Source organism: Dufourea novaeangliae, unplaced genomic scaffold (genome assembly GCF_001272555.1).
Source record: "Dufourea novaeangliae isolate 0120121106 unplaced genomic scaffold, ASM127255v1 scaffold89, whole genome shotgun sequence".
NCBI classification, from domain to species: domain Eukaryota; kingdom Metazoa; phylum Arthropoda; class Insecta; order Hymenoptera; family Halictidae; genus Dufourea; species Dufourea novaeangliae.
This window is the reverse complement of record NW_015373988.1, coordinates 929,468-1,001,035: the sequence shown is the minus strand read 5'-3', so window position 1 is coordinate 1,001,035 and position 71,568 is coordinate 929,468. Positions and strand designations below refer to the sequence as shown.

Here is a 71,568-nt window from a genome sequence, read left to right as displayed (position 1 = left end):
GTAAACTTTCAATATATCAAGGTAAAAATCGGCCGAAAACCGTCAACGTGCAACGAGCCAGAAATTCCTCGGTGTACGTTACACGCGTCTATACCGAATTCCATGCAGAACCCTCCCACGGAAATTACACCGGGGGTTCTTAAGCCGGGCGATCCGCGTGGCGCAGATAGAATTTCACTTACCAAAACCTTCGCAAATATTCGCGAAGCATCCGAGTGCCGCCGCGATGCAACTGACAGCCAACGGGGTGGATAAGATGAATCCCGGGGCCCCGTGGATTCACGAATCCAGACCACGTAGCTTGTGCTCGTGGCACCTCGTGATTTCGCAATCTCCCGGACTTTTCTTCTTTCATTTTATTTTCTTCTTTTTTTTTTCCACGTCCAACCAGTCGTTGTCCCCCGGAACAAACCCATCTTCGGCCGAAAAATCTCGTCGGATGAAAAAGTGTAAAAAAAGAAGAGGGTCGTTCCTCTCGAGACCCATTTTCGCCGGACGGTGAAAACGAAGGGGATCGAAACGGACCTGGTCGCATGAAAGGAAAAGAGACCACTGTGATAGAGGGTAGGATGACGACGACGACTGGGTCTGAGAGCTGGCGAGCGAGACTGACGCCCTTCGGATCTCTCGAACGACTGTTTCCAGACGATTACATAATTAATCGCGTTATAATTGAGGCGTCCAGAATCCAGCGGCTATTAATTAAATGTCCCGCCCCCTCCCCTTTCCATCAGAATGATTGCGGCCAGACTCGTGTCTTGGAATTACATCCTGGTACCCACCCCCTTGTCCCGTCGCAAACGGAGCTTCGTGGTCGATTATGGGACAAGTAGAGGTACAAGAGACAGCTCTACCGTCTGCGAGTTTCAGCATCCACCAAGGTGAGTTATGCTTCTGTCGCGAACTCTATTCTACGCGGAATTCCCATTCAATTTAACGAATCCGCGCGACGATTAACAACCTCTCGTTGCGCCTTTCGGTTGGTGATCCTTGGATGCCGACTGGCGATTCCGGCTGATAATGGTCACCCGAACGGAGATATCCAATCAGACGACGGGTACTTCCATTTGCTCGCATTAAAATAAACAGCGAACGATATTACGTATCCGGGACCGAACAAAGGAATCAGCGAAATGGACGAAAGAGACCAGGAAAAATGTAGCGACGGGGTGGGGAATGGATGGAAAAACGGCCGCGGAATCAAAAGTAAATGTTTACATTGTTAATTACTTCGGCAGCAGTTCAAACGGGAAGAACAATTATTCGACTACCGATTGAAATTCTGTGGTCTTAGCCGAAAGGTAATTAACTTTTAATTGAGAAAGTTCAGCTGGGTTGCAGCCCCCCCCCCTTCCCAACCCCCATCCACTGGATCGCTTCTTGTTCGTTCCGCAACACTCGTTCCCCCTCTCTCTCCCACGTCTATATCTCTATCCCTCTAGTCGTTGCCCCTTTTTCTTCTACGGATCTTGCCACGACAGGCTGCTTCTCCCTGCCACTCAACTTGTCTAAACGTCCGATCGTGACGCTCGAGAATCTACACTTATCGAGGGGGTATTTAACCGTGGTCCGTGGCCTCTTCTTTCGCCGTTTGACCCGTTGCTCCCCTCCGGTTCCCTTATTGTCTTTCGCTCCATTCTTGTATTATTCAGAGGACGCTCGCCAGGCCCCTGGAACAAACAACCGTCCACCCCATCTCGAGGCTGAGCTTAGAAACGGCGGCTTAATTTATTTAAAACTCGAGATTCTTCCAGGGGAAAGGCGGAACTTTCCGACGTAGGGAGGTTTATTTCCCACAGGACGCATACCCGTGTATCGCGTGGCTTATAACGCTATAGAATTTGATAAACTGCGGGACTCGGCTGTAAGACCGTATTAACGCGGGAATACACAAACCGGAGGAGAGGGATGATTTAGAATCACTTACGTCGAGTTCAAGTTTATGGGAACCGAGGTGGGGCGAATTCTGCGCAGGAGGACTTGACTGTCGGCTGGGGAAGAGGTTTCTTTCATGAATCTTCCGTAAATCCAGTCTTTTGAATTAATTGACAATTGTTTGGTAAATCGAGGACCATGTGAATCGATGAACTTTAGTTTAAATCGCGTTAGTTTAATGACTGGATCGTTTTATGATTGTTTTTCTGTATTTTCTTTAAATCTACCGTAGGATTGAATCGAAAGAGAAAGAACAGTTAGCTAGTGCCATTCTAGCAACTACGAATCAGGAATTTATTGCTTCTCTTTTAAATTGGCACTGACGTTTATCTTCCTGCGTTATTGGGAATCCAGGAGATTTTAGTTTCCGCTTTAAATTGACGGTAATTTGTACCTTAACTGTCCACCGACCTGAATGCAGTTCTTTTTTTCCGGCGGAGAAACTGTTTCTAAAAGTTAATAGCTTCCGAGGAACTTGAGGAAGCAATTATTTCACTGATTATTCTTGAAGAACGTCCGCTGCTACCTGTAATGGGTCGTTATAAACTTCATAAATTCATCAGTAGTTTTTGAGGAACGAATTATAAACAATAGGTTGTAAGAAAAGTAATTACAAAAGTAGCATCTGCTTTCAAGGTGTTGTAAAATGTCTTGATGTATAATAATATGTATTCTGCTATTATAGTATTGCTATAATAGTAGTGTTGACCATGAATGCTGCCAATGAAACTGTCTGGATCGTAACGTACGTATTCTCCTTTTCTGATTATTTATGCCTTCATTCTACTTTTCTCGTTTCACTTGTCTGACCGTATACTCACCCATTCCACTTGTCTGACTTAATGCTATCAAGTTTAATGATCACTTATCTTGCTCTTCAGTACTCCATGAACTGAATAATAAATCTCCTTTATTCTATCATATACTCTGTTCAAGAAATACTTTGATTTTTCGTACTGCATTTAAATTGATATAATACTTTTGAAGATAATATTCCATAAAATGGCCTAACGAAAGTTCGGATGAGCTCGATCCATTCGTGGATCAGAACAAGGAACGCGCAACACGAATCCATTTGCAATACAGAGCCGACAATCCCCTTAAACCGGCTGAAAATTGTGAATCAGTCGCGTGATACTATAAAGGAAACGATCCATTTGCGCGGTGCGAGCTCGCTGAATATGCCGTCAAATTGAAATGAACGTCCAGTTAGAAACTCATACGGATCTCACTCCGCGTGGGTAGCCACGTTTATCTTGTACGATGGAAATTTACTGGGCACATTACCATCTTCTTCGGCCAATCCGCATCGTATACCTTGCGACGGTGCAATTTACAATTTCCATAGGTAAACACCGGTATGCCTGTTATGAGCCGGATAACCGTGCAGTCGTCCCTTTGAGGCATCCACTAGTTCTCGATCGCTTTGTCGGACATTGCCCTGGAGAATTAAAGCTTCTTTTTAGGGATAACCCTTTTCCAATCATAAAAAGCTACCCTAGTACGTATATTCTATTAACAAATTGTATCTAGAAGGAATATTATTAGTTTGTTGAAATTCATTAAAAAGCTTGCAAATGATATTCCTGTTAATATACTCTTCGGTCTTGATTATGTCTTTCCATTACCTAGACTCCATTGGTTGGTACAATTTTGTATTGTTCCCGTTATGGAAGCAGAAGGGAGTGTTTTAACGAATCTTATCGTTCAATTAGTAGGGAACTTTGTAAGTTAGCCATCAGAGAGCGAAGATAATAATAGGAAACAATTTTCTGTGGCTTGAATATTGGTCCCCTTGTTACAATTACATCCTCTAATGTCCCGTATGTTCTCCGATAAAGAAGGTAGCGTTGAATCCACGAACTTCTAAAGGAATATGGCATGTCTGACCATGAAACTCCAATACTACTTAAGCTTATCTGAACACGATAAGGCTGGAAGCTACTAAAACGTCACATCTTCTCAGTCATTGAAGTGGACACTTTCAGTCTCCAGACCCAGAAATTTTAGGTGATTTGGATAGGAAAATCTTTTCCAGCTGTGACCTCTAAACAGTTTCATTGCATTAATTCCCATTAACTCGTCAAAGCTGTAGTCCATTAGACCACTGCTATTATTCATTAAAGTATCATCTCCAAAATCGATTTTGTATTGTTAATACTCGATACACAAATTAATTCAACAAATTTCCTATCGTACACGAGGACTGTTTCGTCATTCGTCCAATATTCTTTCGAGAAGCAACCGGCATAAATTACAAGTTCGTTTCTCTGATCGATATCTCGCGGACCGGAAAGAATCGGATGGGCATGAATTGAAATAATCAAGACCAGATTTACATACAACACGAACGCATGGATCGAAGGCTCCTCAATCAGTCCATGTGAAAGGATTCTTGATTGCGCGTTCGGTGACTATTCAGTGAAGGACTCGCGGCGAACTTTCCAATCAGTCGGCGAGTTCTTACGTATAATCGGTACACCGTCATGCCCAACGCGGGAGAAAGAGTAGCGAGCGGGGTGGAAACGGTCGGATATTTCAGTTTCCGAATATTTCTGCTTCAGGCCTTGTTGATCGGTGCAATTAAGCGTTTACCTTTCTAGGTTGTTTCGACAGTTATAAAATCACCACGTCAATGTTCAATATGATTGTAAATAAGGAAACCAAAATGTTTGTAAAAAATTCCTTGTTTATGTATCGAACAGAAATAAATTTGTTCGCAGTGACCATCTATTTTATTAAAAAAATGAATTACTCAACTGTTGGTTCAGGCACCGTCCAGCTGAACGATGTTAAGATATCGGACTGGAGTCCATGTTCCCTTCATTTTCCTAGATTTTCAAAACTCTTTCACTGGTATTAAAGCTCCATGAAATACTAGTTCAATTCTCCGTGAGAGCCTAAAAGTCTCTTCTACTGTCCACATAATAAACACATTTTTCACTCGACTCATGGTTTCATATGAACAAACTGGATAACGATCTGAGAATTTCACTTTATAATAAAATCTTTCAGTCACTTTCAGATCGATGTACCGCATTGTAATAAGTTACAAGGAACCGGTCATCGAGAGGCTGGACCGAAATGTTCACCTAAAATTGAACGTGTGTTACGCGATGCAACGTGGTAGAGTCATAAATCTCTGCCCCCTGCGACTATAAAATATCCTTTACAGAGCGTCGGGGGGTAGATCGTGAGATTCTTAACCCGGTCCACGTATCTCGGTGTGCGGCCCTTATCCTCCCGGAGAGATTTATTTTAATTCGTTTCCACGGGACAGATGCTTCTTAGAGCAGGTGCAAGCCGCAGCGCGGAGCTACGAGGCAACTGCGACGCCCCGGTAAGCAGGATTATCCATCAGAACGTGTAAGTACACACGGCGTTATGTGTCTTCAATTCCGGAGAGTACATTGGAGCAAAAAGGCGGGACAAAATGAAAGAGGTAACGCCAAAGAGAGCGGAAAGGAATCTAACGGGAGGGATGGCTGCCGGTGTTTTTACGATTTTTCTTCTTTTTAAACATCTCACGCGGGCTGTTGTACAGTGACGTCGAAAAGTTTTGGTAACCTGTGTCCCTAACCTAGTGATTCCACCTAGAGAAATGGACCGATAAGGCGAAATGACTTTTATTCGCGAGGAGAAAGTCGTATCGAATTTCATTCCAATGAATTTTCTCGTCATAAACAAATTTCAAATTTTGGTCGAGCACCTGTGGGGTTTCAGAATATGACAGGGTGGTTAGTCTGACAATTGACTACTTCTACTTGTGCGTTGATTTTGGCACGGTAATGCTTATTGTCCGTTGATGTTTGTGTCTTGTAATTATCAGCTTCTGGCAACTTGTGGAAAACAAATGAAACTCTATCACTATAATGAATATGCAGATAATGTTACAAATCATTACAATATTGTTTTTCTTTATAATGTGTTAAATGTGATTCTGTTAACAAGCGTTAATTTTCTTACGTGAATCGACATACAAACAGCGGCGTAAAATCAACGAACAAGGTACGCGTTAAGCCTCGAAGTGGCCTAACCAAGCTCGCAGATTCTTCAATTTCATGGATAAAGGGGCGGCAAGGAAGTTCGAAGTGGTTGAGCGGAGGGCTAATGACGAATTTACTTACCGCTTCACGGGCCCCGCCGGTTTCCACGATTTTTTCCACTCGAGCCGTCTCCCAGCCCGCCTAATACTCGGCCCGACTGGGCTGACGGATATAATTACAGTTGATACCGGATTTACCTTTGCCGCGCTAATGTAACAGCAAATATTTACGAGTCGTCGGGTAGGTTTAGGGGGAGTCTTCAGCGGACGAAGTACCCGGCCTGCATCCGTTCTCTGCCGTCTGGGAATATTTGCCAGTCCCTATTTATATACCATTTCGTTATGCGAGGGTTATTCAAGAAAATACACTCGACGGTTTTTCGTAACAAATCCCTCGCCATTTTCGTCTAGCCTCGGCTCTTTTCTTCGCCACGTTCTTTATCTACGCTTACGGGAGCTCAGACAGGTTCACGTGTATCGAATAGTCAATCCTCGATAAGTGTTCGAAGGCTTCTCGACCCTAAAAATTAAATAAAACAAATTGCATTGACTTCAGAATTCCAAGCTCTATCATTATGCTAAACCTCATTAAAAAGTCAGCGTTACACCTGCGGATCTCTCCTTGTAAATGCTATGGAACCTTCGAACATTCATCGAAGATTTACCATATTTAATCTTAAATTCGATGGAATACAATTGTGAAAGTAGCTGAGTTAGAGGTAATATATAATAAGATGGATTTATAAATTTCCTTGCGCAAAGTGTAAAAGGCGTTAATAAGACGGAGTTATTGCATTCACGAGATAAAGGAATTTAAATATTACGAAGGAAACAATGTAAACGGGTGTGTACCTTTATTGAAAAATATCTTTCGTAGTACTCTTTCACGCCCCTTGACTCCGTAAATGAATTCCTGCGTCAAGAATACCAATTACGTAGCAGGACGTAACGTTCATGGACCGTTCCTGCTGGAAACATTCCAATTCTACGAGAGCTCTGCCAAGTGCGTTAAAATCTATCGATCTGCAAATTGCAGCTAGAGCCCATATAATCTCCGCTGTGCTGTTAGAACCGTATAAAACAGCGCCGAGACGGTATTGTCTTTTACATAAGGGACGTTTGCACGATATAATGGAGCCAAGAGTTCCTGTTCACTGTTGGCCATTCGCGGGAAATTTAGGGAACTGATGGGCGACGTTCCGATGGGCCTATTAGCCAAACTGTTTGTACTGAGAATTTATGTTTATTATGGCGTTTTTCGGGTTAACAGTACATTGTTAGAATGTCTTCAAATACGTAATGGATATTCCAAGAAGTATACTGAAACATTTAAATACCATAGGTAAGAAGTATGAAAGTTATGAATATATAAATTGTTCATTTCAATTGATTAATTTCAATTACAATACTATTGGCATCTTCATTATCAGTGCACTCGATCAATAACAGGGAACAAGAGTACTGGTAGAGTACTAGTTACCTGTACTAAGGGTAGTAAATTCTAGTAGATCAGAATGATCATAATTGAACATAAATATCCGCGAATGATTTTATCTGTGTGTCGAAAAACGACTTGTAAAGTAAAATAGAAACGTGCTTCTTTTCAGGATAAATTGAAGTAGGGTAAACCAATCAGTCATTGTCTCCATAATTTATCGACGAACGACACAAGAACACCGTCACGTCTGACGTGCCGGAATTTGACAAACCCCCGGTGATTATTATACCGTGCTCAGCGTGAACGGAACGTCAGCGTATGCGCGGCCCGGCGGATATTCAGCAACCCTTGCACGGTGAATTATATTACCCCACGGTGTGCGGCGACGGCGTCAGTGGTGTGCACGGTCGGGGACAAATATAATAAACGTCGAGGCTTGTTGACAATAATGGGGGCGGCCAGGAGGTGAATATCACGGGCGAATCGAAACAAACGATAACTCCCCGTCAGGCCCGAGTTAGGTTAGCGAGAGCTCGCGCTGGGTCGCGTCGAGGATCGCGGGTCCTATGGCGGGCTTCAGCCATTTAGAATACTCGATGCTCAGCGAGTTTTAAATGGCGTTCTCAGGGTCGTCTGGACTGAAGTGTACGAGTGTTTATGGGGGTTCGACCGACCTGGCACGAGTCGCCACCGAGTCTAGACCCGTTTTATAGGGGGCGTTAGTTCTTAACCTACCGCTGATAGCGTCTGGACAAATGGTATCACTGTGTTCTTTCCGGGCGTTGTACTTGAGCCGGTTGTAATAGTCATTTTATCTCGAAGATTTGTGAATTAGAGATGCTGTTAACGATAAATTTATCGAGGAATATTTAACAGTATTAGAATGTTATCAATAATGCGATATATCGATAAGATCGTTAAGATATCGGTAAGATGAATTTAAAATAAAGTTTTCTTAGAGAAGATACAAAACGTAGCGTTATATCGATAGTACACGTTCAATGAAGATTATGAAAGATTTCTTGTAATATCTATCACATATTTGAAAGTAATGAAATCAACTTTTCTACCCATTTGGCATTCAGAAAATTGCCTAGAAAAGTAAGAACTGTACATATTCGCTGCATACACTATTTAAAAGTCAATCCAGCAAGATACGAAAATCGGTATTTCAAGTGGAACATCACTATGAAGGGCGATTATATCACAGCTCCGTACAATAATTACCATAATCCAATGAATAACACCTTCAAGAACGAATCCTGATCTCCAATTCCTCTCCCACCTCCCAATAGAACCGCAATCCAAGAAGACCTGTTCCATTCAAACAGAAAACCCTCGAAAGCATGCATCTCTGGGTGGAAGCCTTAAAGCAAATTGCATGGTCCGCGTGTTATAAATGAAATTTCAGACGGTTGAATAGGAATAAACGAGACCCGGCCTAGTCGCGGTGGACGGTCGTCGGTTGCGAAAAAAAAAGGTCGTCTATAAAATTCACGATATCACGAGATACACGGCGGTCTGTCGCCTAGCCGCGTTTCGCAGCTTTACCCGCGCTGACCGAACGAACTTTCCAATTCAATTTTCAGATGGGCCCGCACAAAGGCTTGTTTATGAACCGTTTCACCGGCAGGATGACTGTGCTTCCACCGCGGAGAGCTTCGCGAGAGGGTGCTATCATCGATAGGAGATATCGAAGTAATTGGAAAAGTTTAAATAGTCTTGGTATATATGGGGGTGGACTTCGGTCGCGGCTATGCCGAATACCTTTTGTTCCTTTTGTTCGGACTGTTTCGAACGAGACGCGACTCACTTACCAGCCTTTAAAATATAAATTAGAGAAACACGTCAATCTTAACTGCAAGATGAAGAATTATTCAATATTGAGCAGCTTTCTCTAGTCATATTGATAGTACAAGGTTTGATATACTTATTTCACAGTTATCATAGGACTTTACATAAAATTAGCGAGTTTCTTAGAGAAAATTAGCGTATATTTAGAAATATTAGCGTTATATTACCTGAGGCTACTTGTATGTTAACACATTCGGGACGGGCCGTAATCGTTTTTCCGACCCCATGACCTGAAGAAATTAATTTCTCTTTATTTATGTTTTTAGTATCAGTAACTTATGATAACAATAGATTTCTAATAACTGTAAAATGTTTTTTATCACATTTTTTAATGGGAATTGTAGCTTCCATCTAACCGCGGGATTTGTCGTTTAAGTAAATCCTTAAATATTTGGAACTTTAGATGTCACTGATGTAGGTAGGTAAATTCATTTGTGGGCGTATAATGCGTAATTTTCTGATTCACCTTTATATACCTAGCTCAATTAAAAACTGTCTCCGCTGAACGGTGGCCGTGGTATTCAGAGGTAAAACGTAACTTACGGCGAGAAGAACTTTTTACTCGTCAGCTTCGATTCACGTTGATCGACGGGGCGGCCACGCTGGAGATCCGTTGAATAACCCAGGGGGTGGAAAAAGTGTCTCGGCATAAATATTAATTGCGCGTAAAATTGCGCAGATAAGGCGGCTCAGATTTTCCCCGGGCGCTGAGAAATAAATCGTCCGCGCCGGACGATTTAACGTAGCGTGTAAGTGACGATGAAGTTTAAAATGGGATCTTTATGTAAGCGACGTTTACGCGGAGCGAACGTAATAGGCGGTCGGAAGTAGGAAAGTTATTGAATTGTTCATCGTCGCTCGGTAACTTATCGATTACTGCCGGCTGCCTGGACCAGATAAAATTTAAACAATTCTCGAGACCGCGATACTGGGATACCGTGCCCGATCGGTTACTTTATTCGCACTTTTTTGCAACGGACGATGAAAATCCTAGCTATTTGAAATATGTTGAATAATAATAACTGGATAGCGACCTTTTATAATACATAAGTAACATTTCCTGTCTGAAATTCTACGATTGTTATATAGAATATATTCTATATAAGCTCCTCCCAACAAATCCCCCATTGGTACGTATATACACAGTAGGATTCACGATCAAGTCGACCATCGTCGAGTGTATCGGCGTCGCGGTCACGAACCATCAACGATAAGATTCCGTTACGGCAGCGTGTTCCCCGTGTTTTGCCGATCGTCCGTAACCTGGATCGAACTCGGGTCGTGGCCGAACAATTCCCGAAACACCGGGGTCTCTCTCTCTCTGTTCGTTAGTTTGTGAAAATCATATCGTTGTCCGTGGACCACCACCCGGCCGAATGTGTGTCGGGCATGCCCGGTAATTAGGGCTCGCCGGTAGCCTGGCAGCGTGCACGTCCATTTGGCAGATGAACCTAACTCACCGTGCAAGGATCCATTAACACGTATATTCGCGCCACGGAACGTACCGGCCCACGGTAATATACAGGGTGTCCCAAAATAGCTTCGACTCCCAGAAATGGGGGGTTCCTGGGATGATATGAAATAACTTTTTCCTTAGCAAAAATGTTATCCGAGACTTTGTTAGCGAGATATTAACGGAAAACCTCGACCAAGCTACGCGCTGCGATTGGTAGCCAACGCTATCGCGGGAACTCGCGGAACTCGACAGACTGGCGCTCTGATTGGTCAGAGTTTTTCGTTAATATCTCGTTAACAAAGTCTCGGATAATATTTTTGCTAAGGAAAAAGTTATTACAAATCATCTCAGGAACCCCTCATTTCTGGGAGTCGAAGCTATCTTTGGACACCCTGTATACGTGTGTATAGGGTAGGGAGGCATGTTGTAACATCGGTGCTGGCGCTCGCGCGATATTTCCCTCGCCACCCTCCTCGTGGCTCCGTTGGAAACCAGCCGTGGCCGTGATCGCGCACACAAGGTAAACGAACACGCGTATTCTACGAACATTGCGGCAACAATTAGGAGAGCCCTTTGCCGTCGCGCGGAATGCATACCTGCGTCCGCTGCTAGAATGTGCACGCGTTCGCCTATACAATTGTGACGGTTACATATCTGCGGGGCCCCCGGCGACTGTGTTGTCCTGGCACCCGTTACGACGCTATGCCACGTATGTTGCGCGCTCCATACACCCCCTCCTCCCCCTACTCGTCCCGTGAATCTTGTTGTTTACGCAGACGGTTATTAGCCCGGCCAGGGATATCTCCGCTCTGAAAAATGTTTGATACAGTTTTAGTTCTGTAAATTGGTCTACAAATATCTGAATTTATATAAAGATCGGTTGTCTAATAATAATACAAATGTTATACTCTTACTGTTTCTATTCAGTCTGCGACTCTTTGGGTTGTGACATTTAGGGGTAGTAGTAATTGAGTACGTTCCTAATGATCATTTAGTTGGCACTATAAGTTGATAAGATTATATGTGGACTCCTATTATTTAAATATATATACCATCTATGCATTATTGGCGCTGTGAAACAATTCTGAAAATCTGACCCATTTACTAGTTATTGATACTAACATTGATAGAAACATATTTTAATTGTGTACTAGGTATACGCACAATTTAATACGTGTGTCTGACCATTCGTCGCTATTTCTACTTACAGTAAGTGTTCTGACCTGATATAAAGTCTATGCCTGGAGTTACTAATTTTGATTTAAATAATAATTCATACATTTTGACAGGAGGTAAAAATCAAGAAGGAACGGAATACTTGACAGAGATTAAATAGATGTTAATACATCAAAGTAGCGAACTAAGTAGAAACACCGTGTTATGGTCAGACATCTTCCCATTCAGTACACTAATGTATAATGTGCCCCTTAAATTTTTATTCCAAACCGATCGTGGTTTAACCAACGATTCTAAATTTTAGATTTGCAACGAATTAAACAAATTGAACGAAATTCCAAACAATCCCAGGTAGAAGAACTCTGGGAACCTCGCAGAAACATTACAAATCATCTTCTCATTTTTCCGTTCCCAAATAAAACGATCGAATTTCCACGCTGCCAAAAAGAACGCGATACAAGCCAACCATACAAAAGAAAATTAGCAAAATTTCATATAGCCCTCCATTGAAACTACCAGCACAGACGCTCGTTAAGCCGCTAATTCTCTCGACATCTATCGGCATCTACCTACAAAACTCAACGGCCCGCTCGATTCCACCGGAACTTCTCGTATTCCCTTTGTCCCGCGGGGAATCATACAAATGCGATAGAAAATTCGTTTAATATATAATACACAATAGTCATCCCCGATAATCCAGGCTTCCTCTTTATCGAGTTCCAGAGCAAAAAATCGTTCTCGGTGCACGCGGAAGCGGAAAACTTTGTCTCATTGAACGAGAGGCAATAATTCATCCAGGATTTTATTAATCGGTCGCGTGAAACGTTGCCTTGCGTTTCCAGCGAACGTGTAAATGATGAAAAGAGAGTGGAACAGGACGATGGAGCTGTGGCGATGCGTTTTATGTTCATCGTCGTACGCGTCGTAAAACGAAAAAATAGGAAAGATACTCGACAACGGGCAAGAAGAAGAATCTCTTTCGGATGTAAGAAAGAACAGCGCGGAAAGGGGATGAGAATGGGAACGGGTTGCCGAGCATGAGGCCCGGTGAGACAGCGAAATCCAATTCTTTCATCGGTCAGTGTTGTCCGCTGCACCTGGAGACAGAACGGCCGATGTAGACATTTTAACGAGAACGAAATTGGAAGAGATTCCGGGCAAACGGGCACGGGGTACACGCCGTGTTATTCTCTGCACAGGTACCTGCCATGTTGGGGGACGAGATATGGAGAGGTAGAGAGGCGGAGGAATTGTCAATCGAACGTACGGAGGACGCGTCGTACGTTGTTAAACGAGCTTAACTCGGCTCGACTTTGGCCTGAAAAGCGATCGATCGGCTTGGAATTTTGTGACGTTTCGCAACGAAAATAATTCGTATCGGTCCGCCTATAAACCTGGTGACGTTGATACGTACAAACGTTTTCAACAACGCGACAGGGGGCTATCGATTCATTTCATATTTCGAGCAGATTGGGCCACTGGTATATTGTTTGCTCAGCGATTCTGGCTCGTTAGCATTTTCGCCCGAGATCGGATACACCGTTGTTCATTTAAGCTGATAACCGAGTAATTGCATTTGTTTGGTTAATATAATTGATTCTGCGCGTATAGCTGGGATCATCGTGCTGATGTGCGAATAATGATCCATATGGAAGATTTGTTCTCTTACTTTCATTTGTTTTAAGTATAAGATTTTGTTGTGATGGAAACACAAATTGTCGGGATATGTGTGGTCCTTTAGTCTCAATAGTTAATTTTAGATCACTTGTTATCTGAAATTTCAGTAGTGCATTTAACGTTTTGCGAAACAATGAAATACTTTTATAGGACGTCTTATTGGCTCACATAATTGTTCACGTTTTCCACAATCACGTGTGCTCGAGATCCATAACTTATATCAGCGAAGTAATACTTCTCTCTTCGTAATGTTTATTAACGACGTCGGCGTGGTGCAAAGCGATGTCGGTAGAACTAAAAAAAAAGCAGGTCAATATCTCATAGTTCGTATATATCATTTTTTCATAGCGCAATATTTCACGGAGAGATTTAGAATAACACGCAGGAACTGTGCAAATATAAACGCGTATCTTGACGTGTCAGGTAAACATCCGATTTTTCCTCCCAGTTATAAATGGCCGACGACGATATCGTCGTAAATGTATTTTTTTTACTTACATTTGTATGCCTATACCATCTACAGGTATCGAAAAAAAGTACACATTTTATTACCGAAGTCATGAATGGTCTTCATTGCCATTTAAAATACATATAATTTCGAAATTTGATTTTCTACCTTCGATCAAAGTGGAAGTCCTCGCCAAGACACGAGTATTACTGAAAACAATGAATAACATAGAATGTACCACCTGCCCCAGTAAGAAATCAACTACTTAAATAAATTTGTAATAAAATCCAAATTAAAAATATCTTCCCTCGTTTGTCTTTTTGTAAAAATACCATGTCTCGAGTTCCTGGAGGATTAATGTTATGTTTTAAAACCTATAATGGTCCACTGATTTGTCCACCTAATACCTGCCGAAACATCGAAGTCATCCTGTTACCTAGACCACATGTATTTTCGCGCACTATCGATAACATTCAATCAGAACTTCTCAGCTCCCGCCACAGACTTATTAAGTTGCATTCGAATATTCGAATGCAACTTAATAATATCTCCACCAGAAGCGCACTGTCAAAGGCAACAGCACCACCACCCGCCGAAGGAATGTTAACTTTGATAAGACCGTTTCGCCGGGTAATAACGGTGAATCCGGATTAATGCGTGGCAAATTCCATCCGTGGGATCCTTTAACGCAACGACGACGCGATCGTTCCACGTGAAACAATTTCCTCGCGGTGGGACCGAAACTACGGTCGACGCCTACACGCATGGTCACGATGATAGCTGCTGGGAGTCGGGAGAGTCCCTCTGCTCGCGAACTATTTCAATTCGGCAAACAATTCCCGATATCAGTGGAATTACGGGCGATGAAGGCGCTCGCGCGCGCTCATGTTTCCACGAAATACACGACCACCCGCTATATACCTGCCGGAATTATGCAGATTAAGCTCGTTCACAGCGTGTCCAAGTGCACGGACCCAGACAAACGTCAAGCGACCGTGTTCTTAGGTGCTCGAGGAAGCAGTGTCGCTTTTCACGGGACGACGAATCCTGTGCAGAGAATTCTAACCGGGGCCGTCGAAGTTTCTCGATCCTCCAAGACAGGGTGCCCTGACATCACGGAGATCTTGGATCCCTTGTATGTGGTCTATACAAATGGCTTTCCTTTATTTTCAAGTTGGAGCAACCTACAGAGTACAAAACGTCCTTACTTTGGTGAAAGTTACGTTTAATTATTATCGGTCTATTATATCTAGAGTATGATTTCGTTTAAGGCTTTTTTCCGGTATGTCAGAGGAGGTTTGTATAACGTCAGAGCTTAGGTGGTTAAGAGAGCGTATGTAGTGTCTCATTGAGAGATCAAATATGGTGTCTTCTATTTTTTGGATCCCCGTCAGTCTGAGTATACCAATTTAAATACCGTTAACCTCATCAAACCGCAAATAACCCACCTGGCCTCCCTCTCAGTTCGACCATGATACCCTCTAAAATCGCGTAGGAAAGCGAATCACCGTCGTCGGGGCGCCAGATCATCCAGGACTCTATTTTATATCGTGGTCGCAGGATCGACGCGCCGGGGCGTAAGTATACCATCTAAGATGGATTAGGATTCGAGTCGCAGCGACTGTTCGTTCGTCCGGGTCCTCCTCTCAAAAACGATCCCGTGCCGATCTCAAAGCCGTAATGATTAATGGAGTTAGGGAGGTGCCCGCAGTTCCGTAATACCGTGGCAACTATCGAGTCGGAATTACAGTTGAGAAACTTCGAGGTGAGTTAGGGGGCCGACGTCGTCTCGGACGGGAAGAGGGGTTCACCGCCCCTTCGCCCCCCTCGACGTTCTACCATTATGTCGCCTTGGCTCCGCAGCCATCCGACCACGTTCCAAACTCGATTTGATTTTGATTCGACGTACACTGGAAACGCATTTAATGCATGCGCTTACGTGCGAACTACGCGTGTATCGACTAAGAATGAACATCGGGGAGATGATATCTGTCTTCTTGAAGATAGGGGCCAAGGTGTACTGCCGTGATCGATTCGTTAGCATTTAGAACGGCTTCCCTTCCCTTTTCCCTGACGGGTGTCATTCTCGATCTTGTTACTGTTAACGATTTCGCGTGGTCCGTTGCACGATGGGTCTACAAGACTATTCGATGTACTTAACGATCCAATAACTGCGGCAGATCGTTCTACTGCAACAGTGTGCGATTCGTACAGCGGCATGTAAGCTACGGTTTCGACAACAACATTCTTGCCATGGGTTACATCCGTTGTTGTATTGCGGATGGCGGTATGCTATTTGAACAAGCGTTAAAATAACGTTTACTTTAAACCTGGTACTGAGTCAATAAAAATATCAAGTAATATGCTTTATTGAATTTATTGTGAAGTTACCGACAATCTCGTGAGAAAAAAACGTATGGTCCTATTTATGTTATTTTATTTATTATATTAGTACTATTAGTACTTTCGGAATATTTTGTATCGTCATTTGCAGAGCACTCGATACCATCATACGGTTTAAATACTTTATGTTGGCAGAGAAATTGTGAGTAGTTTTACTCGGGACACCCTGTGTAGAGGTGAAACTACACCATTCTAACCCAGATTGTAGGAATACCGTTTTATTCGGTGGTTTCCGAATTCTCAAACCGTTTTAAAGCGAGAAACCATGTTATGGGAACACCGTGTTATACGACTGGCCTCTATATAAACTTTAACAGATAAGGTTCCTGTATTCTACTGTTAAACAAGTGAAACCGACATTTCTCCCATCCGCCCCCAAGTGAACGTAAAACACATTATACTCCCATTGTAATATAAGAACTAGTTATAGTTATTAATACCGTTCCCAAGCACAGAGCAAAAAGCGAACTTTGACTCTCGTCAGTTCCCGTTCGTTTTAGTGTCCCGTGCCGAGTCGCCGAACGACACTCGTCCTAATGGAAAACTCCCGCGAGTACGGCAGTTTGAATGGAGATCATCAACAGGTACTATTGCGCACACCGTCCGAAACGACGGCGGCTGGGTCGAGGCTCTCAAGATGACATAAAATTTAATTACTCCGTTTCCGCGTCTCCTGGAATCACACGCGACCGAAGGAACAATGGCGGCCTCACGAAGGAGAATGGCGCAGCGTTAAGCTGCGTCTACACTGTATAGCGTAACACGTTATATAGCAAAGTTATAAAATTTGTTAGAAGAACAGAACGAAAAATGCTATATAACACGTTGTTGCATAACATTTTTAATGTGCGACGCCATTATTAATAATGAGATGCGAGATGTTATAGAAATGTGTTACGAACTTGTCCAAAATCTATAATCTTGTAACAAGTTACAGAAACATGTATAGCAAAGTTGTATAACAATTTTTTATATAACATCCGTTTGTTATATAGTGTAGACGCAGCTTTACGCTCGCCCGTTAGCCTCGAGCGTTTAACAGCGCCGCGGGAGATTGAACGGCGAAAATCTTGTTTCTGCCCCCCGTTCGTTGCGGAAGAATTGACGAACGGTTTCTCTTTGCCGTCTATTCCGATATTACCACGTGGAAAATTGCTTCGAAGGAATTCAAAGCGGCGACAAATCGCCCCCGCAGACTTCGGCCACGGAATTGCGGTCTTTCTATCTTTTCTCCCTCTCGTTCCTGCGTTCGCGTTTCGAAAGAGGACCGCGTCGAATTCTGGTGTCGATTTAATTCATCCACGAAGGGTTCAGCCCCCGTTCGAGTCGCCTTTTCCGCCCGCGCGGATGAATCTCGTTTACCGCGACGACCGCTTTAATTCCTGCCCGGTTTCAACTGGCAATCAAGCCAGGCGAAATTTCAGGAAGGGCGACCGAAAGAACGCCGTGGCTGAAAACATTCGAATAGCTGCTGGCCAGAATCTGGGGACAACGCGGAGAACCAGGGAGTCTTGCTTCTTATTAAGGGGGCAGAACACTGTAAGGGGCCCAAAAGTGCAGATATTTTTGGAATCTTTTTTCCAAAGAAACTATAAAATGGATTTTTTTTCGAGATTTTATCGAAAAGAAAACAATTTTTTAAATTATTAGCCCGCAAGTGTGTACCCCATAAAAATTACGACTGGACTGTAGATGTTCTGCATATTCACAGTTTTGTAGATTGATTTACGAAACAGAATTAGGTAGAAACTTGAAGTTCAATGCAAAATAAAGGTACCTACAGTATAAGAAAGTTATGTAAGTAATGTGGCTAACCGTTCAATGATAATTTGGAAGCTGCACCGAAATTTGCGAGTTTGTTATTATTAAATGAATGTATGAAAAATTCTAATAGAGCGGAACATCGTTGTATTCCCTCGTTCTCTTTAAACTTCCACGCGTTTACAAGGGAAACAACGTGAACACGCGGTGCATTAATCAAAATAAATATTTGCGCTTCGTTCGTGAGGGATTATGAGTGATTTAACGATAGCCTTGCCCCGGAGTTCTCGCGCAATTTACCAGTTTCGCTACACGTCGCGAACTACCGCACTCGAGTGTCGGGTTTCGAGTTTACTAACATTGCTCTATTATGTCCTTACTCGTACCCCGCGTAATTTTCTCGCAATTTCAATTACCGTTTTCGGTTGCCAGCTCCACGACGCATTCGGAATATAATTAAAAATAATATTAAAATCGCGACTCATTTAAACCGGGCTCGAATACGCTTTTTTTTCTCCGAATCAAAGGCAATCCCATAAAACTACCGCGGTCAGATGGTTAAATTATAGCGGCTGGGCTATGTTTGCAGCCGCCGCTTCCGAATTCCGGCAATAACAGCCCCGGTAATGGACGATCGGGCGTCCGTCTGAAATTGTTTTACAAATGAGTCAACTCAGCCGGCAATAGATCAATTCGGTCGGCAATTTGCCGGCCACTCTCTGCCACCACCCTCCTACGAGTCCACGACAAAAATGCGCGTCGACGCGATTTATGTGTCCCACGGATCGATTTTATTTCATCGTCGGATCCTCGTTACAACGCGGGTAGGAATCATCGTGCCCGACGACAATTATTTTCCACGTGGTCCCCCGATGGTCCACTAAATTGACGTTCCGCGCAGCGTCGAAACTTCATTGCACCGTATGGAACTTAACAGTGGAATCCGTTTCGATTATGAAACGGCTCTCTAGTTCGCCTTACACTTCTAAGTTTGTTGGATCGAAGACGCTGAACTACGAAGCTTCGAGTCGAAGGTTGAAAATTTAATTTGAAACAGTATCGTGTTCTATTCTCACTTTAGCTCGGTTAAGATTGGAGGTCGTTGAATTCGCTTTGAAGTTTATATGGATAGAGAACTGACAGCGATATTTCAGACTTTACTGTGCTCGATCTTCACGCTGAAGACTCTCGTAATTGGGTATGATAACGATGACCTGAAAATGTCGTGATAATTTATAAAAAGAACAACACCAACCTGACACTGTGAATATCGATACAGGGGATTTCGCATACGTGGAGAATTCGAAAATAATTGGTACAAAGAGTTTATTAAATTTTAGGCGGGTGTGTCACCTTTGTGCACCTTTTCGACCGCCTGCAGTATGGTTTACAATCCTGCAACAAATCGAAGTATACTTTCCATTGGGTATGCGGCTCTTTAACCTCCGTGAAGAACTGTTCGCCGTCGTACATGTACTGATCGAACGGAGAATTCATCGCCCATATCCAACCCAGGTCTGCGCACAAGCTCGCGGTATGACTGCACGTATGAAAACTTTATTGTAGTTAGTTGATGTTGTCAGATAAAACGAGGAAACAATCTTCACTCTTATTTCTATATGATAATCTCCAGTTTCTTAAAAAAAGAATCGATATCGAATAATCTGTCCTTTTTCACTGCTCTGGTTAAAGTAATTTAGTGAAACTAACTGGCTGGAAAAGGATTTGGAAGAGTTTGAGAACCTCGAAGAATTCTAATAGGTTCTAAAATTTCGAACACGGTTCAACTCACCTGCTGTTGCAGAAGACAACGATGGCCGGATAGCTGCAGTCGCGCGCCAGGTACCAGCTTTCGACGAACAGTCGCCTGGCGATACCCAGACCCTGATAGTAGGGATGAAGCGAGTATTTTTAGCATCGATACTTTCTTTCGATACAAGTTGTGAGTAAAAGTATTGATTTGTCTCTACCTGGTAGAACGGGTCCACGGTCACGGCAGCGATCTCGAATAGCCTCGGGACGCATAGGCGTTCCCAAAGCGCCGCCTGTTCATGTTGGTAACTGAAGAACTCGATTATCCGTCTGACCTTCATCGAATCGCAGCAGGTTTTCGCGAACTCCCGTTGTTCCTTCGAGGTCGACGGATAGATCAGGCTGTTCAAGGCTGCGCCGATCACACACCGTTCATGGTCCTCGGCGATGATCGACAGGCCGTTTCTCACCACGTTGTACATCAGCTGTCGCCAGCATTCCGGCGCTTCCGTACCTACCAGACCGCAGCTTTGGACCGTCGGTTCGCCCTTGTAGTAAAACTCGGACATGAAGTTCGACACGTTTTCATAGTCCGGGGGCAGCGCCAGGCGTGTCGTGAAAACTGGTGTGTCCTGGGAACACGCGAACGGATTTACAGTAAATCCTCGATGAGTGTTCGAAGACTCCTCGGCAAAGACAGAGAGAAGTCCACAAATGTAACACTGGCTTTTTAATGAGGTTTAGTACAGTAATCGAGCTTGGAATTCTGAAACCAATGATGTTTGTTTCAACCACATATGGCCATTAGTTTATAAAATATTTAATGTTCAGTGCCTTGGACCCTTCGAACACTCATCGAGGACTTACTGTATTGGGTCGCGATTTTATCGCCTCAGACACGCACTTCATTTATAGCAATCCAAGAAAAAGGTTAAGCGTAATTTTAATCGTGCTGTTGATATTAATTACAACGTCAGGTTTTGTATACAGCATGTCCGTCCAAGCAAGACAGGATTACGTTAGGTGGCAAGTTTTTCTGGAGAAGTCAGCGAAACCCGAACTTGCGAAAGAGTTTAACACTTCGTTGACGATCGAGTCACGTCCGACACGGGGATCCCCGGAAGAGGGCAAATATAGTGGAATAAAAATTTCAAACGCTCACGTGGGAATTTAATTAAAATACCCCGAGGAATTCGATTTCGTATCTCGAATAGCATGATGAAAGAAGAAATTAATGAACAGGGTGTAAGAAACTGTAACCGACAGCAGGGTAATGTAGGAAGTGGCATTGTCACAAGTTAGAGACCATATTGAAGTGTCGAAATTTAATGTCTACCTGACAGTTTCGGTAAAACATGCATGCACAGTCAGCTGCATTTTTAAGCAGGAACCGACGCCAATATCAACGTCAACTAACTTATTGCAGGTTACATCGATCTTTCATTCCGAACTGGATGTACATTTCAAATGAACTTACTTGACACTCTGTTCCCTTGCTCAAGTTTCTCCCGGTAAAGTGAAAATTAGCTCGTGTATTTCCAATTGTTCGATATTTCGAAATATCTTTGAGGCATTTAATAATAGATGTCCTATATGAAAACAGCGTAAGCATAGTCATTACGTATCTCCCTGCATATCACATCTCCTAAAGTATCACTAAATTTCCAGAATTATCCGTGGCTTGTTAATGAAAGGTTAAGAGTATGAAAGGAAGGTTGTTGGTATCGAATCCGCGACTCGCTTCTTAATTCATTTATTTATCGAAATATCCCGCGCCTTGAATTAAACGTGTTTTGCATTGCCGATTCATACAGGGTGAGTTAATAAAAATTACCATCTAAAATAATTCGTTGTCTATTGCTTGTATAGAAAACGTTTTAAAGAATCATGTAGCACCGTACTTTCACTTTTCTTTGTTTTCCTCCATTATCCCTTGATGATAAATGTAAACATTTTTCGCACATTCCAACACTCCGAACACCCACTTCACTCCCGCAATATCAATGTACGCTACGTTTATTATAAATATCACGACGCCTTCGTGTTCTCGGTCAGTCGATTTGATGTTAGAAAATTATTATCCACTTTGCAGTAACGAATCCGCTGGACGGTTTCGCGTCAACGAACGAAAAAGCTAGAGACAACACGGGCTCCGCTGGGTTTTGCAGGCACGGACGGGACGATAACTCAGGCACGGCTCTATTCATTGTTGTATGAAATGATATGGCAGAACGGTTGATTTATGTGTTACCAACGTCGCGTTTGACCGCCCCCGATATACAGCGACCGTCACACGTACGAACGCCTAAGCGCGACTGCGCTGATTTTGTCCTCTGTGCACGGGTGTGTTGTCGTCGAAGCCGTGAATGTACACTAAGGTCCTGAGGGTTTATGGTTCTGCGGGTGTATGAATATTTGGACATCGGTGAGACGTGTGTACAGACGATTTAGTTGATTCGTTCGTTCCTTCTGCATTGGAACCAATCAGCAGAAGCCAGCTCTGTCTATTCATCGTCCAGTGATTATACGTGTTAAATTAATAGTGGAAAGTCAGAAGCGAGGTGAAAGAAATTTTTGAGGATTTATGTTCGTGCTTTAAAGTTTAGTGATTTTATTATTTATTGTTACTCTTAATTTTACTTATTCATCGAATGAGCTGGTTTTATTAATTGGCGAGAGTGACTTCCAAAGATCCAGAAGGTCGACGCACAACGACGGAATACTTTATCTCGTTCACAAGAATCGATCTGCCATCAATCTAAGAGATTTACTACTGCATTCAATAAAGCTGGAAATGCACGGGAGAATGTAACTTCAAAGAGGAAGGTATCATTCCGCCGTGAATCGCATGGAAGACTGAATCGACGACCGGCGTTCAGCGATTTATCGACGACTCGTTATAAAAAAATACATTTCACTCTTTATTACCGTTGTGCGAGAATCCGAATTCACGGAAAACATCGTAGTATACTTTCATGTACTGCAATCAAAATGGAACTTCTTTGAAATAATTACGCAAAACTGGAAGACAATAACGTTTCATTCGTATGTAATGCTACCGTAGACATGTCTCTGTCATCGGTCCAAATATTCACAGTTACGAAGAGAACTAAAATAAAAAATAACGATGGTTCAAATGTATATTTGAAAATCTGGTTTATCTCGAAATGTATAGCAGCTTTCAAAATTTCAGAATCTCTTCATCCTTACTTGACAGAAAGAAAGCTGAAACAAAACTCTGAATAGTAAATTTGTTCACCATATAATCCACCGTCGTGTAATGAAGAAGTTAATAAAAAGGGTAATGTATAAGTAAGGTGGATGCACCAGTAAATGAAGACCTGCCAGTGAATGAACATTATATATAAAAACGAGTATCATGAATGAGCAATGCCGTTACGCTGCTGCTCGAGATACGTACAGTCCGATCGGGGGCGTGCTTGCATCAATTACTGGGCTTTTATTCTCATTTCATCCGATACACCGAAAGATTGCAATTTATCGGCGCAACAATAGCCGGCATTATTAATATCCATTAATCAACCGTGGGGTTACGTCGGCTGACGCGCGCGATACAAGCCGAGCCCCCAGAGCGAGCGCACGGGGCCGAAACATTGGCCGCCGCGTAAATTGGAACGGGAACCGGAACAATACGTCCTGATGAACTACGGGAAATATGGAAGTATATTCTGGATCCTTGTTCCGCATCGAATCGATGACACTTGAAATGAGAAATTCCGAGCTCGCTATTAAAACCAGTTTCTGCAGGGGGAAAAAAAACGATAGAGAAGGGCGTATCGTAAAAAATCGTACAGGAATTGATTTCTCCACTCGAGTGTGTCCTATTCGAAGGATGAAGGCAAGTTCCTGTGCTTCGATAACCATTGTTCTATTTTTCAAATTTCTTTTTATTCGTGGCTGGAATTAATGCACCGTTTAATATGTTAAAAATCTCAATGAATGATCTGTAGCGGAAAAGTTACGTATTTAAAAAAGTATGCGTAAACAACTGTGCATTGATCATTCGGTATCGCCTTCAATCATAAATAATTATTCTGCTCATTAAATTCTTCTCTTCCGTCAATATTAAATGTTCCCAACGAGTGTAACAATTCCGTGAAATATAATGAACACGTTGCATATAATACGCATAATTGGTATCGTTATGCTAAATACCGTACACCGTATAATATGTAGAACGTGGATCGTTTTAATTGTCCACAATCAAGCTTGTCGTATTATGTATACTGATAGATTGCAGGTGTATTTCACGAGTTTAATGCCCACTCACGGGCCACGCTGGTCGAATAAATAAACCTCATGAAATAACAGATCAGTGGTGAAATAACCACAGTTTTATTATAAAAACGAACAGACATTTTACGTTTCTCCTGTACGCGTATAACTGGATTTCCAATCGCTTCGTGCACCTAGCGCGCCTTCGCCTCGGCGAAGCCAAACTTTTTACCCTCTGCTCGGTCGGCCTGTTTCGCGAATCCCTGGAAGTTTTTAAAGACTTCATCGTAACCGCGACCGGCGACGTGACCTTTGGATTCCTGCTCGGCCTGGGAGTTCACCGCGATTCCCTTCTTGTGGTCTTCCGCTTCGTCGTCCCCTGAATCAGTGCTCGCACCCTTCTTGTACGTGCCCTCGGTGGCGACGTGTTTCTCTTTGTACCGTCCGTGTTTCTTCGAGTGTCCACCTTGGTCATCGTTGTCGTAAAAATCATGATCTTTATTGTACTCATCCTTGTGATAAACATTATGAAAACCGCCAGCCTTGCGATCCAAATAGTCACCGCTTTTAGCCCGATGTCTCTGGTCTGTTTGCCCTCTAGCCCTCTCCTTGTCCCGCCTGGAACTCCCACCGCCATCGGAATGACTCGTCCTCTTCCCTCCATCCTCGCTGTACTCGGTCTTCTTCTTCTCCTTCCTACGATCACCTTTTTGTCCCCTCTCGGAAGAAACCACTTTCCGTCGCCCCTCTCGAACATCCTGAACGCTACCCTCTTGCTTCGCTGACGCGTGGCGACTGCCTCCGGCCTGATCTGATTTTCTCAACGATTGAGACTCAGGGCTCCCCTTGGCTACCTGCGGCACCGCATATTTCAGCTCCATGTGATCGACGCCGGGTGGCTTCACGCCGGTGTAATGAGCCGGAAGCATCTCAGCGTCCGGGTCCAAAGGCAGCGTGGCCAGTCGATGGTCCACGCGGGGCGACTTTATGGGAATGAACTTCGATCCATAGTCGTCCCCTCGGTTTAGATCGTCGGCTTCACGGTAAGCCTGTTCCGTCTCGATCACCTTCGGAACGTAGGTCTGCGGATTGATGACGTAAACGGTGTACGTCCTCGTGGAGGCGACGCAAACGCAGAGGATCGCGCAAACGACCCTCCATCCTACCTTCGAAATTCTCATTTTCCACGCGGTTTCTTCCACTGTTCCACGGCCTACTTTATCGCGACTGTGGGTAGTTGATCCAACATGCCGCGGGCGAATACGATTGCAGGATCTTCCAGTGGTCGGGGGACCGGCTCGCGGAAACGCGTTCAGGTGTACTCTAATCACGGCGGCCATGAGCCCGCCTCTTTTATATGTCGCGATCGAGAGCGATCCGACGCGATCGCCGCTCGCCCAGGACTGCAGAATGCATCTGGAAGTATACTCGTGTAACACGGGGCTACATGGCGTGTTTCGACAAATCTACGATCCGGCCGATTGCACCGTGAAACTCTCGCGCGCGACCTCGCCGATTCCGACAAGGTTTCGTGGGTAATTTTCCGTTCGATAGACCGATTTGAAGAAACGACCTTGCCGACGACGGAGCGGGGTGAGATTATGAAATTGAGAGGTAATTTTTATATCGATCTTGGTGTGTTTGCTGCGAATGGCTTTGTCGAAATGTGTTCGTTTCAATGATCTGTAAGATTCTTTTTGCAATAGCTGGCAGACATTTATGGTAAGAAACGTACACCGTATTTTCTGTTTCAAAATGTATCATAGAAGATATACTGATTAAATCGTCTAAATATTTTTCGTATATTTTTTGTGTTAAGTATTATTGTCAAGGATAAGGACACATGGGGGTGGGCGTAAAAGTATGGGTCATTACATTCGCGATGCATTAATTCAAATATTTCTTGAAAATTAATTTTGTGCGATTTCTGATTTAGATATTGATACAGAGTAATATAGTAGCCCGATACTTTTACATGCCTGTGTACATTGTAATACTGTAAAATAGTTAATTACTTTGAATAAGAGAAAAGCATCGTAGCATTTAATGCGGTAACAGAACCATACTAAAAATCATATTTACAACACGTATAAAATATGTATCCCACGACAGAAAAGAATTAGAAAGTCAACTGTCCAGGAAACTATTGCTCACTACTGTATTTCGTGTTTTATGCCTGTTATACTATCTGTGACTTTTTAACAAATGACTCGATAGATCTTCGGTATACCATGTGAACTCACAGCAGACTATTCCGTTCATTACGTAACAAGGTTCTTTCATCCAAATACCTCCACCTGATTAGATTCATCGTGTTTTCTGCAGTCATGGATTTGATTGAATCGTATTTTTCAGATCATGAGAGAGTTTCCGTTCGATTTTGTCGAATCAGTCGAGCATATTACGAATACAAATAATTACTGCTCGATTCGTAGTCCGTCTGCCCCTTTATGCTACCGAATTACTCTACGCAACTGGCACGCACACGAGTGATCAGGTCTAAATTACACTAGCCAATGGAAAAGAAACTTGCATTTTTGTAGTATCCATAGGAGGAACGAAACTATTTGAAATAGACACAAATCCAACGTTTATATCATTAATTCAATTACATTTTGTATTGCTGTCTTTAACATATTTCATGTTCTATTCTATAAATTTTCCTCTACAGACAATATTACGTATGTCAGTAAACAATCCACTATTGTTTATTGAATTCACTACTTATTTTGAGGAATAAGTTATCTGAAGCTAAAGATCAACAGGATATATTTAGCCCAAAGTACGTGATTTCCTCATTACCAAAAAAACACTAGATTACTTAATGTGACATCTACCAACATCAACACAAATCAATTTGGTAATCCTTCACGATACCTCGAAAGTGGACGTAACATCGCAAACCCGAGGGACTCTCTCCTTTTTTCCACTCAGATCGATGACCGTGACCAAAAGGATCCCCGAGACCTCTATCACGATCGATCGCTACACGCGCCACGCTGCCAGCAGCACATTACGCAAATCGGTATACGCGATTCCCGGGAACAGGCAGCGGCAAGTAGAGCAACGCCGTCAATAACACGGCGTACTTGAATTATCGAGCTCGACCGTGGAATGCCTGGTCCCACTCAGCAGCACAGATCCCTTATTCACCTCGGCGCAGCCTCGAATCACGTTCCTCGTGTGTATATAAAGCGAATGCCGGCCGATTGATAGACGCACTAGTGTGGATTCCGGTTCACCGGCGAGAGATAACGCCCCTGTATCGCCTGGACCATTCGACCGCAATTCTCCCGAAGCCATGTATGCAGGAACGGTGTTGGTGTGCGTGTTTCTTTCAGTAGTCGAGAACTATGCTGGCCCAGCTAGGACGCAGCGTATGACGGTTACAAAGATGAGGGCTGCAGATCTGGAGAGTTCAGCCAGCGGTTATGTCTACGACCAGCAACAGGGACTTCCGGTTTACTACCTGCAGTACAACAATCATGGAACCGGAGGCTACTACCATGCACCGGACACAGTGCAGTACGTTGCTGCACCTGTTGCTCAAGCGCCGATCTTGAAACCGTACGCGGTGGTGGACGATCTAGCCGCTGGCAAAATGGCTCACGAAGACACTGTCATTTACGGCGACAGGATCGGGCACGTGGACGGTGCAGTTAAGACAGAACCACGAGCCCCCTATTATTTGGAAAAGATCGCTGAAGAGGTAGGGAATGTGGAGGATGAAACGCATAGTACCGAGGAAAAGAGCGAAGATGAGAGTGATGGGGGCGAGAGTGAAGATGGGGATGATCATGGGGATGAGGGTGGCGATAGTGATGAGGATGTTCATGGTGACTTTGATCATTCGGTGAAGGAGTCTGGTGGTGGTTATGGTGAAGGAACTGACGAATCTTATGGACATCATGCCGATGGGAATGATGGATCTTATGGACATCATGGTGATGACAGTTCTTCCGATCAGCAAAGGTGATCGTGGCACGCATGATGACGAACATGATAAAGGTAAACTTTCTTAATCGTTAATTTATAATGTGCAGAATGTATTGAAGTTAACACAATTGATTGCTTCTCAGGATACTATAGCAAAAAGGGTGGACAGGAGAAGGAGCACAGAGACGAGGAGGAGGAGCACGGTTTCCACGAGGAGGCTGAGGAAGGAGAGAAAGGCAGTAATTACGGGCATTCTTCGTATCACAAAAAGGGGCAAAAGACTAATGGCTTCCACAACGTCTACCACAAAGACGAGTACAAGAAGGAGACAGATTTCTACGACGACGACCATAAGAAGGGTTATTTCGATAAGTTTGAGGAATTCGACAAAGGTTACAAAGCTACCGAGGGTGGCTTCAAGAAGGGCGGCCATCACTCTTCGGGCCACGATCAAGATGATAGCGGGAAGAAAGGGTATTACGACAAAGGATACCATCGAAGTCAAGATCAAGGTCATCGGACTGAAAAAGGGGAGAAATCTTATCATTCGGACTACGAGGATTACGGTGCCGAGAAAGATTCGAAGTCGGCAAAAGCGCACAAGTTCCATAAAGATTCCGGTCATCATTGATCCTTGTATTAAGTGATCATAATCGTACGGGATCATCTGTTATTGTTATATATTTATTGTAACTTATGTAATATAATAAAGGCGTAATATTATTTTGTCAAACACAATTCTTTTAATTTGAAATTGAATACTTGAACGTGTGTCTGGTTGAATGATGGATAGGAGGAAGTAAAGCTGGAAGTGACGCTTGATAATTTGGTAAAAAAATATAGTTTAAAAGCTGTTGCGTTTGTGAAATGTTCTCTATTGGAATGGCACTATTCCTGTTACACAATAGCATGCGATAACTTTCCTGGAAAGTGTTATTGACCAAATTTTTTGCGGTCGCTAATGTACCGTAGCGTGTCCAATGCAAAAAAACGAAGCCATTGAACTAACGCAAGAAGCATCGCTAACTGGCTTGTCAAACGCTGTGGATGGATTGCCAAATTGCTGTTTTGAAATAACAGTGTAACTTTCATTCCGTTGATTCCCAAAGCTGCGTTAAGGTTCAATACAATTTAACGTTTTATATTAAATTGTGTAGCAGACATAAATCTTCCTGTATCAATGTATTAAGAATGGATTCCAACATTTTTATACTTGAGAGAAATGTAATTGCAAACGTATAATATTTGTAGTGACAATTTACTAATGTTTAAATATGTTTAATAATATTAAAATATTACATAGTGGCACCATTTTGGCGTGCCAACGTATAAATATATTACTAGAGCATTCAAAGATTTGATTCGTACATCTAATTTTTCTTAAATAATTTCAAATAGTGGAAGACTAACGTAATATCCTGCATTCTATTTAACCAAAAGCTCAGACGATAAAAAAAGGGGGTAGTTGACTTCGCTCAACCTAAATACAGATCTCAAAAATACATTTATTTCAATGAAATACAAAGATCAACGTAACACGACGCCTAACAAACATAACAATCAGCAATACCATTCTTATTGTCCCTTCTTGAATCCCCACGACTTATGATCGTCGTGTCCTCCCTTCTTTCCATGCTTCGAGTGATGACTGTGATGCTCATCGTGACCACCCTCGCCCTTGTGTCCCTTGTGGTCGTGATGATGATGACCCTTCTCGAAGTGGCCCTTCTTTCCGTAATGATCCTCGTGTTCATCGTGATCGTGGTGACCTTTCTTGAAATGTCCACCCTTCTTGTGTCCGTGCTCATGATGATCGCCACCGTGGTCCTCGTGGTGTCCAGAGTCATGGTGTTCGTCGAAGAACTCGTTGTCCTTCTTGGACTCGTCTAACTTGTGCACCTCGTGGTGTCCCTTGGTGCTGTGTCCTTTACCATAATGCCCCTCCTCGTGGAATTTGTGTCCCTTCTCGCCCTTCTCGCCTTTGTGATGCTCGGAATAGTAACCGTCGTCGTGATGGTGATTCTTCTTGTGCCCCTCGTCCTCCTCGTGGAAGCCTTTGTGCTCGTCCTTGTCGTGATGGCCCTTCTCGCCTTTCTCGTGATGATGGGACGACTTGTAGCCTTTGTCACCCTTGTCACCGTGTTTGTGATGATGATCGGAATGATGCTCCTCCCCGCCACCTTTCTCGTGATGATGATGGGAAGCTGCCATCTCCATATCACCATAACCGTTTCCGATCTCACGGGCCGCCGTCATGCATTGACAGACCACGTAGACAGCGAAGAGGGCTACCACCAGACGCGACATCATGGCTGGGTGGGAAATAGAAGGACGGTACCCGAAACGTTCGACTCCGTTGCCGCGTTCAGTATGATTAATCCGGTCACCACGGCCGGTACTATATATATCAAACGGGGGAATAATCGATATTAAGGAAGCGGTGTCTTTCCTGACTCCTTAGCGCAACGTTGCGAAAGTAGCGTCTCCTTAACCCGCTTAGCCGGCAATTCGTCGGTTTCAACCGATCCGGCGCTGTCAATCGAAACCGTTACGCAATCCCGATCGAAATCAACCGGCTCTCTCGCCTGAAACTGTTCTCTACCCGGTGTGTAAACAACAGCCACCGTATTTTTCGGCTTTTGCATGATTGTGCGTCGTTGCGTAACATCTATGCGACTTTGAATCACGTAACTTGATGACGAGAATTCTCGATCGCGATTCGAAGTTTAACTTCGATAATAGACACTTGATCTGTGTGCTTGGGACCTTGGAACTTTTGGTATTAAACTGAGCTTCCATGAGTTTTCGTGTTTGAAATATTATCGATGGAATGTAAGGGTCTGTAGATTAAATGGTAGAAGTTTATCGAAGAGTTGTTACGAGATTTTGATGGTTATTTAATTTATTGGTAATAAAGAGCTTAATAAACTTGCTTCTAAGTAGAGGGTGCACGTTACTAGATGATGCTCGATCTAGGTATGACGCCGGTGTAAATAGATCACGTTGTATTTATCGACACAAATACGGTTCCCTGTTCATCGACCGCAAAACAGATCGAACAGCCGGTGCTCCTTTTATGGAATTTCTCGACACGGTTCGCCACCTCGTCTAACGCTCGTGAAACCGTGATCACGACACGCATAATCCATGTCCACAATTTTCCTGGATCCGATGGCATTTCACGCGTGGAATCCCGTGCGAAGATAAAGAGAAACCGCAAGGATAAAAGTCCCGTTCAGGTTTAATTGATGAAAGCGAGCGATCGGTTGCGCAAAGAAATTCGGTGAACGGTGAGAAGTTTATTTTTCACATTGCAAATCGGCGGTCGTTTTGTAACAATGCCTTTGTACGGCCCGTACTCTACCGGCTACAAATTGATTGGCTTTTTGTTAAAAAAAAAACCCGTATCTTTCTTCGACATTCCGTGCTCTCTTGCACATAACGTCGCTCGTTCGTTGCACAGTGAATTACTTAGAAGGAGAGCTACTTTATCAGCTGAATTACCTAGAAAAAGTGTTTATCCGAATCGATGTATCGTTGTTCCACTGTTAAACGGATGTGTACGTTCCATTTGGAGCAACCTTTCCGCCGGAATTTTGGCCGTGGGGGGCCGGTGATGTTTACGAAATATAGATCTCCTGTACTGGGAGGCGACTCGGTGTTAGGAGGAACGAAAGCGATTACGTATAAAACGCCAGTATGACGGCCGGTATATAAGGTTTGCGTTATAGCGACGTGATCAGTCGATACCACTGGTTGGACGACAAAGTACCAATATGGCGAGAAATTTGTGGCTCTGCCTCGGCCTCGCCGTGGTTTGTACATGCCTCTCCTTAGCTGGAGCTGGGGAGGTGAGGAACAAGAGGGACCTCATGATGGCAGCCAGCCATCACGGTCATCATCATGAGGATGGTGGCGGCCACGACCATCACGGTCATCATCACGAGGAACACGGTGAAAAGGGAGACAAAGGTTACAACAGCCATCATCATCACGACCATGGCGATCACGGTCACCACGGCAAGGATCATGAAAGTGGACACCACGACGAACATGGCGGACACAAAAAGGGTCACCACGACGAGCACGAGGAACACGGCAGCCACCATGAACACGAGGATGGACACAAGGGCTCGAAGTTCGGCCACAAAAAGGGCCACAAGAAGGGCGAGAAGACACACGGTTATCATCACAAGGCTCACAAGGATGAGTACCATAAGGAGCACAAGTTCTACGACGACTACCATAAAGGTGGACACCACGAGAAGCATGGTAATCATCATGGACACCATGAGAGCAAGGACGGACATCACAAGAAGGGTGGCCACCACGAATCTGGACATCACGATGACCATCATGGCAAGAAGGGACATTTCGATAAGGGACACTTCGATGAGGATCACAAAGGTTTCCATGGTAAACATGGTTACGATGAGCATCACTCGAATCACGAGGATTATGGCAATAAGAATGAACATCATGGAGGAAAGTCACATGGATACTCTAGCGGTGGTGGCAATGGTGGTGGCGGCGGCGGTCATGGAGGCGGACATGGTGGCGGACATCGTCGTCGTTAGAAGCTGCAACCGATGAAATCATTTTTCGATTTGTTGCCTTATTTGTTTTTTTTTATTCTTCCGTTGATTAATTTTAGGCACCGCCATGAAATTTGTCATGTACGATGTTGATATTCTGACGATTAAAGTATTTCGAACAATTAAATTTTGTTATGTTTTCTGCGATCTCCCACATTATATTTATTCAATAGTAACCTAAAACGTTGCAGTGTTAAAAGACAAGTTGCACGTAGGATTTTGAAACGAGAAATTTACTATAGTATACTGAATCTTTCTTTATTGTTTTTCGTACCCCAGCGTTCTATAAAAGTTACAGTAATTAAGTAAATATATTTAACGAAGATAAAGTTCTTTAGTATGCAGTAACTCTGAGGCAGATGCGAACATGAATCTATTCAGTATCTATTATCCAGGTTTATTCAAGCGTCGTTCAGGTTTATTCTCAAGTACTATTATCCAGGCTTATTCAAGTGTCATTCAAGTTTATCCAAGTATGATTCAGGGTTAAAAAAATATTATTTTCATATGTATGATTCCCTTAATGCTTATTCACATTCATATTCGTACGACCCACTATTATAAAAACTAAGTAATTTCTATAAAAAACCAAGAAATATTATTTTGCAGTTACATACTTTCTATGAAGCTCACCAAAAAATTATAGAGAAATTGGAACAAAGATAACATTGTATTCAGCAACATCATATACGTTGTACGATATTGTATTAATAATTTTGGATCTGCAAATCCGACATACGATGATTTCAGAACTAAATCAAGTTCTATGATTCTTAACTACAGATAGTATAAACTGTTACATAATAGTTTTATAACATGAAATCTACTGTATGTTTTTGATGAATTGCTATACTAACGTATTTTATGATTTATTACGCAATGAAAAAACATCTATCCTATGTACGGTTGATTATAAAAATATGAAGCTTATATGATGGGGTAGAATATTACTGTATCTATGTATTTTGTCATAAAGCAAATACAATCTTATGGAATTCGTATCTTCATACTCTTAATAAAATATTCTTTACATCCACTACACCTGTGTCTTCTATATAACCATACCTATATTATTACTGTTTATTCTTACATACCGTCGTATTTGTGACGTTTCACATGTAATGATCATTGAACGTGTCACATATGACACTGTACATATCTTTAAAAAGTTTCTCATAAAATACAAGATTTAATACAATCTATTATGACGACATATCGCTTACTGTACCACTCTCTTGACTCTCGCGCCATCTTGTCTGCCAGGAACGTTAACCCGGTCACCAAAAACCACATCGACTTCATTCCTAAGTAATAAACCGCAAAGAATCCGTGACAAAGTACGAAAACACAATTAACGGTGTGCAATTGAAATTATATAATTGTTCGACAGGAAAATCGCGGGTCGAACGAAAAACCGTTCGAATTCCGGCGAACGCTTTAAATTCCGTAACACGTGGCAAATGTGTTCTACACCGTGATGACGGCCAAAAATCGAGCCATGCTCTCTCCCTTCACAGACGTTCCTAAAGCATTAGCAACGTTTTGCACGTTTTTCCTAACTGCGACCGGCGATGCATAGAGGTACCACAGGTGAAAGACATATAAAAGTTAGATCTTCGCATATCCGCATCATATTGGCTGCAGCCGCCATCACGTCGGTTGTAATATCGGTACTTCGCCGCCAGCCTTCTTCAACAAATTCTTTCCACCGTCTTCGTGGAGGAACGACTGTGCAGATACCGTGAATTCGCGCAGCTGAGTCATAGGTAATGATAACGATTATACTTGTCTTTTCCGACCGCTTTAGATATGAAGCGTAATTTACATATACTTTTAGTAAAAACAAAATTTTCAATATTGATAATATGCACTTTAAGTAATACAATGTAAATATTCTAATATATTAGGTTTAGAAATCTAATACTGATCTGACTCTGTATTGTCAAAAGTTAAGATATATTTAATTATATGACAATCTAAACACTCGGCCTAGATGTTAGATGTAATGGATAAACCTTCACTCCAATAAATTATAAAATCTAACGATATTATTAAATTTACTGGCATCGCTACTTTTCGAAATTGAGTATACATATATATCGTTACCAAATTGTCGGAGTGAAATGAGAAATTCACCATCAACAGAAAAGGGTAGATATATTACATTTACCAAGAAACTACCGTCTATATTTCTTTCCAATCAGCAGACCAGCACCACTGCTCGTGCTTTCAGACACACATGTTTGCACTCGTGTTGAAGGTAGGAACCAGGCCAGCGGAAAATTAAAGAAAACCGATATGTTTGCCGTACGTGGAGTTCTCCCGGTGATGATGCTTCTGGCGATTTTGGCGCCCGATGTATTCGCCGCGATCATAAATTACGAGGATATGGAGACGGCGGCCACTTCTCATTCCACTCATTACGAGAAGGGCGACGGTGGCGATAGCCATGCCGGTCACAAGGGTAGTCACGGTGATCGTGGCGATCGTGGCTACAAGAACGAGCACGGAGAGGAGGAATATAACAGGGGCCACCATGACAAAGACAATCACGCTGGCCACTACAGCGAAGACGGTGGTGACAGTCGTAACTATCATCGGGATGACGATTACTACGACGAGCATCATCGGGGCGACGGTGGCAACAAGGGTGAAAGTTTCCATGAAGATGGTCGTTATGGACAAGGACACAACACCCATGGCCGCCACGAGGTGAAGAAACTCGACGAGTCTGAGAAACATACGGATTTCAACGACGAGGATTACGATTCTGGTTTCGACGAGCAATATGGCGGACATCATTCCGATTACAATCGCGAAAGCGGCGGTCACCACAAGAACGGTCACGTGGACCACGATAATCACAACAGCAACTACGGAAAAAGTGGTCATTATGAGAAAGGTAGTCATCATAATGATAATAGGGGACATAACGATGACGGTGGTCACGATGATCATTATCGTAACGAGCACCGACATGGAGATAAAGGTGATCACGCTGACAGAAAGAGTTGGGCCTTCAAATCGGGCGGTCATTAACTGTTATTTTGCTCGATTTCTGAATCAGTTAATGTTAACTACTTTATATTCTTTCTTTCGGGAAGGTGTATGTTCATGTAAACTTTGTACCCTCTTGTTTACACTTTGACACGTGGTTACTTGTTGGCAATAAAATGATATAATGTTGAATGAATTATGCACTACTTCGTAATACGTACTAATGGAACCAAAAGCCAATTCCATACTGTTGTAAGCGGACGAGGGAATCGAATCCTTAATAGGCCACCCCTTGCACTTTTGTGACGAATACTGCTCCTGCCAGCTTTAACATTAACATCTTAATGTTAAATCTTAATCTCCTTTTCAGCTAGTTCTCTATTCCAGACTAAATGTTTGTAAGAACTAAATGCGACAGGATATAAAAAAACGTCGACCCCAAAATCAAAATAAACAACCACCATTACGTTTCAATGTTGGAGAAAAACGCTGATTGGCACGTAACCCCGTAAAAACTTCTCCGCAGTTTGGCCGCGCAACGGGATAAAAGGGGGACCGAGGATAATAAAACCCGGTATGTACACGTGTTTCGCGTGTGCGTTGTTTAAAATTTCAACGCATCATAATAAATTTTTACGTTTACCCGCTCGAGGCGAGGGTCGAGCCTGTAAGCTCTTGTACCTTACTTCGGCCAGGACCCTTTTTCAAACCTGGCTCGGGCATACTTCCCTGGTGTAAAAATACACACACACACACACTAATCCATCCATACACATATTCCTCCTGTTTTTCCATTTTCTTCCCACGCAGCAGTCTCGTTCTCGTTTTATCGCTCCCCGTCCGTGTCGCAGACGCGTTCCCAGCGACACACGGATACAAGGGATGAAAAGGTGGGACGGTTGCATGTGGTGGAGAGGGGTTCGCGGCGCATTCAGCGTGGCGCCGGTTTGATTAACGATTCCGCCCCTCTGCAAATGAAATTGCCGTGGCTATTTGTGGGTCTATCTAGTCGGGATTCCGGTGCACTGGACACGGATTAACGGAGCTTTATACGCTTCTTTTAGGTCGCGGGGGATGGGGGGGGGGGGGGGGGGGGGGCAGGGGTAGTGGATCTACTTGAAATTCTCGGGCGGGTAACAATTCCTCGCCTCCATATCCTCCCCTCATCGTCACCGTGCCTGGCCATTGTTCCATTTCGTGATGCACGTACGTGTGGCTGGCTTAATTAATCTAATTGGAGTGGTCGCGCGACTGGTAAAAGAAAAGAAGGATCGCGCGCGCACGCTCCGGCCCCGCGGCTGAGTGCATGGAAGAAGCATACACGTGCACAACGGCGTGTTAAAAGGGTCCGGAAGCGTCCGACCCCCTTCACCATCGTCGCCTCTCCCCACACGCCTTTGATCGATACCCACAATAATCCTGTCGTTCGGCGAAATTAATGAGAACACTCGAACCAGCCGCCACCGACGTCGACCCCTTCTTGTCTACGGCGAAAAGAACGTCGGCGTGAGAGGAACAACGGGAAAAATTAACCGGGTCTTTTGGTTCGCGACGGGAGCGAATACGGTGGAGGGTAGAGCTTGCGGTTCAACCGCGAGAGACCCCTCGGCGGTTGCTTCGCTGAAGTACGATACTAATGATTTATTGGTACCGTGGATATAAATGTGAGTTGGAGCTGGGAATTACGGAGGTTTATCTGTGTACGATAAATTAAGAACACAAGAAAACGATCTTCCTGTTTCTCGATGTAATCGATACACCTGAAATATACACTACCGCCAAAAGTATATAGGATCAAGTCTGATGATTAAAAAAATAGCAAAATAATTATTCTACAAAGATTTGATAAAAGTAATGTACTAAAACTGATTCGAAATGACTGTACACCGATTCTATTACATTTATTATATCGTAACAGAATAAATGAGTTACCAGTTCCATCAATTACGATCTCTGATCCCATACTTTTGGCCGGTTAGTGGAACTTCAACCTTCAGATTACGTTCCTCAAATTTTCGTAATAACATTTTTACTGCATACTTACCAGCTAAAATTCGACGTGTAAACTTCGACACAACCGAGATTCATCGCAGTCCTAGAGCCCCAGTGACAAGTCGGTCAATTTGATCGCGGCAGTATTGCCTAACAGTCAGCGTGGCACCATAACACGTGGAATTAGCAATCGAGTCCGGGTGTCCTCCGTAAGACTGACTTATTATTTCCCTCAGATATCGTTGGAACGCCTGCGAGTGGATAATTCGCAGAGGGACCACCGTGTGACACGGTTGCGCAGTTCTCCGCGCGATACCCGGTAAACCGGTTTTGTTTTAATGAAATCGAGTCGCGAACGAAGCTGCTAATAGAGTTTACAACGGGGGCGCGCGCGAGCGCTAGTAGAAGGTAACGAGGACTTAGTATGCGAGCCGGGGACAATGGGAAGCGTTTAAATTAAAGGGAACGTGTAAATTCCGGGGCTGGGACGGACGAAAAGGCGCGTCGCGAATACGAAAATATAGCATACGGAGCCATATGTTTCAACGGGGCGTCGCTGTGTCTCGTGCGAAACTACCGGAATGAAATTTGAAAATTAGCCGACGAGAGAACGCGCTCGCCCGACACTCTATTTTCATCGTCGACGGTGTATATTGAATAGCGTAGCCTTTGGTAATGAATTCTGTAGATTGAAACGGTGTCTCAAGTACGAATAAATTTTGAATTGCTCGACATTCTTTGACATTTACCAGGAATTGAAATGTCGTCGATGTTTCAATGTTACGAAATATTTTGTCTGTGAACATGTAGAAACTTTGATTCCAGTTGCAATAGTTGTTCTTTTGTTGATTGTTATTATATTCTAACACTATTAAATTAAGAATTCCAGCAATTATAGATGCGAAGGAGGGTGTGTATTTTCAATTGCGTTCTTGATGAAAATTCAAATGTGTGTTAATCCTTCGAAGTATTCATAATAATTTGATCACCCACTGTGGACTTATATTTATAGGCGATCAGAACGATCGCGAAGCCCCGAACTGAAACTTTCAATTCATAAAGGAGAAAATTACGATATTTCTCTTCATGATAATGAAATACCTATTTCAAAGGAGAAATGGAATAGGGGGAGAGTCGTAGTCCGCTCACAAAGAGGAATAAAAATTATTGGCGAAAAGTAATACGCGTAGTAATAAGATAATCCTGAATTAACCGATGGGTACACCTTTGATCAAATATTCAACGAGCAGACGAAGTAATAAACGAGCCACGTAGCTGGAGCCTTCCAGTGGAAATTGCCATGATAAGACTGCGCAAGAAAACCTTTGATGATATAAGCCCGACGGATTAAGTGCTTGGACTAAGCTCACATTGTTTGCGCGTTCCACGTTCCAGTATTATTCCGGAAGCGGTGCTTGGCTGAGGTACACGCGCGTTTGTAGAATCGTCTAATTAAAAAGGATACATTCGCGTTGCACCTCGGTGGATCGATAGCCGCCATGAACAATGTAAGATTCATCTCGAACACTATTCGTTCTCTCCCTTGAAAACGATGAAGTCACATCTGTAGGGGAGAGTGGGCAGGTTTGGGTCAGTTTTCAATTAATTTGTGGTAGTGATTAAAATGAAAGAGAAACATACTTTAAATCTCTGTTCAAGGATGAAAATATACTAACTGACCCAAAACCTACCCCCTCTCCCGTATGTACTCCGTTAGACGTTTGTTGCTGCAATAAGAGAAGAAATTTGCGCTAAAAAAATATATGCAATTTGCGACTGTCACGATTCTTGGTGCAATTAAAATGATTAAATTTTCGTCTGACCCCTTTGTACACGAGTTTCGGACGAAAGTATCACGGACGTTTAATTCGCGGACGCTTGCAAATGAAATTTCCATCGGACAACCTGGAAACGTGTCGCGATGAAAAACCTTTTATCGCGTAACACAACACGGATACCAAATGCATATACGAGGGATCGCATAAATAGTAATATTGTACGGATTACAGGGGGAGAGAGGGTCGTCACGACGATCCCCGGTTCGATTAAAAGCGTTACCTGTTCCAGTGTTTTTTTTTCTCTCACCCCACTCTCGATTACTTATCCAATTTCGTTGGACACGTTGTTTCCCCGCTTGGCCCATCACGCTCAGCGAACGTTTCTTGCGTCGTGCGAACGATGCTCCCCCTGATCGCACCGTGCAAATGCGTGCACGTGTCATCGATGCGTTGCATCGGGTAGCCCGATGTAAATAAAGCTTTCGAAGGTGTGAGAGCGTACGGGGAGAGACAGACAGGGCGGATAGGTAAATAGAAAGAAACGTGATGGAAACGCGAGCGCAAACAGTAGCGCTATTAATATGAGAAATTGATAAATCGAAAATTCTGCGACGATTTAATAGGGTGCTGGATTCATTTGCACGCGATTCAATGAATACAGTATTGAAATTTACAATAATTATTCCGGAGTTGTACGGGGTGTTCGACTACTAGTGCCAGAAATTGTAAGTGATTCGATGTGCGAAATTAAGACGAAAAATAAGAATGAGAAAATTTCGTTGGTAATTTTTTACGACGTGTCGTGAAGTTGTTAAATATCACCTTTTTGGCTACAAAGGTAAGGCACGAATTAGATAGACCTTCATTATTCCAGATACAATTTTCTCCTATTTTACAGTTTACCATGTTTCAATGTATTTAACATGCTATTTAGTAAAAGGAAATAAGTTTTCTTAACCTTTACATTTTCCTGTAAATACTAAATATAGAAATTATACTCTAGTTTTACCAGCATTTCGAAGTTAATCTACATTTTTTTAAATAAATTTTTTTATAACTACCGTTCGAACATTGGGTCTTCATAAGTAACACTTGAATATATCGACGTACAATATCCAAAGGAGATTGTAGAAATTAACCGCTGATAATTCATTACGCGGTCTCGCAACGCAATGGTGGGATCATATCCACGGAACAAATCAATCGACGAGATTTGTATAATACCCTGAGAACATTGTCACGAATCAGATCCGCGATTTGAATGGCGCGGCGGGCCCGCGCAAACAAATTAGAGAATCATGCTCGTCCCCGTAGTCGGCCGTAAGTCGTAAATGCACGGGGTTGATATTATAATCGAATAATGGCAATTACAAGCGACCCCGGGTACACGACGAAAATCCGGCCGAGCATCTGTTATTTATTTGCAAATTTCACCGCGTTAACTCGCGGCACGCGTCCAGCGGCGCATTAATATCCGAGAATCAATTGAATTGGTAACGCGACCGATTAAACTCTATCACCGGCGTATTACTGACTTTCTCGGTGCGTGATTGAAATCATTTATGTATACGTACGCGACGGCGTACGATCGGAAGCACCGGAACCGTGTTCGTCCGGAAACGGCAATCGAGCTCGACGGAAATGTTTCAGACTTTTGGTATAGACAGAGGTATAGATTATGTTCGAGATAATTTTGTGTCCTTCTTCCTGTGCATTTGTATTCGTCATGTGAAACAATAATAATAGTACTTTTTTAAGTGGTTGTGATTGGGAAGAGGAGAAGAATCAAGGGAGGAATAAGGTTACGAATTTCCGTGAGAAACGAAGCAACGCTTTCCGGTTTGACTGATGCCAGTGTTATGAGGCAAGCATGAGTCGAGGAGAAACTTATATGCACCGGCCGCAAGAAAGGTGAAAAGAGAGCATATCGAGGCGGCGCGTGGCCTGTTTTTTCGCGCTCTACTATGTTCGTCTCTATGTCTACATAATGTATGTATTTACACAATGGCCCGTAGCATAATATATGGATCCGCGATACATTATTCCGCCGTCGCTTTGGAAAAACTTAAGACTGACAGCTGTGAAATATTTGCGGCGCTCGACGTGAAAGAGCGTAAATAATGTTCCATTTTAAATATTTTTGTAGATTGCAGACGTACCGGATAAAAGGATAGAATGTTCAACGAAATATTAACGTTACACCGAACAATGGTGAATAACAACTTTAAAAGGACCGTTCTTAATAATACGATATTCGCACAGCAGTAACTAAAATCAGAAAAGCACATTCTTCTCTTCGTTTTATAAAAACGTCAATTTATTACTTTCACTTAACAACCTAACAACAACATGCAGACAATTCTCTTAATATCGATTTATAACATCGGAGTATAACAAAATTGTACTCAACAAGTATTCAATTCAGGATACTTGCAACGATCAAAGGCACGAAACGCAATATTAGGAAAGATCCATCTTCCAGTGTCCCCGATAAGTCTCGATCTCCTCGTCTCAACCCTTGTGCCCCTTATTGTACCCAAACTTCTTTCCAGAATGCTGATCGCCCTTCTTGCCGTAAGAATCATGATGACTGTAGTGATCATCGTGTCCATGCTTCCCATGATGACCCTTGTGCTGTTCGTCCAGATGTCCCTTATCGTGATGTCCCTTCTTGCCATGGTGATCCTCGTGATATCCGGCATGTTTGTGTCCGGCCTTCTTGTGTTCGCCTTCTTTCTTCTCATGGTGTCCATGAAAGTCTCCGTGTTTCTTATGATGGCCTCCTTTATGATAATCATCGTAGAACTTGTGCTCCTTGTGATACTCGTCCTTGTGGAACTTGTTGTGATAGCCTTTTGTCTTGTGGCCTTTTTTATGGCCCTTTTTCTCGCCGAATTTGCCACCTTTGTGCCCTTTCTCGCCCTCGTGGTGCTCCCCGTACTTCTCATTTTCGTCGTGGTGTCCCTTCTTGTGGCCACCGTGCTCTTCGTGATGGCCAGCCTGATGTTCCTTGTCGTGCTCACCTTTGTCGGTTTTGTCGTGATGGTGATGGCTCTTGTAGCCTTTTTCGCCCTCAGCACCGTGCTCCTCGTGGTGGTCCGCGTGATGGCTGTGCCCACCGCCTGATTCGTGATGTTGGCCTTGATGACCCGAGGCAGCTGTCGCGAGATCGTTGAAATCTTGGCCGCCCTCGCTCAAACCGGAAGTCTTCGACGGGACCGGTTGATGAGCGTTCGTCACATCCGTCTCTGCATCGCGACGAGCCCGATAGCCGGTCAACTCTCGCGCGTAGCATGCCTGCACCAGCAGGCAAAGTACGATGGGACAGACGACTCGTAGCATCTCGATCTGCTCTCGATCATCCGACTGATGATCGACGTCCCCACAGGGATACTTAAATATCCACGGTTCGATTGTTCCGTCACGGGGTCGGCTTGTGTTTCCATCGATTCCGCTTTCATCCGCGCGACCGCAAGCCTTCCTGGACGCTCGATCGGTACCGACGAGTGGGGAGGACCTTTCACACTTTCTCGCGCATGTAATGAAATGGTCCGCTGTTTTTGACGTAGACGATTTAACGGAAAAATAAATGTTATCGGACACCGTTGGTCCATGGGTCGGTGGGTGATGCAATTGTGATCGATGGTTCTCGAAAGTGTTGTAGAATGAACGATGAATAGCGTTCGGTGTAGAATCGGGGAAGAGGATCGGTTGTAATTACTCTGGATGGATCGATCAAATGAAGTATCGTTTATTACCTTAACAATTCGAGTCCGAGATAGATTTAATGGTAATGAAATCCTAAAACTATCTACAGGTATTAAAATGAGGTTAGAGTGTGCTGAATTCTTGGAAAATAGAAATTATTTTTCTTATTAATATTAATGAGGGAGACATGTGGCCAATAGTAAGCTTGAATAACAGCAAGTGATTAAAGGTCCAGAATTATCTCAGATAAGATAGTTGATATCATTGATGTACACTCTCGTCTTATTCGAAATGTCCGATCACGTACTTATATCTATTCATGTACGAGGTACACGAACGTGGACAGTATCCAAACGACTTATAAAATCTCTACCCAGCCTCCTGGCTAATATACACCCGAAGATCTTCGTTACAACCAATCAGTAATTCCTTCCTAATCGAATTTGCCCAATCATTTCCGCGAACTATTTCCCAAACATTTAATATCTGGCTAACACCTGTGTCCAAGATTCGCAACATTTTCTTGCCCATTTCCAATATTCTCTGCAAAGTGAACGCTTCAACGTACACCAACCAGTGCATGACCAGGTCAGACCTCGACAATATTCTCTTCGTAGCAACTTTCTAAATGCGACAAAGACGAAATCGATAGCGTTACATAATTTATCGAAATGCCTTGGCCCGTCGATCCTGAAACAGAGCCCCAGCGATGGCGTTGTCGAGCGCGGGCTTTCGATAAATAGAAGCTCACGCAAAAGCCCCGTGAGCCTGTCGATCGATGATCGAAGTCGTGCGCGGCTAACCAGGTGCTCGTACGTACAATGAATTTAATTAACGGCATGACGAACGAGCTGTATCGCGATCCACGTTTCGCTGATTTCCGTGGCGCGTCCAGCGCGAAGTGTCCAGCCATCGATAAACCGCCTGATGTCGTCGTTAATCGTATTACGCGCGACATAAATTCGCGGCCTTCTTTTCCTCCACCTCCCTGCGCTAGTAAACGTCGCGCTATTTATATCGTCGTAAGCCAAAAACAATTTATGGAATTTTACAGACGTCGGGGCGACCCGTATATCACGCGACCGATGACCGCCGCCAGTTGCCCTCCCCTCACGATCGTTTCGCTAACTGTTCGACCATTTGTCCCGTTTCTGCTGACGGTTTTATTCGCGCTACGTCGCAAAATCTCGGGACGATCCCGATATCTTTAAGATATTAGCTTCTGGGTCGGCGTGTATCTTCGCGGTTACATTCGTGGAACCGAGCACATTCGGGTTAGGAGGTTCGAGTGAGTGCTATTTGATTTAGCATCGGGACTCTGGGCTCTCGATCGCGTAGGTACCATGTGACGCTACGGTTTCAGGATTTGGAACGTTGCCCTTAATACAATCTTACGATGTTTCGCAGGAATCTGGTTTTGAATTGAGACTAGCGTTCCAGAGTTTCTCGATCAGAATGGTGACAACCTCGAGACTTTCATAGAAGAAACAAACTTCTGTGATTGAACGGTAGAATCTAAAATTCATGCCACATGAATATAGTATTATCATACAGTTAACTGATTCTCGTATAAAAACTCGACTTACTTCAATTATGCAACAGGAAGAAATCAGGAGAGTCCTTATTAAAGCTTAAAATCCGTACCATAAATCACGTGCCCGAAAATAGAGAGTCATCCGCTCGGATCGTATCATGAATCTCCAATTTCCACGTCTTCGGTTAACTTCCGTATAAAATGGTTTTTACGTAAGCGTGGCAAGAAATCCAATCCCATAATGGTCGACCGCGGAAATTAATCAATATCAGCCCGGCTAATGAATTGATTCCAGCCACCGGGACGTCGACAGTGGTCCTATGGTGATTAAGATTCCCGCGAAGTGTCCAAGAATAATCGAAGCTTCAGGTCTCGAGCATAGCGATGGGTGGTTTCCGTGAACTCGATACAAAATCGACTTTTCTTTCGGCAGCTACTTATTCCGCGAGGCGCATCGCCGTCCACGATATCTCCATTGCAAATCAGGAAAACCGAATTCGCAGTTTGAAACCTGTGATCGATAGATTCGGGCTCTTTACGGCCTTATTTGGCAGGCTCTTCGGGCTAGAGATTGGCTCCTCCGGCGTTGGCGCTGCATAATCAAGATAAAGATTGGTTACTGCCCAGGCTTCCAACGGGCTGGAGGGATTCCTTTAGACAGGGGGAAAACCGGATACCGGAGGCTCTGCCAAGTTCGATTTGGACTCGGTATCGTCGTAACGGAGATTAGATTAGGTGGCGTTCCCTTTGGACCTTCCAGATGGAGAGATTGCTTTGTAAGCAGATCCAACGGACCCCCGGTTGGATCGCGCGACCGGCGAAAAGTATCCCAATCCCTCCCTTCGTTTGGGAAAGAAGAGGCCACCGGCTATTAAATTAAGTCTTCAACTGCCGCTGGTTACACGAAAACAGTTCCACTAAGTGCCGTTGCGTTTCTGCCCTCGAGAGTTTCTTTTTTACTATAGATGGAGACCGTCTTTTGTTCCCACCTTCATATTCAACCCACTGACTAATGTACTGGCTTTTTAACGAAATGAATTGTATGTTAAATTCGAACAATTTTCACCGCGAAATTCGGTACAGAAAAATGATAACGAATATTTGCGAAGTAGCTCATGACCTGATCATCTTCCTTCGATCTAGCAACTAAGATAATCAGGGGGTTTTATGAGATATTCGAATTCCTACAGAAATATGAAGCGGTCGATGTAAAAATTCATTCAATCACAACAGAATTAAACTCTCCCGAGGACAATACAACAAAAGAGTACCTAGTCACTTTCCAGTGAATCTTTCATTGCCTCCAATTTTCTTTTTCAAGGGGCCAAGTCTCTTTCCCCGCGAAGCGTACCAACCACTGCAACGTCATTAGAGTCCTGGATACCCCTTCCATAGATTTGCTTAATTACCAGTGAGCCCCGTGTCGTTCGTCGACGAGGTGAGGCAACGCCACCCTCTCGCGACACTCGGAGTGCAATCAGTTGATGGCTCGACATCGCTCCCTTCACCCTTTTCGTCACAGCAGCGGAAACTGCTTCGCATTCAAGGCTAACGCCTCGTCCAACCAGCCCCGCTTCCTCCCACCCACATTCTTCTTTTTTCCCTGGCGTGGAGCAAGCATCCCTTACCGTGCTCTCAGCCAAGGGTGGGAGAATAAAATCGTCCTGACCACGGTCCGATGAACAATGGGACACAGTTCTGGCCTCCGCTAATGAAATTGTTTCCTAATTTAGATCCACTCCGCGGTCTGAAAGCGGAACTGGCACGAGCTCTTCTAGCTGAAAGAAGGGTAACTAACATTGACATTCGACGATTCGGGTTGACTGTTCCGCACGCGTTGCGAGGCGATTCCAATTAAGCGCACTCGAACCCGGATTGCCCGAACCAGCTCGAAATCCTGATCCTATCCGTGGACCGTTTTATTCCCCGCGGGGATTGCGGAGTTCTATTTCCAGGTGAGTACTTTTTTTTTTTGGATGGAATCGAAATTGTCTTGTTTGTGAGCTAGTGAAATGTGAAATTAAGTTTGAATCAAGGATCGGGTTTGATAACAGCGCGCTACGCGCTTTGGTGAGCCTGCAGGTATTTACAGTTACCGTTATATTGACTTTAGATTACAATACATCCTCTTCTATGATTATATTCGTTCCTGTTATAGGTATTGTAAGAAAATCATAAGCATCGTTATAGTAAGATATGGAACTGTCAGTCTACGATATTTTTATTTTGATATGCTTCTTACAATTAGTTGGAACAGGGCCGAGAATAAACTCTAGTAACTGTTTGTTCTACACTTGGATATATTGGATTGAAAGGACACTGATGTCCTTCACAATTCCTTTAACACTAATTTTAATAAATACAGTAAATTATCGATCAGTGATCGTAGGCTCCTCGGCATTGAGAGTTCAGACGTCATCCCCACCACTAGGACCTTGACAGCTGCTATGGGGGACACCCTCAGTGATAGGGATGACGTTTGAACAGTCAGTACCATGGAGCCTTCGAGCACTTATCGATGATTCACTGTATCTTGTTTCAATAGACCACCAAATAAAACATTCTATTCCATTCTATCTCCTCTGTCACTTCAAAGGGATTACAATTTTCTTGTACCACCGCTGCACAAGCCAGTAATTTATCAAACGCGCCTAGTTAGCGATCAGCATCCTTTAACAAGACGTACACACAACGATACAGTGAAAACGGTGTCGGTTTCACCTGCATAGGACGTCGCAGGTCACCCAGGGGAGGAGGGAACGTGATTAGTACAGCCCAGAGTCGACGGGCGAAGAACTCGCGAGGGTTTTGTGAAAAAGTAGGCTCGGTCACGCGAGCCAGCACCGGCGTCAGGCTGATTTGCCGCGGCGTGCAACGCTTGACGCCGCGTCCTCGTGCGGCGAATTCGTGCCCGGTAGATTTTGCAATTATTTATAACGAGGAAACTTCCGTGACGCCCACGCGGCCATGTCCGTTAATTGCGCGGGATAATTATTGTTAAACGCCGCGCGTGTCAAAGGATGATTCCGCTGTCAGCGTGGGCCTCCTCGAATTTTCTGCTTGGTGGATTGGAGAACAACACTCCGACGACGTCCGTCATGCGGGAGCTCGTGAAACTTTTTCGCTGTGGTTCTTTCCTGGAACTGACTGGATTTTCGAACTGTGTCACGAGAATTTCCGTATGTTTGTGTAACATCGGTGGATTGTTTTAAAGAGCTTCCTTGAGAATTAGTTGATATTGTTAGATGTAGCAATAAATAACCAATGATTCCTTTTAGCCCTCGTCAGAGTACATTCTTACGGTGAATAAACAGTTTTCTTATTTTTAATATTTCCCTGATTGATGTCGACATTTCATTCTCGGTAATTCAAAACTTGAAAACTCGTCGACGCTATAAATACTGTGAACTTTATAAGTTCGGTTCAAAAATATATTAATGTCAATGGTTGGCAGTCCTGCATCATATTTTAAATACGCGTCCGGCGTCGAGCTTAACATAGAACTGGATCGAAAGGAACGTGGCGTTGAAAGGTGAGAAATGTAATCACGATGACTGGTTATTTCAGAAAAAAATTGATTCCCTGTCGAGTCTATTTTTTATCTCCCCCGGCACTGCCGTCAATGCTCTAAAGGCAGTAACTCCGGATAAATCCTGTCACGTTGATCCGTTCCGACGTGATCGAACGGACCTGAAATTAAAAAAAAAATATTGTTCCACATTCATACTTTCGTTTTCGTCTGTATTCTACTAGATAGCGGTACGGTTTCTGAGGATGAATACGAGAATGTGGGCTTGCTTGTCGTGTCTGTTCTCGATATACATTGGCTGCCAATAATCGACCGTGGACAGACAATGCTAATGTAACGAGCCGCGGCGGACAACAGGTTCAAGTGATTAATTGCAATTTAGATCGATTCATCAACGCGATACGAGCGTAATACCATTAAATTCTGTAATAACAACGTGCCGCCTTTAGACGGCTTCGGAATTAAGCGGGGATGCATTCGTTACGGAATAAACGAGACTCAGTATCGAAATGATTAGCGCGTGCATGTGTTGTTGCAAAACAACAATCGGCAGCTTGAACTCGATCCCACACCCCCGGCCGTCATGGAATTGTCGAGTCTTAACAAGCCGTATTATACGACGATGTAATTGCATTAAACTGTACCTATTGATTTTTGATAACGTCACACACATACACGCGTGACCGTGTTTAGGTGTTCGTTACACAACACTTAATAACAATATCCCCCCCCACCCCTGTTCGGAATTCTCGGTATAATGCACCGATCACAATTGCATCGCAAGACAAAGCGATCGATACTGCCATTATCGAAAGTCGCTTTACGATGCAGCTTGAAACGATTACGTTTCAAATGTCGATGCGATTGTTCCCCGTTGTAATCGTTCGTTTTTAATTGATTTCTCTTCAATTGATATCGTAGGTCGAGCCGACCAAACAATTGCCATCGATATTTCATACAAATATGGTTTTTCAATTTCTGTAACTCTTTGTGCATTCAGCTCGTGAATTCGAGTGGATTTCAGGTTTGATTTTGTACAATATATGTTACATTGTGACGTTGAAATATGATTAATTTGCATTTGGTGTATTCCTTGCGTGCGTTTATTTAATGCATGTTTTCAGATTCATTCAACACGTAACATGGTTATACGACGATTATATACAGGTACTGATACATTGTATTAATTACTATATGTACATCATATTTCGACGATTACATAGGCAAACGAATAGTCAAGAACAAACCGAATTCCCCACCTCCGCAATCGTCTCGCGATTCGCGAGCTTCGTACGAACATTCACGAATATCCACGAGGATCCTCATGCCCACAATATCCCACCTAATTATCGCGGATGCGTGTGCAACGATCCCCACTAATTTACGATCGAAGGAGCTCGAGGTGAACTGATCGAGCAGCACTCTAAGTCTGGAAGCGATCCAGAAAGGTCACGCATAGGATCAATCACCGTTAGGCGAAAAACTGTACGTATTTGAGAAGTCAAACCGACTTTGTGTTCAAAGCAAACCGTCTCTGACATCCTCACGCGTACGCCCCTCAAATCGAGGAGTCACGAGCACAAACCGCGCCGTGGCATAGTCGATACGAGACAGACCGTGACGGACTATCGGACGATACAACATAGAAGTCACAAAATTAAATTCTCTTGAAATATTAAATATCTATTAACTAGTAAAACCAGTAACTTTGCAACTAATCCACAAATAATCTATCTCTTGAATTCTTTGTGATCTTTGTTGATCGCTTTTCGCAAAGTCACCCCTCAAAATCAATACCCACTTGATCATCAATACTTCCTCCTAGATTAAATACGTAAAGCACACCCATTAATTCGTGACAGTAATAGAAACCCGTAACAGAAGACGGCCATTTGGCCCACGATTAATAATAATGTCCTCCCCGGTGCCCATCACCGTCGCCATAGCTTCTCGAATAGGAGCTGTGGCTTTCATAAGAACCGTTTTCCCCGTCTCCAGCCGTGTAGCCTCCACCATGACCGTAACTCGAGGATTCTGGCCCATGATCCGTATACCGTGCACCATCGCCCTCACTATGGCCTCCATGATCACTGGCATCGACGTGCTCGCCGCTGTGACCGCGAAGATCCCCCTCGTCGGTCGTATAATGACTATCGACGACAGTACCTAGACAAAGTTTATAATGAACCTCTTGAACAGGGGCCACGGGAACAGTGTGTTCAACCGGTAATCGTATTAATTTCGCGGCTACGGCGTTTTTTTACTTCAAGGGGCGACGAAATTTCGAACGATACGAAATAGTCAAAGGGATTGTGTTACGGCCGTTCACGGTGCGTTGAACGATACGACGAAATAATTAGTGAAATGGCTGGACTGGTGAAATTAATACGAAATGAACGCGTCGATACGTTCGGTTAATATTATTATCGAGACCGGTGTAATTTTATCGAGGATCGATTGAAGTTGCGGAAGAAAAACTGCGATTGACGTTCGCGGAGCTGTACACCGTCGAGCACAGAGCCCTGGAACTGCTGCGCGAAAAAGAGTTTCCCAGCGAGAAGTTGGAGAAACTTTTGATGGATGGGCCGGACCGTTTTGTGAGAATGTAGACGGAATTTGTAGACTTTGGAAGATTGAATGTTAGAAAATGATAAATATTATCCGATAATTATTATAGGAATTTCAAATTTTTGAAATGATCAAGAATTATAATATTCACGATTCGATTGTAAATTAGGAAGTTCAAGAAAGTCTCTTCTAATGTCTCGTCCAACTCCATTCTGCATTAAATATCACAAACACAGTGTAGATATTATTTAGATTCCGATAAATATCTAATAAATTAAAGCAGAATATGTTCTACAATACTCATCTACATTTCCTGCTATTCATTACCCCTGTTTTATATTAACGAAGTAATGAAAACCCATACGTGTGGACTGTGACGAAATTCCTCGAAATAATATGCTAGCTAGCGAACCTGCCGGAATCAAATTGGCCAGGTGTCCAAATAAAAAAGCGCCGAATACATGGAAAATAAAACGGAAGCTACCGCTGCAACGTAATAAAATTGCGACTGTAAGTACAGATCTTACGGGACCACCGCCACGGAAGCCTGGTTCAATTAAAAATTCATGTGCTCTGGTTCGCAAATTAGCAAGCTGGCGTCGTTTCCCAGCTTCCCCACCTCTCCCCTCTTGTCTTCCCATAGTTACCATGCAATTACGCGTTCTACATTGTACACTTTTCGCTCTACCTGCGCCCTCGTGATCATCGCCCTTCCCAGAACCGGAGCTGGCATCGTCGTCGTGGTGGTGGTGGCTACTTTTCTTGTCAGCATTCGCTTTGCCATAGGCAACGTGCTTCTCGAATGCGTACTTGTCGCCGTCCCGCTTGTGGAAGGTGTCGAGGGTCTTATAACCGTGATTGCCCTTGCTATAGGTCGCCTCCAAGTAACCCTTCTCGCCCTCGGCGTCGCTGCCGTACGTCTTGTAGTATCCGCCCTCGTCTGATTTCCCTAAAATCCACCGTGTTATTCGTCCTCGTTATCGTTCGCAATACTGCCGACACCGCAGAAAAAAAAACGCTCCTGGGAGAACCCTCGAGCTCCGTTATTTTCGGGGAAATCTCTTCTTGAAACTTCCTTCGTTGGACTTTTCTCCAGACTTTTTTTTGTGCGCGAAGGAATTTTTGTCGTGGGTGTGTGGAAATAACGTTGTAGAAGAAATAAAGTTCGTTTAAGAGGAGTTGTTTTTTGGGGAATACTAACGCGTATTTTTCTAGTATATTTTGGGGGATTTAGAATTGTATGTGCAGTCCTCTGAAATGATACGATATTTTCTGTTATGTGGTTACATTGATCGAATTTCTGGAGTTTGTTGGAATGCATGGACTGCGGATTTTATCATAGAATTAATTGAGTATTTAAAGGTAAACAAATTGTTCGGATTCGTAGAGCAGTGTTTGTTGTGGCCTGCTAAGAATGCACGAAATATCATGCGATAATTATTGTCCCCCAGGTTTCATTTCACTGTTTCCCAAAAATAAGTACGCCTGAATTTCAATATACTAATGTGAATTCGTTAATCATTTAAACAGAATCGTTGATAACTTCCAGCACAGCAGCACATTTCGGAATCGTTGATGAATTTTAATTGCAAATTCCGTATTGTCGTTCACACTTTCATTCTCGTGAAAATGGAGAAAAATGAATATTAAATGTTTTCAGGAATCAAATGTTAATTATATTACATATATACGATACCTAACTATTTAATTCTCGTTTTTACGACACAATTTCGCGCTAGGGTGTACAATATTAATGAATGCATGACCTGGAAATTGTCGATAAATAAACAAGAAAGAATCTATTTAACATACCAGATCCATTTTTCATACGTTGTTTGGGCGATCGATTATTTTCCGGAGCGTTTCCTTCACCGAGAAGATCTTCAATTTCCGTGGCGATCGCCAAGGGCTCCGTTTCGCGAACGATCCGACGAAGGAAATCGACATCTTTCCAAGATGGCCGTGATTCGCCAGTCACGTGCTCGGTAAAGACGCAACAGACGAAAAGGGCCAGCACAATTGGTCCGACACGCCACATGTCGTCGATGCTCCTGATTCACTGATATCGATCTCGATTGTTTGTTGGATCAACTTCGTCAGAGGCTGCTTTATCCGCCTCCTCCCACTCGACTCTGTCGTGAATTTTTCTTCGCGAGCAGAAAGGATTTCGAGGCAGATGCCGGAGAACCAAGACATTTCACAATGACCACGGGACTACCGAGTTTTTGAATGGATTGCAACTTTTTTGCTCCCAACTTCGTAGTTTTGTTGCAATGGGATGAACTGAAAAACGACTTGGAATTTGTTTGTGGTTTCGAATTGGTTAAAGTTACAGCAATGGCTGATGTGTCGAGTCATTTAGTAGGCAGCTACATTTGGTCATCAGAAGTCCCTTCTAAAGACTTAATTAATCGTTTAATTATTTGACCATAATTTGTTTAAAACTGAACCGTTATTGGAACAATGCCTTTATGAGTGATGAAAATGATCATCAAATAAAAATCGACTCTTTTAAAATTAAATTGAACCGATACGTATTAAAACCAACACGAATCGAGGTAAATAAATTAAATTAACTTAAAATGTTCAGGTTAATAGCCCGTTCGATTTAATCAGCCGGAATTTTACGAAATTATTCGAAATCCGGAAATAATATCATACGCTTCATAAAAGAAGGCACAAACCGTGAAATAATATTAATATCGAACCTGAACAGGAAATCAAGTGACTACCCTCTACAGTATTAAAAACATGTCCTGACAGTGTTCATTAAAACGCACCAACTTTTCAAAACTACACAGACAAGTAACAGAAACAGATATTAATAAGTTGAACTACGATAAACATTTCTCGGTATCGTATCCACGAAGTTCCCAGGAATGTTATGTCAGCCACGTACAGACCCTTGGAAACTTCACGACTTCCTCCTTAAATAAATAATTCCCCGTACAATTAGACGCGTCGGTATACCAACAACCACGAAACGTCGATAAAGATTTCTCTTGCTTCATCGTCCCAAACAACTTTCGAGAAGTGTCAACCACGTATCAGTGCAGGGAACTTTCTATCTCCTCGGGAATTGCTTTCTGCAGAAGCGATCTTGACGTAAGTTCTTTGCTTCTCCACCGTTGGAAAGAGACACTGCATCCAGTGTCGATGGTTCCGAAGCTTCTTCACGACGATGGAACAAGGAACGTCCCGGTTAGAACGGATGAATTGTGTCCGCGGGACGCGTGCCGATCGAGCGGTTTCACGCTTTCCACCGTGCACCGTACACTCGCCGAGATCGAACGGCGAACAATCGGATGACATAACGGCTGGGCGTGAAAGCGTTCACGGTTTTTACCATCGGACGGATTGACACAAGACCTTCTTGCGTGAAATCGTATCTCGGCCGTGCATTGTCTCACGTCCGTCACGGAGACGTTTCCCAGCCAGCCGATTATAGTGTTACGCGAGCCCCGCTAGAACACAATGGATTGACCATTGTTTGGCCGTTTTTGCCGAAACGGTTGCTGGCTCGTTGCGAATTGAGTAACGCCGTGGTTATGTTGACTTCGTAATAATATATACTGGGCGATTAGAAAATGTTTCACTGATGGTTTCCTCGTTTTGAAGTGAAGGATGTTGTATTAATCAGAAAAATGGTAATAGTTATTAAATTCAAGGAATTGTAATGGAATCCGAACAGTGCACGAGGGTTAAATGGGCAGACAAATTTTCTTGTCACGGAATTGAATTAAATATTAACAATTGCACCGAATCGGATTGTTGTTATTATACATACTTATGTGCCCAGGCTATGCATCCGTATCGTTCCACGTTTTGTGCTCGATACTGGAAACGAAGGTTCAGATTACCCTGATTTTATTAGAGTCTAAGCGAAATTGCGATCGTGCCTGCGAATGTTTACGCAGCTATAAACTTTTACGGTCTGGTTTATAGGAACTGGAATCGAACGGAAGCTTTGTTATTCTATTAAGCGTTCTGTGTCGACCTTCGAATAAAATCAAAATCTCGATGCACAGTAACATACATTCAACGTGTACAAATCGAGTGTTATCAATAACTGTGAAATATCCGCAGGTTCAGGCAATCGTGATGTTCATCTTGCGACCCAACGAAACAACAGAATGTAAAATACGCGAGGCGATTTCTGAAATACTACGGTATGTAGTTATTAAGAATTTCTACTTTGAATAGTATGCGTGACAGGGCCAACGTTCGGGGATAAAATGTCGTCGGGGGACGGAATGCCGTTCATGGGACAAGGGAATTTCAGCCATCCGCCGAGCATAATTCTTTTTTTCCCCATTAAAAAAAAGGAAGGAAGAAAATGGGAGAAAGAAGTGGAGGACGAAGAAAGGAAGCGTCAGAGGCGTCGACATAATCAAGCTTAAAACCGCGCGAACCACCAGCCGCAAGCCCGACTAAGCTAAGCGTTCTGGATGGTTGCTACGCCAGCCACCTTCCATCGAGATAATCCGGTAATTTGAAAATCTTGGACGGAGTGTAACTCCCTGGAACGGCTTGGCCTTGTCCGGACCGTTCTTTCCGCCATTGTTGCGCCCCCATCCCACCCCTTGCGACTGCCATACCATGGAATCGGGATTCGGAGCTGATGAAAGACCTCAGAATCAACGGAATCAAAAGCGTATTAACCTAATTAATATGGAATGCCTAATCCGTTAAATTTCGTGGAATTTAGTGGATAGTAGAGAACTGGAACTATGGAAACCTAACCTGGAAATATGGAAACGTTGGTCGGTGGGAAATTGTGAGAGAGTTAAGTAATTTCGCGGAACTTCCGGGAAAAATTTATCGTTGGTCGAGGTTATTGCGTTGTTCGAATTTAAATGTTTACGTTCCACGTGTTTCTGTACGGCTGGACGACCCGAAATGCTTTACAAACTTTGACAATCTGGGAGCTTGATGATTGTTCTGGATATTTCGAGAATACACGTGTGGGCGATTTAGAAGTTTTCGGAAACGATAGTCCTGGCACTTTCGAAATTCGAAAAGCATCGATGCTCTAGCAAATTGCGAAATTCTCCCTGTCGAATTAAGTAGTTCTCGAAAATATGTATTCGAACATACTCGAACTTTTCAACTGCTTTAGAGCGCTAGTCTATAACTCCAGGATCCCTGAAAATAGAAAGATCGTTAAATAAGCTTTGACAATTTCAAGAAACTAATTGAAATTCGAACATTTCAGTCACCAGATGTTACTAGATAAATAACAGAAATTTCCGTAAATTCATAGGATCCAAACGAAAATCAGAAACTCGAGATCTGACAGGGACTCAAGACCAGAGTAGGACTTCTTGGAACCATCTTACGGCTGGGCGGACGGTAAATCTCGTCTGGATGCGAAATATTTGTGGTATGTAGATTTGACGTATACATATATGTAATCGATAGCAGTTGGATTGTTGGCGGAGCAGACGTTCTAATGTATTCGGCGCCTCGAGTATCGACGTACACACGTGTCGTTGCACGTACACGGTACGCCTGAAGTTGCGGATGGATCCGCCTACGAGGAAATAGATCCGCGGTGGTTGCCTCGCGTTATTTCGGAAGAATGCCTGTCGTTTTCCGAGGACGTGTCGTGTATACGCGGGGAAAGCTCGATCAGCAGAATTTTTCCGTTCGGTTGGCTCGCCAAGCTCTCCCAGCGAGCGAGGAAAACGCTTGAACTCGCGGATAAATCGCGAGCGATGTTTACTTTTAATTTCATTACACCGGAACGGACTTAGTGGTTTTAATAAAGCGTCGCTCGTGGAGAAATTGCGACGCTCCGTTTCCCCGCGAAACGCATTCCCAGGGTTTGTCCCTTTTATTCCCCATTCGTACGTGCAATTTTTAAACCGTGGACAATTTATTCTGTTTGCATCTCTGCAATACTTGAATAGCGGGATGGGTAAATACATGAACGTTGCGTCGTGTTTTTGTAGTACCGTAACGAAGTGATTTTGTGTTGAGGAATGAGTCGTGGATGGGGATGGAAATCTTCAGTAATAGTTCATTGGTTGAATTTTAATGATGAGTAATTGATTTAATTGTATCTCTGAAAATAAGACAATTTGGTTAAAAAATTTAGCCTGGTCTCGAAGTGTGTACTACTATTGAAGCACTACTGCACAAACTTCGGTAATATGGAAGAATATGTTTTTAGATCTAAGAGCATGGTAACAATAATAGATTCTAGTGCCGTGTGATTGCTTGAAGTCTGAAGAAACTAGAATAATATCTCGAAAGAAGATTAGTAGTCGACTGACATTCAAAAAACTTTGTTCCACAAAATTAGCAAGACAATAATGCATTGATTCGTGTTTATTATCTAATGGTTTAACGATTGACTGTTACCTTCCTCATGACGGGAGCTCCAGAAAAATTGTCGTTCGAGGAACGTATAATAACGGTGCTGGATTTTCACGTCAGGTTTTGACGATCCCCTCAAACGAAGTACAGAAAATTGAGGAGTTTGCACGAGCAAAGAACGCGCTGATTAATGGGTATCCGTTATCCTGTTCCCCAGGAATGACAGGGAAAAATAAAGCCTTTGGGATAAACGTTGATAAAACCGTGCAGTTCGTTTTGCAATGCTCCCCGATATATCGATGATGTCGGCCGACGAAAAACCTCAGTTTTATTTATATTTATCTTTCCACCCGGTTTTCTTATGTTTTGCGAGATTGATGGGAACTCGTTAGGGAGCTGCTGTCGTCGAGTGAACACTGGATTTTACATTTTCTTTCGTGTTCCAAACGGTTTGTAGCTTCTTTTTCTATTTTTTATTTATAGCCTGCTAACTAACCTTCCTATTGAGGCCTATGAATCTCGTGTCACATATTTAGAATACTTTTAAATGAGTTTAAATTATTATTTGGATAAATGTGAAGTATCGATAATTCTGCAAGAAAATTGGTCTGAATGTAATCGTAAGGATTCTTAAAAATATTATAAGTGTACCGATTTGTACTGTAGGAAAAGGAAAGGAAATTTAGAACAAATATAGCAGAGATGTCTAGGCGACTGTCTGACTAATATTCACTTACAATTAGTGATCTATGCAGTTATAGTTTTCGAAGACGTACCAGCGCGTTCCAAGAAGTTTTATTAAACTCAATCCTTCAATATTTCAAACGAGAGTAAGTAGATATTGGACACGGATAATAGTTCACTCGTGTTATGGTGTCTTTAGATTTCGTCTGGGTGACTACGAATGCACACACGAGCAATGTTCGAGGAATTTCAGTGAAAGGGCTGGCAGCGCGCAAGTGCTGTTGAAAGTGCATATGCAGCTTTCGCCTACAATGGAGCTCCGTGACAGTAAGTATGCTGAATGGAGGGCATACAGAGTCTACTCGATGCATAGTACAGTCTTAACTTCTGATGACGCTTTTCACTCTTATCTACCGGCTGTCCTGGGACTTCTGTTACATCTTCTTTTCATTCTGATTCTGAGTTATACACCGACTCACGTGTTTCCTCGTGTATTCGCTAAATAACAATTGCACGTAAAAGTTTACATAGTTCTTTCTCATTTATGTCTATTACATTTACTTCTGCCACCTTTCAGTAATATATATCTTACAATTTTACAATCGAATTGTTTCTTTACGCTGTACATTCATCATACGGTAATAAGTAGAAATGGAATGCAATGAACAGACGCGCCAGTCAAATCCTATTCAATCGTACGCGTATCCAGTAGATTTTCAAAGTCGATTTTCTCGAAAACCGAGTCTGAAATGAAAAAATGTTACTCTATATTTTCAACTTATTTTTCTATGTAGAATCACCGCTTTCCGGTTGTACTATCGATTATCGACCACTCTGTGTAATTATAAGCACATTTAGAAAACTGATTTTTAACAAAGTGCAATAGAAATTATCGGGTATTGAAAAATCATATACGGATCGGTAAGGATGTTGTTACATCCACAGTTTCAGATATTATATTATCGGGTCATTGGAGCAAGTTCCTCGCGGCGCGTATCGTATAACGATTGAGTTACGAGACCGAACGATTCCTGGACACTCGATGGTAACGCTTTTATCGGTTCACGGTCCCGCGATATTTGGCGTCGCGCGCGCTGCAGATAATACGGAAACGGTGAAACATGTTCTGTCCTTTTTCGCGAGAAATCGGGGATATAAATCGCGTAAGGAAATCAGGAGATACAGAAGTTCGATTCCACACGAATGACCTCATTTCTGGCAAGGATTCCGGAGATTTTATCGCGGGACTCTCTCAACCCACCCACCCCCAGTCTTATGACGTACATACATCGATAATACTCGAGCTATCGATTGTCGCTGTGAAATGTGCGAACATCCAACATTCTTTTTCGTTTTTTTCTTCACGTTAAGCGATTTGTATCGGTTCTCCATCGTCTGGCTATTTGGGTCCGTTTATTTACTTATCAAGCGATTCGTTATCGTTTCGTTCGTTCGAGGTTGATATGATTAACAATTAAACACGGGGAATCCAACGATACAGCGCGACGGATTGAAATTACCATTACAGTCCTTAGAATGGTCACGTTGAACACCCCTTAAAGCTTGATTGGATTCTGAGGAAACCGGTCGAGGGACATCGCCGTATTCCTCGTTGGGTATCGATCTCGGCTGGTATAAACCGCTGTAAATTGTCTCCAGATTAAACACCACTTTTACCGATTGTTCCGCAGATTGGTGGAGATTGTAATTTCGTTCAGGAGTGAAACAGAATGTACGGTTGGTAGTTATATTGAAATTAATCCCGAAGATTCACACTTCCGTTACGCAACTTTCGTTAATACCTTTTGCAAAATTTTTTAACAAGTAAAGCTTCTGACTGTCGAATCAAATTTGTGCAAATTGATATGAATACGATACTTGAACAATTCTTTTTCACACTCTAAGGTAGGGGACATTGGAGCTAGTTGTCACACGGGTTGGTTAACGTGGGGTTACAACATCAGTATTTTTTTAAATCAAAACCTACTTTTTCTATTACAGTGAAGAAAAATGTTAAATATTTAACAACTTGAGAGGAAAGAAACGTTTTGAAAACGTGACAACCATTCCCAGTCTCCCTTAATGTAAATTGTCTGCCAAAATGAATACTATAAAGTTTAAGAGTAATGCCCAGACAGTAAGATTTAAGCAGTTCACTGCAATTGAACCAGATTCAGAGCTCACGAATCACAGATTCACGTCGGGGATCGAAAATTGTTTTTCGTTGGAGAATACTGCGTCGAACAATTCCGGATCTCCTCCAAGGGAAGCCAGCAATCAAGCATATTGTCGTGTCTGGGCCAGCGGTGACGGGCAACGTAATAAAAGGCAGCGAAAACTGATTCGACCGAGCGTCTCCCTTGAGAATCATCTCGTTTCGCTTCGATCATGTTGTCGTAGACCGTATACGACTTCGCTCCGCCCTGTTACACGACGTTCCCTTCACCCCCGTTGGCATTTTCAGAAATCTTGCTCGGATTTTGTTACAGACAGGGACGATCCTGAACTTCTTTGACAGTGATCCTCGCGATTGCGTAGTCTTCTCTGGTGAAAAAAGTGCACTCCGACCCCTCGAATTTTTTTTATATCGCTATCAGTTGGGAGACAAAACAGACAGGCTCATTTTTGACTGCCTTCGGGCAATACGTTGACACTGATAAATGCAGGATGTTGTAGGTTGATATCTGTGTATGTACGTGGGGCGATTCGAAATTACTGCGATGGAATTTAAAGATGTGACATTCATGAAACTTGTGAAGAAGTGGAGATCTTGTGGAGAAGAGATTCATTTAAACATAAAATTTTATTACTGTAGTAATTGGAATAGTTTACTACCATAATTGATGCCCAACTTTTATCGGATACTGTAATAAAGTTCCTTGGATTATACGATAACTTTGTCATATATTAGGAACATTCAAACACCTGAATATCGAGAAACTCTATTACACCGTCGTCAAGGCGAATGTTCGACCCTCCCACTAAAAGTCCATCGGTTAAATGAATTTTAATTTTCGTCGCGAGAAGTGGCCGGACGGCTTGTAGTCACATTAAAGTGAACCGTTGCACTTTTTTTTTTATAGGTCATAGATAACGTAACATCCGGGCCGAACGTTTTCGTCGTCGTCGTCGTCGCTGATATTCGACGGAATTTTCCATCTAACGAGGTGTCAGGAGATCTGGCCCTGATTCGATTTCCCGAAGAACCCCTCTCATTCTTCGGCGAAATTCAATTTCGACTAGAATCTCGGGGTCCTGTCACGGAACAACTTAGGCTGCATCTAGGCGGGTTGGGGAGGGCAGCTAATTAAAAGCCTCCCGAGACTTGCATTCCCTCGATCAACTGAACATCTTTCCAATTTTTTCCCTCCGAGTAAATTCCAGGGATGCGGTTCAGCGACATTTCTTGTTTCCGACTTCGTTTGCACGTAATTACGTGGTGGCGCGTAGAAAGCATTTCGATTGACGTTATCTATACTTTTTCAATTTACGTACTGTTTCTATACATTACCCTGCTTCTCCTTCCTAAATTGGGTTCTTTAATTTATTTTGCCAAAATTTATAGAAATAGCGTGATAGCGTTCGCAAAAATCGTGGCGAAAATTCCCAAGCGAAGGTAATCGCCAGGATGCGAGGAAGGAAGAAGCGAAAGAAGATGGCTCTCCCTGGCTGGTAAGTCGGAGGTGGATGGATTCTGTCGGGATTCAAGCTGATGCCATTCATCTTCGTCTCTTGAGTGAGCAACGAGCTGGCCCCGGCCTCTTCGCTGCTCCGGGACATGCTCCTCTATCATGTTCACCAATACTTTGATCCGTTCGCTGTTTCACCCTGTTTCTTGTGTATGGACGCTCGCGCGTCTGCTCGTTTCGGCTTACTTTGCTCGGCGAGAGTAGCCTTCCTCGTCGGGCCACCATGCCAGGCGGGCTTCTTTATCAGACGTTTTTTGCCCGTGAAACTTTTATTTGATCAATGACAAGACGAAAACTTTTTGGCGGGCCGGTACGTTGATAATTGAGTTGCGTACATTCGGCCCACGGTTCTACGAAATTGAGAAATTAATATTGCAATGGAAGGGCATTCACCCTGGATTTTTCTTCCCTTGTGCAGCGATGTGGATGAAGGTTGAAGGAACGGTGTTGCGCACTGAATAGGATTCATTCGACGATGGACGTGAATGAATGTGTGAAAATTGTTCGCGTGAAAATCAGAAGAAATGTAAACGTGAAAGCTGTTAACGTCGTTTAAAAAACGTTGGCGACCGATTTTTTCCACCTGTGCCTTAAGTCCCCGCTCGTGATAAAAATCTGCGACAAAGGGCGCCAACGCGTTAAACATGCAACAGAGATAAAAACTTTAGTATAATTTAAAGCCTGTACTTAATAAGACGGAGCCTTTTTCGAAATTATCATAAACATCCACAGTCAAAATGGAATTGAAGTAAAATTCTCAATCATTGCTTCTTTCATTCGCTCAAGGGTTCACTTTGCTCGAATCAGTGTCCTGATGCGAGAAGATTGAAACTCCGGTTGTTTAGACAAGACAGATCACGTGCAATTCGTTTTCGCAACCCTCGGAACTATAACATCAAGCAGGAAATTACTCAATACTCCGTCAGTAGCATACAATTCCCGTTCACTCGGAAGAAGTTCGAGCGTTTCCTGCCGGAAGTCTTCTGCTGACTGGAAGAAAACAGGTTCCAATAGGTTGAATCAATTGTAACCCCCCTCCCCCCTGCCCCGCCGACTCCGTTCGTACTTTTCCGCGACGTAAACGAGATTCTTTTCCATGGGAAACCCATTAATCACGCGCGTCTACACCGAAGTGATACATTCCAGGAACGGGAGGGAGGATTGGTTCGAATGGTTCGCGAGGAGTTTTCACTCGATCTCATTTGCCGGCACAGCCAAGCATAACCCGCGACTCTAAACACTTTTCCAGCACGATCCACGACTCCTTGCGATCCAACTTCCCGGTTGGTTCTCTCGATGTTACACCTCACTTCCAATCGTCGCAGACTTTCCTTCTTACCCTCGTTTCCAACCCGTCTCTCTTAGTCCCCAATAACCCCCTCATCGATTTTCTTTTCGTTAATCCGCTCGACCCTCCATCGGGGTGTCTTTATCGGTCGTTTCACGAGCGATCTTCTCGATTAGACTGTCCTACTTATCTACGGAGATCGAAAACGTCGCTACGAATTAGACGTCATTGGATATTACTTGTATCGTTGTTCTAGACTGTGAAGATCCTAGAAGACACTTTTGGGGGCTCTACTGGGATCATGTAAACCAAGGTCACCCTTCGAGGGGTGCTATCAAGACCATTCGAAATCATTCCGGCTACTGTGTGTTGTATCAGGAGGGGGAGCATTAGGCCTTAAACACCCCATAGACAAGATGACTTGTCGTATAACTGATCATACAATCTAGCTCGCTTCGACTGTCTGAACGACAGTTGACAACACAGCAGGCTAAAAATCTGTTTTCCCAACCGTCTGTCCAACTCCCTGTACAACTTTTACAACTTTTATCCTTCGACAGTGGTACCACTTCTCGCGAGAAGCGTGCGCCGAATCGAGAAGGTGGCACGAACCCGAACACGCGGTAATGGAGAAGTCGAATTATCGACACAATCTCGCGGGAGAATGGGTTTCCAATCTGAGAGCGACCTAGCTGGCGCAGATTTCCCGCGCAATTTTAAGCGGGCAAATGAATTCGAAAAGGCTGCGCTCCCTCCCCCTCTGGTAACACCGGCTCGCTCGGAACGACGGAATTCTTTCCGATGTTCTCGAAAACTACTGCTCCCTTTCGACTGGCCCAGGTATGAGTATAGTCCCTCGTTTGCTCCGGAGCCGTTTTATTCGCGGCGTGAAATTAAATTTCCCGTCGTGTCGGTTCAACGATACCAGGCGTCCGCCCAAAAATCGATTCCGGAACAGGAGGAGAGCCTGCGTGCGAGCGTCGTTTGAATAATGCTCGTCCCTCGTTACCGTTAAACGTCCCCATATCCCCCACTCTGCCCCATTTCGAAACGGCGAACGGGTTTAATCCCGCGATAAGTAAACCCTGACTCGCAGTCGGAACGGTTCGGGGATATTTAATGCGTGGGACGGAAATATACATATATACGTAAGATAGATCACGGAAATCGTGGATCGACGGATTCAGGACGGACCGCAGAGCTCGGTTTGATAATGATGATCGATTCCGTTCGATCGATTTTAATCCGTGACGAACAGACCGACGTTCCAGGTTACGATGATTCATGAAAACCCTTCGTTTTACGACGGTCTACATGGTACAATTGTGGTACGGTCAAATGGACGCTGGTTCGTTCGATAAATGGTGCTGTTGGGGTCGATGAAGAGGAACGATGAAGTCGATTGAATGGACCTAGACGCCTTGCTGAGTAACTGTTCGAATTGCCACGAAGTGCAGTCAATCTTTGAAATGATTATTTCAATTTCTATCTTGTCCGTCTGGAGGCTGCGACTATTTTCTGTTTACGTGAAACATTTGTATATTTCTTCTAATTATTCAGGGTTCTTCGAGGAACTGCCTTAAGAATAATTTATTCAAGAAAATTGCAATCTGATTGAAAACTCTGTACAAATTGAATTCCAATCATCGTACTGCTTATGAAACATAAGGAAAGTAGCGTTCGCTTCGATCTTCTCATCCTCGAAGTAAGTTTACCAAGTTTCTTCGGTCCTCCCTTCCGATAAGCCTTGAGAAGGGATGGTAAATCGTTCGTTAGATTGATAATATTCCGATGCAATATCGAGAGCCTCGGTTATCGGAGTTTTTCAATAAGAAGGTCGGACGCAACGACTAATTCCGTGTCTGACCCGTAGAACATCGGTTCGCCCGTTCGATATCGCAACATTTTGCAAGTCAGGGGATTCTACGAATGCATAAGCGTCCACAATCTACTTACGAAAATCATGCACAAAGAGACCCCCGCCAGATCACTGTCAAAAATAATCCCAGGAAAAGACATTCACAGTCCACATATAAAAACATGCATGAAAAGACTTCCACCAGTATTCAATGTCGAAAATCATCACAATTTCGTTCGAAGTGAACAGCCATCGTGTTCCGCTCAAAGACCTTTTGATACCATATGTACAGCGCAGCTTCTACCCTGTCTCGCGTGATTCCCACGGAATTCATAGAAAACCGCGAAAGAAGAAGGTTTGTATACTCGTTGTATACGTTACAGGGAAGGGGATGAAGCTTATTTCTTGTTTGCTCGCCCCAGCGGGCTATCAGATTCCCCCATTTTTTCTTTGCGGTTTCCGTCTGTACGGTCGTGAAACACGAGAAAATCGCGAGTCGGCATTAAGCCAAAGCTTTATGACCACAATGGCCGGGGCCCCTGCATCCTTGACAGTTAAACCACTTTTGGCGCAACACAGCCTAGGAAAAATAGTAGGGGGTTGGAAGGGATCCTAGGTCACTAAAGGAAGGCCGCTCCTTTGGCCTTTCCGCGAGCGCGTCTGCGTAGTTTTGTTCCATTCCCGGTTAATGCCGCCTTTCAATGAGGAACAAGAGTATCGTGCTTAGACAGGTGGAGATCTCACTTCACCAGAGGGAATGGAAAATTCCGACCCGGCGCCAGCGGCCGGGAAAACAGGGACGGGCTGATTCTCTTTTCCAAAGTATCTTTCAGCTGGTTCTTCAAACGACTTCTACCCTTGTTTCCGACGAAAAACAAGAACTTACCCGTGGAACGGCCTCGTCCTCCTTTTTTTTTCGAAAAACCTGCTGGCTTTCGCCCCTTGGTAATTATATGGTTAATAAAAAATGCTCCATCTTTGGTATTTGAAACAATGAAGCTAATAGTATTGAGATAACTTTGATTATTTATTCATTCGTATTGTTTACCGTTTTTGGATACATTTCATGTACGCTGATGATTCTAAAAATGGCGTAAGTCAAAGAACCAAAGAAAATGAGTTTTTCTCTTATTTTATGTTCTGTCGATTTATATTTTAAAACTGTGGAAGAATTTTCGACAGGGAAAATAGGACTTACACCACTTTCATAATTATTGGTGCATTTTAATTTCTGTTATCTTTGGACCGACTGAAGCGAGGGAAGACGAAATTAGTGACACGATTAGTGACTGGAGGGAAATTGTACAAAGTTGAAAAGGAATCTATACTTACCTATACTGTAATTTTGACCAATCTAAAAGTATTATTACATTTCTTAATCATATTAACCTCTGGAACAATGTTGTGTGAATACCTGTGTGATCAACCTGGTTTTATATTCTCCATTCCAAGCCCAGATAATTGCACTAACATCTGAGAGATTCCCTCTATACTTGCATCATTAATGATACGATCCTATATTTATTTCAGAGAAAGAAGGTTTCGAATTATAATTGACGCTTGGAAGAATTGGCATTCATTATTGCCCAACGGTAGCAAATAACGCTAAATTAACTGAATATTTCAACCGGTTTACTGTCAGGGAAGCTAATTAACTTCTTGGCCCAGTGGAGATGTTCATTCCTGGAAATTGACATACGTTTAGATTGATAAATCGTGAGCCCGTAATTGACAATTAATTAGCGCATACTTTCACGACCGTTCGGCAACAATTATTCCAGACCGCGTATGTGTATGCCCGGCGGAAATTCGTGGGAATTTTGTTCACGGGCGATACATATTTCAGTGTCCTTCATTAAAATATATTACCATTAATATGCCTCGCGAAATTGGACGCGCTGCGCCCGGCTTCGGAGTTAATCAAACGCGTTTTTATCGCTCGACCAACAGGAAGCGTCATCAACGAGTTAAATGGAAACCGCGGGGAAATTTATTAGGACGTTTCTGGGTTAATGAGCATTCGACTTGCCCCGCTTTCGGGCATTCGTTACAGTCGCTTTTGAAAATCGAATATGGCCGCATCGGAAAAATGAACGATGACGCACGGCCGTTCCTCACGCATCGTTTGATACCCATCAAACGCGTATACCCGCTATTTTATTTCACTGAAAATCAGGTGAACATTTAATCTCTGTAATCTCTTCAATTTTCAATTCGAATTATACGTTTGCCATCCCCATGGCTCGAATGGTACTTCAATGATATGTAATTTCATTCTACCGGTGTATGCATATTAACACGTTAGCTCTCGTTATCGCAGGTATGCGTCAGAAGAGGAAACTAAAGCCGAGGGGTTTTTTAATGTATGCAAATACCATTCAGGTCGCAGACGATTTGTTAACAGGAGATATGGTTACTTGCTTCCCTCGTTGGATTGGTGTACACCTTCGGATATTGAAGTGTAAGTTTATTGGCACAAAGAATAATTACAAGACATGTGTTTGTAAAAGAACAACCTGAAGTGACTGGTTTCGAAAGCAAGTGTACGCTGTCAACTTCGGGGTACCGAATCATACAATAAAAGATTACCCGTGCTCGGGACACTAGTACGGTCAAAAGGGGGCGGTTCACGTGAACCGTCCATAGTCGGGGATCGTTGCGTCGATAGCGGGGCCGAGTGCATTTTAAAGGGTGCTCGTTGGCATCGATATTCGCAAGGTGGTCCCGCTGTGATGCCGGTCCATTCACAACGATCGATAGATAAGTTACGGGCAAACGGAAATCCAGCGGAGTGTACGGACTGTCGAATGGATTCCGCATCGGCGCATTGAAATTCAGCGGCGACGCGCCGCTGAAGAGAGAGGGTGGCTGAGTGTATGTGGGCGGATGGCTGATCGCGACGTACCAGGCTGGAAAGGTTCTTTTTCTCTTCGGCCAGCTCGAGGTCCACGGGGGACCCAATCGTTTGAGTCCTCGCGAGAAAGGTCGAAAAGGAAGAAGCATCGATTGGGCGGGGGGCAGGGGGCGCGAAGGAATCTTCGAGGAAGGATATCAGGTCCGTCCCCCTATCCCGCCTGCGAACTTCTTGATGCAGTTCTGCCCTGGATATACTCGAGCGAAACTGCGAGTACAGCAAAGTCCAAAAGGTAGCCGGGAGTCCTATTTCATCGTGGCTCGTGGAGCGTGCCATGCAAACTTCTACGACGTGGCAAAAGCCCTCGACGTGTTATCGATAGTACATCCGATCGTGGCAGGACTCCTCGTAAATACTTAGACGCCCCCGACTGAGGGCGGGTTACGATATTCGAGACACGCCGAGGAGCATCGATATCCTTAGTTCGTTCATCTGAAAACGCTAAGACAATTACTCGGTCCAAACAAAACCTGCTTCCGGAGATGATATTTACCAGCCACAGACACCGGAAGTCCCCTGGATAATGGATATCGAACGTTTAATGCGCTTAATGCGGACCACGGAGAAGTTTTGGGTCCGTTACGCGGCATCGAGCTGTGGTCAGCAGGGTGTAAATATCAATGGTGTTTTACTATTTATGTGGGCCAGCTCAAGATAAGGAAGATACTGGCCGGAAGTTAGAGTTCCCTGTTGGGGAGACCCCTATTTTTTGAACGGTGATGGAATTTTGGACGGGAAATTTGCTTTGGTTCACTTGGAGATATTATTTTTATTCTATCATAATTTAATGAATGGCCATGAATGTTCTACGTTCCCAAAGTATTTATTCATTTCTGTACCACTTCTCGTCCCAGACAATTAGTGTATTATATTTTCTATACATCGTATTATAATCGAGCAGAAAATCTATTATCCGAATTTCTTATAAATTCATATTATCGAGAGCGAAGATTAATCCATTCCGGACTCTGCTAACCTGCGAGTGAATACGACGTCGATCGCGGTGATACGTCAGACGTCGCGATCGCCCATTCATTTCCAGCGTTTCAATTTTGCCCCATTTGCGCAAAAGATTGCGCTTTAAGAGAGACCCCCGTTCGACACGGATGCCGAGCGTCACTTGAGAAACGGCCTTTGTCGTCTCTCCCTGGAACAAATCGCTCGTGTATTAGTGGAAAATGATCTAACTGCTAGGCTACTTGGAAAACGTAGATTGCATCGGCTGAAAAATGATCCCGCTTAATGGCGATCCATCGATAAAATTGGAATGGAACCCCCCTGCGTTACGGAATGCACTGGAACTACTAAATGGTCTTCCGTCGACGAATTAGATTTATAGTAATCCGTTCTTTGACGAATTCAACGTCACCGACATGATGCAGGATTCTATGCAAACTACTTCCTTGCGTCAGCCTCGTAGATTACAAGCTTATCTACTTAGTACTGTTAATTTATTTCTTCTTAACTGTTTTATATTTTGTATATCTTTTTGTATATTTATTATATCTACGAAACTATGTCTGTGCCTATAGTTGATGCATGTCCCAAAGTTATGTCTAAGGTGTTAAGAATTTTTTCTGCTGGTTTTACGATAATGTTGGTCAGCTTCGATTCTGAGTGATTCAGTGCAAGAAAATTAATTGAACAGTGCAGTAGAGAGGGAAGATTTTGGCTCGTCTAGGTCAGTATCCCCACCACACCAGTTAGCTACCCTATTTCTTCCTTCTTCTCGAAATCCCATATCTTCTGCATTCAAAAACAGTACTGTCGAACAGAAGCTCTCTAGCCTAGGGACCATTCCCCCAACTTTGTCTCCATTACGTCCCCCATTCTGCTGCCGTAGACACCCCAATCCGTTAACGTGACCTACACAAACAGAACACTTGTACGGATGGTACCGCGAAAAGCGTACAGTCCCCCCATTCACGGACAGCCCCGTCGACAAAGCACGAAACTTCTCCTGCTCTCGGTCTCTCATTTAATTATTAACAGCGAAACTGGCAATTTCACTTGCAAAGTATCCACCCTTGGCAAGACACTCGTTCCTAATGGATCGGAGAAGAAATACCCGTAAACATCTTTCCGTCACTTGAATGTCTCTCGTCACAATGGGGTCTCGTTTCTCTGTCGGGCTATAGACGGAAGGAAGCAGCAGCCAGTCATTTGAGATTCATAAAAAAAGAAGGCGACCGTCGCTTTCCCGAGGACATTTTCTCGCAATTACATTCCAGCTAGTTACCAGACACCCGTCCAGCCATTGTCGGCTAAACGGGACACGCGGCGCGTTGCATAGACGAAGTTAACATTAAAGGGGCCGAACGGTGAAAGCGTCGACTTCGTTAAAGCTTGTCGGGCGTTTCCCCGTTGCTTTTGTCTCGGTAATAGAGTATTAAGCAGTCGAGATCTGATAAGACCATTCGAGCAAAATACTGTTCCGCGTTCCGTAGGGTGGGGGAATGGACATGTCTGGTCCCCTGTGTCGCAACAGACCCAGAGGATGGGCCATTCTGGGGGATGAACGAGGGTTTAAAGAGGGGACACCTGGCTTAATTTAAATGAGACCTTATGCCCGCGACATTATTGATCTACCCGCGAGCTCCAAGCCTCGAAATACTTACCATTTCGTTTGCATTTCCCGCGGAACCGAGCAGCCTGGGAAGGAAGAGGGGTCAAAGTTTCCGAAGAAACAACAGAACCACTGGAAAACTTCTTCCCTGCACGAATGGCCCTTTACGTCTTACCTACTTTCGTATTTTACGCAGGCGATAGGCTTCTTCTGGTTACTCGAGCACGACTACGCCACGTTCGCTTCTTCTTCTTCTTTCTATTTTCTCCGTTTTTTTTCTTCATCTCAGCTTTTCTGTAATCGATGCTACGCGGAAAGTTTTGGAAGTTACGATAACGAATAAGCATGTTAAAGTTTCCATCGGACCTTGCAATTGATACCGCTTGGAGTTCCCGGGTTTCTGAGATGCGTACCTTTGGAACTTTATGCTGGCTCTGGTGGGATCCAGTACTTGTTATTGGAGGCATTCATTATTTATGTCACGGATAACCCACGAAGTTCCACTGGATCATGCGAATTTTTACGAGAAGTCGAGGTAGAGGATATTCAAATGGTCCTGAGTTAATACCTTGCATTGCCACGTACGTTTTTCTGTAGACATCGGAAGCATTTGCTTACATATTCAGAATGTACAATGTTACAGAACAGTCATGAGTACTACTAGAATATATACTTGTAGCTTGGTGTAAGAAATGCCAATGTCATATTTTTGGAAAAATGAGTTAACAACGGTATTGAGTTTGTAACCAATTGTATATTCTACATATAGAAAATGACAATTTCAAATCTGGAAAAGAGATTTGTATTGGTGATTAATCTTCCGAATCTGGGTTTCAGTTCAATCGACCATCACGAGGTGTAAATAATAATGATGATTTGTTCCCTCCGAAGTACGTTGTTGGCTAAAAGTCGTTTATTATTAAACGAATATCGATTCCTTATTCACGCTCGTGTAAACATATTGCAAAATTCACGAACATTAATGTTACTTTATATATTTTTTATTCTCTCGTCCTGTTTGTCCAATATTCATCGCGAAACCATTTCTCCGAGTTTTCCACTTTCAACCTGTACTTTCATACGAGCAACGAGTCCCGAATTTAAGAAACTCTAGCGCCGCCCATCAGATTTTCCTCTTTTAGGGAAACCAGAAAATTTCTCGGTTGAGCAACGAGGGCCACGGAAGATTTAATTGCACGTCGACCGCACATTTATAAAGTGTAAAAGCAGTTACCTTGTATCGGTCGGAGGAAAAGTTCGTCGCACCTTCGAACTTGCCGGACCAGTCGCCTCTTTTACGGAGCCAGAAACGGGGAAGAAATCACGAATCTTCGTAAAGTATCCTGCCGGGGCACGTGATCAATAGCGTCGCGGATAAGATCTCATTTAAATCGGGCCTCGGTCTCTCGCGAACTCTGACCCCTTCCCTC

The 71,568-nt window shown here is 43.4% G+C and overlaps 7 protein-coding genes across 7 annotated transcripts; 2 read left to right on the top strand and 5 right to left on the bottom strand.

The window, feature by feature from the left end:
- Positions 1-19,522: 19,522 nt before the first annotated feature.
- Positions 19,523-20,854, bottom strand: LOC107187426. The gene is made up of 4 exons (XM_015575530.1): positions 20,813-20,854; positions 20,164-20,577; positions 19,986-20,077; positions 19,523-19,733 (listed from the first exon to the last, which is right to left on the bottom strand). The coding sequence occupies exons 1-4, from the start codon at positions 20,852-20,854 to the stop codon at positions 19,523-19,525; spliced, it is 759 nt and encodes a 252-aa protein (XP_015431016.1).
- Positions 20,855-24,375: 3,521 nt separating this feature from the next.
- On the bottom strand, positions 24,376-25,362 carry LOC107187425 (nuclear speckle splicing regulatory protein 1-like). The gene is made up of 2 exons (XM_015575529.1): positions 24,784-25,362; positions 24,376-24,693 (listed from the first exon to the last, which is right to left on the bottom strand). Exons 1-2 carry the CDS (start codon positions 25,360-25,362, stop codon positions 24,376-24,378), a joined length of 897 nt encoding a protein of 298 aa, XP_015431015.1.
- Positions 25,363-27,482: 2,120 nt separating this feature from the next.
- On the top strand, positions 27,483-28,748 carry LOC107187424 (protein starmaker-like). Its single transcript, XM_015575528.1, has 3 exons — positions 27,483-28,059; positions 28,136-28,189; positions 28,261-28,748. Exons 1-3 carry the CDS (start codon positions 27,483-27,485, stop codon positions 28,746-28,748), a joined length of 1,119 nt encoding a protein of 372 aa, XP_015431014.1.
- A 944-nt stretch (positions 28,749-29,692) lies between these two features.
- On the bottom strand, positions 29,693-30,424 carry LOC107187423 (histidine-rich glycoprotein-like). The gene has a single exon (XM_015575527.1). It carries the CDS (start codon positions 30,422-30,424, stop codon positions 29,693-29,695), a length of 732 nt encoding a protein of 243 aa, XP_015431013.1.
- Positions 30,425-31,893: 1,469 nt separating this feature from the next.
- LOC107187422 (histidine-rich glycoprotein-like) lies at positions 31,894-35,751 on the top strand. Its single transcript, XM_015575526.1, has 2 exons — positions 31,894-32,689; positions 34,973-35,751. The coding sequence occupies exons 1-2, from the start codon at positions 31,894-31,896 to the stop codon at positions 35,749-35,751; spliced, it is 1,575 nt and encodes a 524-aa protein (XP_015431012.1).
- A 6,239-nt stretch (positions 35,752-41,990) lies between these two features.
- Positions 41,991-42,821, bottom strand: LOC107187421 (histidine-rich glycoprotein-like). The gene has a single exon (XM_015575524.1). It carries the CDS (start codon positions 42,819-42,821, stop codon positions 41,991-41,993), a length of 831 nt encoding a protein of 276 aa, XP_015431010.1.
- Positions 42,822-50,153: 7,332 nt separating this feature from the next.
- Positions 50,154-52,856, bottom strand: LOC107187420 (hornerin-like). Its single transcript, XM_015575523.1, has 3 exons — positions 52,631-52,856; positions 51,507-51,767; positions 50,154-50,416 (listed from the first exon to the last, which is right to left on the bottom strand). Exons 1-3 carry the CDS (start codon positions 52,854-52,856, stop codon positions 50,154-50,156), a joined length of 750 nt encoding a protein of 249 aa, XP_015431009.1.
- Positions 52,857-71,568: the final 18,712 nt, after the last annotated feature.

Excerpts from the sequence above, each read along its gene's own strand:
- LOC107187426 (XM_015575530.1), bottom strand. The coding sequence starts at position 20,854 with ATGAAGTGCGTGTCTGAGGCGATAAAATCGCGACCCAATACA. Across the intron at positions 20,078-20,163 it reads CCGTGGACCCGTTCTACCAG|GGTCTGGGTATCGCCAGGCG; the intron begins GTAGAGACAAAT and ends CCCTACTATCAG. Across the intron at positions 19,734-19,985 it reads GTTGTCTTCTGCAACAGCAG|TCATACCGCGAGCTTGTGCG; the intron begins GTGAGTTGAACC and ends TCATACGTGCAG.
- LOC107187425 (XM_015575529.1), bottom strand. The coding sequence starts at position 25,362 with ATGAGAATTTCGAAGGTAGGATGGAGGGTCGTTTGCGCGATCCTCTGC. Across the intron at positions 24,694-24,783 it reads CCAGGCGGGACAAGGAGAGG|GATGAGTACAATAAAGATCA; the intron begins GCTAGAGGGCAA and ends GTTTATCACAAG.
- LOC107187424 (XM_015575528.1), top strand. The coding sequence starts at position 27,483 with ATGTATGCAGGAACGGTGTTGGTGTGCGTGTTTCTTTCAGTAGTCGAG. Across the intron at positions 28,060-28,135 it reads GGAGTCTGGTGGTGGTTATG|TTCTTCCGATCAGCAAAGGT; the intron begins GTGAAGGAACTG and ends TGGTGATGACAG. Across the intron at positions 28,190-28,260 it reads TGATGACGAACATGATAAAG|GATACTATAGCAAAAAGGGT; the intron begins GTAAACTTTCTT and ends ATTGCTTCTCAG.
- LOC107187423 (XM_015575527.1), bottom strand. The coding sequence starts at position 30,424 with ATGTCGCGTCTGGTGGTAGCCCTCTTCGCTGTCTACGTGGTCTGTCAA.
- LOC107187422 (XM_015575526.1), top strand. The coding sequence starts at position 31,894 with ATGGCGAGAAATTTGTGGCTCTGCCTCGGCCTCGCCGTGGTTTGTACA. Across the intron at positions 32,690-34,972 it reads TGGTGGCGGACATCGTCGTC|GTAGGAACCAGGCCAGCGGA; the intron begins GTTAGAAGCTGC and ends CTCGTGTTGAAG.
- LOC107187421 (XM_015575524.1), bottom strand. The coding sequence starts at position 42,821 with ATGCTACGAGTCGTCTGTCCCATCGTACTTTGCCTGCTGGTGCAGGCA.
- LOC107187420 (XM_015575523.1), bottom strand. The coding sequence starts at position 52,856 with ATGTGGCGTGTCGGACCAATTGTGCTGGCCCTTTTCGTCTGTTGCGTC. Across the intron at positions 51,768-52,630 it reads ACGTATGAAAAATGGATCTG|GGAAATCAGACGAGGGCGGA; the intron begins GTATGTTAAATA and ends GGTGGATTTTAG. Across the intron at positions 50,417-51,506 it reads CGATGATCACGAGGGCGCAG|GTACTGTCGTCGATAGTCAT; the intron begins GTAGAGCGAAAA and ends AACTTTGTCTAG.